The 72,089-nt window shown below is 42.7% G+C and overlaps 1 protein-coding gene and 1 long non-coding RNA gene across 2 annotated transcripts; one reads left to right on the top strand and one right to left on the bottom strand.

Moving 5' to 3' along the window:
* Positions 1–25,689: 25,689 nt before the first annotated feature.
* On the bottom strand, positions 25,690–40,363 carry LOC126457707 (uncharacterized). Its single transcript, XM_050094237.1, has 3 exons — positions 40,219–40,363; positions 36,052–36,276; positions 25,690–26,141 (listed from the first exon to the last, which is right to left on the bottom strand). The coding sequence occupies exons 1-3, from the start codon at positions 40,244–40,246 to the stop codon at positions 26,080–26,082; spliced, it is 315 nt and encodes a 104-aa protein (XP_049950194.1). The 5' UTR covers positions 40,247–40,363; the 3' UTR covers positions 25,690–26,079.
* A 2,562-nt stretch (positions 40,364–42,925) lies between these two features.
* LOC126457709 (uncharacterized) lies at positions 42,926–54,161 on the top strand. Its single transcript, XR_007585511.1, has 2 exons — positions 42,926–43,036; positions 53,911–54,161. It is a non-coding gene; the product is annotated as an uncharacterized LOC126457709 (long non-coding RNA).
* The last annotated feature ends 17,928 nt before the right edge of the window (positions 54,162–72,089 follow it).

The raw sequence follows: 72,089 nt of genomic DNA, 5'->3' as shown, positions 1-72,089 counted from the left end.
TTAAAAAAAAACGAAAAACAAAAACCAAATTGCTTTTACGATCAGTCAAATTAAGTGTTGTGATGTTGAATTATAAAAGAAAGAGTTGATTTGCTGGTACTCTGTAGCAATATACACAAAAACTATTAGAAGACATGTAACAGCAGTCGCAAGTGCTAAATGAAGCGATAATTTATATACTGACGATATTAATACAAATAAATGCCGTGTCAAACTCTGACGTATGGAAAAGTTTTGCGCTCTCTGTAGTGGAGATGATTATAGGCACGTGCATCGACTCAAGAGTCGTCACCGTACAGCGGCGGTGCCTTAGGAGGACGCCTGCGGCCGTGTATCGTGTCGTGACTGGGATTGTGTGGAGCAGAGGGAGGGGCGGGGGGGGGGGGGAGGAGGTGGAGGGGCGAAAGGCTGCCGTCAAGGGTTCTCAGGCCCTTACTTCCAGATGTCAGACACTCAGATCGTTACGAAACGTTGTACGTCGACAGAGTATCCACCAAAACACCGTTATGTGCTGTCACCCAGTAGAAGGTGCGTAAATGGTAATTAAAAGTAACACCTTTATTACAGAGCACTCGAAAGGCGTGTCTATGAAGGACTGATTTGTAGATGTGGCGTGAGTGAGTTGGTAGAACATGCGGTCGTCACCAAAGCTATCGCGTTCAAGTCCTACTAACGACAATATCTTTTTAACCGTTTCACATGATCTGTTATATGGGTAACATTTTCCTGATGTAATAGGACTTTTCGGAGTTTGTAGCCGTTTTCTTTTGGCAGTCTGCTTTCGCCTCATTGTTTGAACTTTATGTACTGATTATTGGTATTTTATTTTGTTTATTATTACTACTGTTTGTTTTATTATTGTTATTATTATTACAATTACTGTTACTTCCACATGTGCGATGCTATTGTTTCTTTATTCTTCCGTTCTGATTGTATATTTTAAGAACCTCAAATGTTTTCTATAGGTTTACTACTTTCAAAGAATTTAAGCGAAAGAAGACTGTCAAAAAGGTTGCTGTAAACTCCAAACAGCCCTTTTATATCTCATAAACATGTTATCCCGTATAGCACTTTCACGCACAATACATTAACTTGAGGGGTCAGGTCATGGGTTGACTGACGCAGGGTGGGCAAGGGTTGCAACACGAGGCTTGTGCAGAATGTCTCCTTCCTCCCGTTTCTACGGATGTGATCCAAGGAAGGAAATGGTTATTTCATTTTTTACTTTTTTTTAGTTTTTATTTGATTTTTTGTGGTTATTGGTTCTTTTGCATTTTGTAGGTGCAAAATACAGCATGCAGAGGCTAAAGTTGCCATTCAATACAGCCAGAAGTAAAACGTCTCCCGACGCCGTCTAGATTTAAGGAATTTACTAACAAAAGAAAAACGGTATACTACAACGGTCCAGTTAGCGTGTGTCCAGGTAGGCGTCTCGCTAATATAAAAACGATCTATAGTCCCTTGAGTACATCAGCCATGAACGTAAATTCCTGAACTTTGAGCTATCTTCTCATTTCACTCCTCACACACGGAACACACCAGCTAGCGGGAAGGTTCGTGAATAGCGAACCTAAGTAATTGGAAAAAAGTTGTTCTACATTTCACTTATTACCGCAAGATCACATGTTGTTCTTTCAGTATGTACCAGAAGCTTATGATCTTGTCATCGGTGCGATACAGAAAATACGTCGCCATTCCCTTTATCCAGTTTACGGCGTTTGCCCTAGCGGTGGCAACGTATATTTTGTCCGGGAACAGTAGGTGGTCAGATTTGATTGTAGTATGCGCCGTAGGCAATAAAAGGACCAGCATTTTCCTCGTTGGAAGGCAACAGTTGATTGCCTTGCCACAAAGCAAACGATGCTCATCGGAGTCGACGATTGCGCAGTGGGGGCATATCGGCGTACCGACCAGGTGAAGAGAGTGCAGTCGTTGACGCTTTGGGAATCTACCGTTCACCACTGCTACCACAACGCACGTACCTCTGTGGGGCAGAGGGAACATTAACCGCTCTCCATACTCTCTGCCACTGTATCGCCAGGTACGTCTGTTCGAGCACACTGCGAGATTATTTCTGAAGGAAGCTTCGATATACGTCTTTCGTTGTGGGCAGTCTGGCGAAATGTACTGGACGTAACTGTAATCGACAAAGAAGTCTCAAAGGTGTGCGAGCGGTGCTGAGGTGTGGCCGACGTTGGGTGGTGGATGCCGTAAATTGTGGGCCACCTCGCTGATCACAGCGCCCATTAAGGTGACGTGCTCGGTTCTCCAATAGCGTTTCCTCGTACTAAGAAATAACGCACGCGCCCAGTTTACGAGTCCGATGCCTCCTCCTCTCGGTGGCAGTGACAATCGTGGTGGATTTTAAAGAAGAGGTCACCACTCACGAAATTTCTGAGCGCCCACTGTAGTCTTGATGCGATCGTGGTGAGCAACGGCACTATGTATGCCAAGTGACTTATTTTTGGTGCCAAATAGACGTTGACATATAATGTACCCGCTGAAACATATCTGTGACGCACAGTGCATTTTGTCGTCCTAACGTGCGAATCTGTTGCAGTAGCCGTCGATAATGATCCGCTGCTGTACCTCGTATGTTTCTATGGAACCTTGGGTACCTTGGTGATGGACACTGTTGCACATGGTGGCAGCCCTCTGCCCACTTCCATACATCGGGTCCTTTGAAGGTTAATGACGCTACTCGCTAATGTTCCATACCGCTGAAGCCATCACAATGTCGCCTGGGTTCACCTCCTGACTTGACCAAAAGAACGATGCCGTCGGCCTATGCGCAGTCTTGGAAAGATGCTGTCCATAGCTGGGCGTCTTCAAGGCGCCGTCGGAGAGAGCGCTGGATCATGAAAGGTTCTGAGCTAGGGTCGTTCACCAAGACTCTCGAATGTGCGCCATGAATCAGCCTCAAGATCTTGTCCACAAACACAAGCAGATTCCCATCTATTCCACGACAGCGCGTAGGAACACGTGGTCCACTCGGTCGAAAGCGTGATCGAAATCCACTGCCACTAAGGCGTCTCGTAATCTAAACGTGGACAATGCTATGACAATCATGTATGCTCCTAGTGTTGAGTGTGCATTTGCTCTTCCAATCTAGACTCATTTGAGCTAAATTTATTTTGACCTTTATCACCACTTGAAGGCGGGCACTAAGGAGGCGTGGAAAAATTTAATAGTCTCCGTTCACCAACGTGAAAGGCCGGTAGTCTTGTGGTCTAGGACCACCACTGGGTTTTGGAATGTGTATCATGATACCCACTGTGAACTCGGTAGGGACTCGTAAGGTAGGTGTGAAGAGTTCGTTGTACATCTGTACCCACGTCGGTCCCATCAGAGGAGCAAAGGCGCTGTAGAACTCAAGAGGGAACCAATCCAGTCCAGGAAATTTGCTTAACGCACCACATTTTAGGGCAGCTTCTACCTCTGTGCTGATTTCAGCAATAAGGTAGTCTGTCCATTTCAGTGGGATGTTCCGCCGGTGGCATTTCGCGAAGCACGTCTGCAAATCCTGCTCTGTCCATCTGGCCCTCCGCATAGAAACTGCGATAGTGGTGATTAAGTTTGTACAGAGACGTACACGCACCTGGTCAATTTTTTTTGTTCCCACGTCTTAATACTATTACGAGCAAACGTACATTTGGTATGAAGTTCACTACATGCTGCAATACGCAAGTGACTTTCATTGCACGAGAACCGCATATAGCAGATGCACAAACGCCACCTACATCCAGTGTATAAGAAAAGATTACACAGCGAATATCTGATTCAGAAAACGGATTTCAATGTTCGTTGTTTGCGAGTAGGTCCTGCTACACCTCATGTACAAAGCAGACACATCTCCAACATGTTTCAGAAGTCGCTCGTGGGAGGGCGCTGGTCGGTTGTAGCTGCTCGCCGCGTGTCGGGGTGGCACGCCTGCTGTGTGAACGTACGAGGGCGTCCTGAAAAGTAATGCTCCAGAATTTATTATTCTGTTCCCAGTATCGGTCGAGGTATCTCACATGACACGCATATTACTTGGTCGACTTTCCCGCTTCGCTGACGCTAGCTGCAACAGTCTTCCACCAGAGGGTCCCGTATTATAGAGTGTAACAAGGCAATGTGTAACTTAACCGTGTCGGCGCCTGAGAAAGAGCGTGCTATAAACGAGATTGTAACAGCAGAAAGCGTGACTCCAATTTAAATCCGCAGGAGAATGAAAGCTGTGTGTGTGGTGAAGATGGTATTGACATCAGGTATGCTCGACGTGGGGCTGTTGGCGATCGTAATTATGGAAACGGTGGTGCTAACGTCAACGTGTGTGACACAGCACGGAGCGGACGAGCGCGTGCGGCAGCCGACGAGACTCGTCGACATCGGACTGATGAACTCATCAGGGAAAAGCGTTGGGTAACACAGACACAGCTTTCAGGAACTGGGGCTGTCACTGCAAAACAGCGATACGGAAAGCTGTGTGTACGATGTGTTCCAGACCTGATACAGAGAAATGCGTCAACAATTTCTTTTGCGTTATCAACGTGAGAGTGGTGGGTTTCTTGACAACGTCGTGACATGAGATGAAAGCAAGGACTTCACTCTCATAGTGATGAATCGGTTCAAGCAGGGTGGGGTTGTGGTTTTGTTAACAGAGACGGCACCAATAAACTCGTCTCTAGTTGGGAGAGATGTATTCGTCGTGAGGGTGACAGTGTTGAGAAATAACTCTGGCACCTCAAACAAAGAGAATATCAACAGAGTTTCTCTCCAAACGTAACCGACGTCAAAAATATTCAAGATAGTGCCATCAGCACGCAAAATCATGCTCACAGTATTCTGGGATGTTCGAGGTGTGGTTCACTAGGAATTCGTGCCTAAAGGCTCCAAAATGAACTCTTTAAGGTGCAGCGAGGATCTAAGAAAACCGAAATCACAGGTTCCTCTTCAGCATGACAGAGTCAGAAGACACATGAACGCTGTGACAACTGCCACTATCCGACGTCTTGGTTCCACTGTCATCGATCATCCTTCACACAGTCCCGACTTGGCGCCATCAGGTTTTCATCTGTTTCTAAAATATAAAGTGCACTTGTGGTGTCACCGCCAGACACCACACTTGCTAGGTGGTACCCTTTAAATCGGCCGCGGTCCGTTAGTATACGTCGGACCCGCGTGTCGCCACTATCAGTGATTGCAGACCGAGCGCCACCACGCGGCAGGTCTAGTCTAGAGAGACTCCCTAGCACTCGCCCCAGTTGTACAGCCGACGTTACTAGCGATGGTTCACTGTCTACATACGCTCTCATTGCAGAAACGACAGTTAAGCATAGCCTTCAGCTACGTCATTTGCTACGACCTAGCAAGGCGCCATATTCAGTTACTAACAGATAATATTGTGAATCATGTACCGCCAAGAGCGACGTTCATCACCGATGGATTAAAGTTAAGTATCAAACTAATTACGTCTGACATCTTCAACTTTTACTTAATGGGAAATACCAACCACCAGAATTGTTTATAGCCTATAGGCACAATGACAAAAATGTAAATAAAATAGCTAACATATGTACATATTACAGGCCACTGATAATGCCTTGCAGAAAATAAAGGCGAAACGCGTATGGCACTAAAATTGTGTTTTATTCAGTTGCTGTCAGACGGTCCATAAGTAAAAATTATCAATATTTTAAACATAGCTGCACAACAGCAACGGTTCCACGTAATAAAATTATAAACACCGGACCAGTTGCAATGGATAAAGAATTCTTTACCTAGGTTTCAACAAATTTAAATTTGTCTTCTTCAGAAGGTGGCAATTTTACATTAGTATGGACTGATGTATCATCGCCGTTTTTACAAATGTCGGCATTAATCCATTTGTCAAAATTAATATGTAGCCCTAGGAATAGGGTTTGTCACGTAAATATAAATTAGTACATGGATGTTGCAGAGCTCACAACCGTAATTACGTCTGCTTTCTGAATTCTCATTCCTTGTCATGTTCCAGACCTCACGTCATTATAGTTCTTCCCTCCTTACGCCAGCCTGCGTGAGCTAAAACGCGTGCATTTCGGCCTCCATTCGTAACACGGTGTTGGCTCTTCTGCTAACACAACAACACCTACAAGGACTTCAATTTCATAGTGATGAATCGGTACAGGCAGGGTGGGGTTGTGGTTTTGTTAACAGTGACGGCACCAATAAACTGGTCTCTAGTTGGGAGAGATGTATTCGTCGCGAGGGTGACAGTGTTGAGAAATAAATATATAAACATGGAAATGCTTCAAATGGTTCTGAGCACTATGGGACTTCACGTCTGAGGTCATCAGTCCCCTAGAACGTTGAACTACTTAAATCTAACTAACCTAAGAACATCGCACACATACATGCCCGAGGCAGGATTCGAACCTGCGACCGTAGCGGTCGCGCAGTTCCAGGCTGTAGCGCCTAGAACCGCTCGGCCACTTCGGTCGGTGTAAGCATGAAGATTAAAGGTGTAGAATGATAATAAAGTTTGTTCTATCTAAAAATCTGTTAGAATTTCTTCGTGTTGGCGGAACTGCTTTTAAGCGCGGTCCTGTATAATCGATGGGCTGAGGGAGGCAGCACTGCAGAAACTCAACGGGCCCAGGTATCTAGCGGCCAGGCCTTGCAACATCGTCCATCGGCGCCACGTACCTCGCGTCAGGAATGAGGCTCGTGTGCAGCGCGGCGAAGTCCAGAAGACCGCAGAACTGTCAGCACGGAGGCTTCCCTCGACGTGGCGGCAGAGCGAGGCGTGCAGACAGTCGCGCTACCAACGACGACATAGAAAGCAAGAGTGGAGCCACGTCGTTTCTTCCATAAGGGACTCAGGTCTTCATACAGAGCAACAATGGATGTATCCGTGTATGGAGGCTCCAATGAATGCAAACGCTGCAAAGTTTTTCATCGACGGCACATGCACTCAGCATCTAGCGTGACGTTGTGAGGTATCACTGGGTACGCAATACAGTCACCAGTGGTTCTCTTATCTGATGCTGTGGATGCATGCCGTGGTACATCTACATCTACGCGGCTGCTCTGAAAATCACACTTAAGTATCTGATAGAGGGTTAATCGTACTACATTCACAATACTTCTCTTTGTTCTACGCTCGAACATCGAGCGGAAAATATGAACACCTGTATTCGTGCGAGCTCTGATTTCCCTTATTTTATTATGATGCTCGTTCCTGTCTATGTAGGCAGGCATCAACAAAATATTTTTTCCATTCGAAGGAGGAAGTTTGAAAATTCGTGAGAAGATACAGCCGCAACGAGAAACGAGAAACGCCCGAATCTTCCATCGTGTCCGTGACGCTCTCTCCCCTATTTCTCAGTAATACAAAATGTACTGCTCTTCTTTGGACTTTCTCGTTGCACTCAGTTAACCTGATCCTACAGAGTGCACCAGTACTCCAAAATAGGTCGGACAAGCGTAGTGTAGAAAGTCTTATTAATAGATCCTTTGCGTCTTCCAAGTGTTGTGCCAATAAAGCACATCCTTTAGTTCGCCTTCAGCACATTTTCTATGTGTTGTTTCCATTTTAATTACAATGTATTTAGGTGAATTTAAAGCTTTCAGATTTGATTGATTTATCGGATAATCGAAGTTTAACGGTTTCCTTTTATCTCTCATGAGGATGACCTCACCCTTTCAATGGTTTAGGGTCCATTGCCAATTTTAGCTCCATACAGACTTCAAAATTGTTTTTAAATTTTTTTTTGAACTCATCATGACTGTGCTGACCGAGAAACGGCAACATCATCTGCAAACAACATAAAATGGCTGCTCAGAATGTCTCCAAAATCGGTTATGTTCAAATGTGTGTGAAATCTTATGAGACTTAACTGCTAAGGTCATCAGCCCCTAAGCTTACACACGACTTAACCTAAATTATCCTAAGGACAAACACACACACCCATGCCCGAGGGAGGATTCGAACCTACGCCGGGACCAGCCGCACAGTCAATGACTGCAGCGCCTTACATAGCTCGGTTAATCCCGCGCGACCAAATCGGTTATGCACACGAGGTACAACAGAGGGCCTGTTACACCTGAAATCACTTTTATTTCCGTGAGTTACTACGACCCGTGAGAGCTCTGACTGAAAATCCATTCGCATAACAAACGATATTCCACAACCACGCAATTAGATTACAAGCCGCTTGTATGGTACAGTGTCAAAAGCCTTCTGGAAATCTAGAAATGGGGAATCAATTTTAAAATCTTTGTCGGTAACTCTCAACACTTTGTGTTAGTAAAGAGCTAGTTGTGTTTCACACGAGCGGTACTTTCTAAATCCACGTCGACTGCGTCACAAAAGACCGTTCGCTTCTAGGTAATTATTAATGTTCGAATACAATGTAAGTTCCAAAATGCAGCTGCATGTTGACGTTGATGATATGCGCATGTACTTCAGTAGATTACTCCTATTCCCGTTCTTGAATACTTGTGTGACTTATGCAACTTGCCAGTCTCTGGGTACGGATCTTTCGTAGAGCGAGCTTTTGTGTATGTTTGTTAAGTATGGAGCTACTGCATCAGCAACTCTGAAAGAAATATAATTGGAATACTGTCTGGACCACAAGACTTGCTTTTGTTGTTCTTGTTGTGGTCTTCAGTCCAGAGACTGGTTTGACGCAGCTTTCCTTGATACTCTATCTTGTGCAAGCTTCTTCATCTCCCGGTACCTACTGCAACCTACAACCTTCTGAATCTGATTAGTGTATTCAACTGTTGGTCTCCCTCTTCGATTTTTACCCTCCACGCTGCCCTCCAATACTAAATTGGTCATCCCTTGATGCCTTAGAATATGCCCAACCAACCGATCCGTTCTTCAAGTAGTGCCTCAAATTTCTCTTCTCTCCACTTCTATTCAGTATCTCCTCATTAGTTATGTGATATACCTATCTAATCTTCAGCATTCTTCTGTAGCACCACATTCCGAAAGCTTCTATTCTCTTCTTGTCTAAAATATTTATCGTGCACGTTTCACATCCATACATGGCTACACTCCATACAATTACTTTCAGAAACGACCTACTGACACTTACATCTATACTCGATGTTAACAAATTTCTCTTATTCAGAAACGCTTTCCTTGTCATTACCAGTCTACATTTTATATCCTCTCTACTTCGACCATCATCAGTTGCATTGCTCCCCAAATAGCAAAACTCATTTACTACTTTAAGCCTCTCATTTCCTACTCTAATTCCCGCAGCATCACCCGATTTCATTCGACTACATTCCATTATCCTCGTCTTGCTTTTGTTGATGTTCATGTTATATCCTTCTTTCAAGACACTGTCCAATCTGTTCAACTGCTCTTCCAAGTCCTTTGCTGTCTCTGACAGAATCACAATGTCGCGGCGAACCTCAAAGTTTTTATTTCTTCTCCATGGATTTTAATACCTACTCCGAATTTTTCATTTGTTTCCTTTGCTGCTTGCTCAATATACAGACTGAATAACATCGTGGAGAGTCTACAAGCCTGTCTCACTCCCTTCCCAACCACTGCTTCCCTTTCATGTCACTCGACTCTCATAACTGCCATCTGGACTCTGTACAAATTTTAAATAGCCTTTCGCTCCCTGTATTTTACCCGTGTCACCTTCAGAATTTTAAATAGAGTATCCCAGTCAACATTGTCAAAAGCTTTCCCTATACAAATGCTAGAAACGTAGGTTTGCCTTTCCTGAATCTAGCTTCTAAGGTAAGTCGTGGGGCAGTATTGCCTCACGTGTACCAACATTTCTACGGAATCCAAACTGATCTTCCCCGACGTCGGCTTCTACCAGTTTTTCCATTCGTTTGTAAAGAATTCGTGTTAGTATTTTGCAGCCGCGGCTTATTAAACTGATAGTTCGGTGATCTTCACCTCTGTCTACACCCACGATATTCCCCCTTCCGCAAACCCGCGCACCCAATTCAGTACACTCACTGTGGACGGAAAAAAAAATTTGATGATAATGTTGTTACAATTTCGGAAAAAAATAGTTACTGAACGGATATGTACCTAAAGAGGATATATTATATTTGACAAACGAAATACAGATTTTTATGTGTGTGTGTGTGTGTGTGCGCGCGTGTGCGTTTTGACTTTAAGACTTCTCATTGTTTTCTAACTTACGTGACCTGCAACTGATAGACACAATTTCACATTTCAAGTATTCGGTGGAGTTTTTAGGCCCCATATTTGATTCAAAGAAATCGTGCGGGCCAAAAATGACCCTATGCTACTGCCACAAATTATATCCCATATCTTTCTGTGCTTCAAGTCTAAACTCGATTGCTTCCCTCGGTGGCTCAACCAGTAATGGTAGGGTACGGGTGTGACGTCTCGGGGTTACCTAGCTGGGTGCTCGCTAGCGCCGCGAGTCATCATTTGACATAACTTCTTCGCGTGGCTCAACGACTACAATTGTGCTGAAGGAGGCACGTCGTATGTCACACAAGACGGACATCTCTGTTTAACGGCGCAGCTTGCGAGATGAGTCCTAACCATAAATTTAAACAAAGTAAGAATAAGCAGTCTACAGGCGTGGTACGTTGTCAAGAGTCAGATGAAAGCTGAGGCGACCTCTGAAAGCTTGTCATACGTGAGATCTTCAGCAGAAAATCAGTTTTTTGTCCTGATGGACTTTATCGACCCATCGGTACTTGAGAAAGTAACTTTGTTTTCGTTTCTCAATCTAGCAATTCTCAAAGTGGGTTGTTTGAGCAGAAGAGATAAAAATACCCAAATAAGAAAGGTGAGGTAGATATTGCTCCCAATCAAGTATCTCTAAGAGAATATAACATAAAACATCACTTAATACAGAAAGTTTTTACAGCAATAGAAGATTCGTTTGCTAATTTGTCAGTTTTATATGTATGTAAAGGTTTTAACAGTTTGGATGGTACACGTAAATCTGTTAAACGACGAAGAATGATACTCTTCTCGTCGACACGAAAATAGGTCACCAAGTGCCAAACACGACAGAAAGTACAGAACTTCGAGAACATCCAATACAGGTGGATTTGTACTTAGAAAATTGTTCATTCAATTACAAATATGGTAGCCTAGTGAGACACAATGAACATAGGCACAGAGAAATTGCAGAAAGAATGACTATATTGCGAATGTACGCAATGTAATGACACAAGTTGACAGAGGAAACGGTCACATTTGCGTTGACTTCGGGTATGTCGTTGGGCCATAGTCCTGTGGAGCTGCAGAGAGGAAGAAGTTTACTTCTACAGGCGAATCTATAAGCCATTCCAAGGATATAGTTGCTATTTTTTGCTTACGGGTAATCGTTGATTTCGTGCTAATCAACTAATTGCAGACACAATTTCTGACTCGATGGAAATCTCAACTGGTACTACGACCACGTTATTTTGCACTCCTTCTACCTCGATATTCTGGTTTGACATAATTAACTTGCTTTTACCAAGTTCTGCTTTCACGCTTTGCTGGCTCCCAAATACTATGTGTGGGCTGCTGCTCTTTATAAATACCTCAAATTCGGGGTAATTGTTACAATGCATGTGCGGCTGATTACTAATATGGCGTATCATCGCCTGTCTTAGGCACACAGCACACTGGAGATATGTGTCGCTGCGCTTTCTATGAGTTATTCATGAATTTAATGACAAGATGAACTATCGTCCAAGGTGACGTCCGGAACATTAGCTTAGTATTGTCTGGTCCACCTAATTTCTCGTCTCTAGTTCTGTTGGTGACTAAATTTTGAACTTTTCCAATCTTTTGCCCTATTTCTATTTTTTTCACGAACGTACAACGAGTATTGCTGATGTACACTACTTCCTCTGTCGGCCTTCAACAAAGTACAATGAAAAGTATGCCTTGCCTATCATTTTACAATGTTTTACTGTGTCTAGATCTAGGTACAAAGCTAGCAACATATTTACTTCAAAATAAACCACACGGTACTCGTGCTAACATCCGTCCCCCATTAAAATATCTCTTTGCTAAATGTTGAGACTATAGCACATGGAATAATTCTTGTCGCGTTATACAACATAATCCAAACAAAAGAACTCAGTTTCTAAACTTTAGAAAGTTAAAAAATTCAAAAGATTTGAGGGTATAACATGTAATTGGAAAAAGAGAATTAAATATGTGCAGGAAATTGCTTGGAATAGTTTTGGAGAAGATTTCGATGAGTTTTCAATTTCGTATAGTGCTGAATCTTGCATTGTTCACGGGGAGGTAACAATTTGCAGTTTCCCTAGATGGTTTGATTTAACTCATATTCTAACATTCACTTTGGAACACTTTACGAAATATTATACTTAACAGTCCGTGGTTATCATGTCAATCATGAATAGAAACTCTTGTTATTTAAAGTAACGTACCCTTCGATGTAGCTTCACGGAGTCCGTTCGGCTCCCCCCCGTCGGACGTTCGAGTCCTACCTCAGGCATGGGTGTGTGTGTTGTCCATAGCGTAAGTTAGTTTAAGTAGTATGTGGGCTTAGGGACCGATGACTTCAGTAATTTGTCCCATAAGACCTTACCACAAATTTCCAAATTTTATTCCATCCCATTGTAAAAAGACGTGTGTCCTTCACTTCCTTCTCATTCGGCGTCATTGTAGTAGAGCCGCGAAAACAAAAAGTGGGATGTCCTCGTAAGTTAACTGCCATGGCTCACCAACACAGCTGAGTTGACATGTCACACACGTCTTAGGGGTAGTATTTGTTAAATTTGCCGAACAAAAGAGAAAGTGCGAGAAAAAATGTGAGTTCCTACAAATAGCTAATAACCTTCTTTAAAATTAGAACAACACTATTTAGACGCATGCTCGAAATAAAGATAATTTTTCTATCAAAATAGACTCTGATAAAGAAGTGCGGCTCAAATCCTGATGCAAGGAGATCTAGCCATGTCATTGATATTTTCTACTACTTATTTTGCAATCCAAACAGCTTTTCATTTTTAAGGGGAAAGTCTTGTACTTAGAGGAAGGTATCATTTTGCTTGTGACGGGAATGAAACAGCCGCCTTTTCGACGCTTTGCGACGCATGGAAGTCGCGACGACTACTTGCTTCGGCTGAGTCCAACTACACAATCAAACACGAACCTGCAACTACCTGCTGAAACGCCGCAGAAAATGCTAGTGACGACTCTTCGGAGAACAGTTTTATGCAGACTTTAAGTGTCGTATTCAATTGAGCGCTCTAAGAGTTAATGTAGTGCGACATTCGTTTTAACGATATGTGTTAACAGGGACAGTGAAACTCGAAGAATAGCAAGTGCCTGAGCAGCGACAGCATGGCCCTGTCATGCTTGGTGGCCGCGGTGGACACGGGAATGAACGATCGTAAGGAGACTAGGTTCCTGACCATCGTGTTTGGGGTATGGCTGTGGCATCGTACTATATCTGCGTCTGCAGCAACAATTTGGCAGTTTGTATCGCAGTGGTACAACGAACTATTACAAATCAATTACTTTAGAAATAGCACCGAGATAGACACCCTGTAACGTAGATGCCATTGAACCCAAAACACTGTCATTACCGAAATCAGTGGTGTGAAGCAAGTGGTAAATGAATGCTGGATGCAGGTCTGCTACGTTTTCCGATGAAAGCTGGTTGTGCCTAGCTGACGGTGAATGCCGTTGGCAACCTGTATGCGTGCTGAACACACTGGATCTATACTGGGAGTTATGGTCAGGGGTGCGAGTTCGTATGATAGCGGAAGGACTCTCACGATTACCCCATGCATCCTCAATGAAAACTTGTGCGTGATTTGTTGATTCGAGTCGATGTGCTGCCATTAATGAACTGAATTCCATTGTGTGATTTCCAACAGAATAACGCTCACCTACATACCGCTTTTGCACCCTAGCATACTATACATACTGCACCGTTGGCCTGGTCTATCACAAGATCTGTCTCCAATCGAGCACCATCGGACGAGAACTCCAGCTTCATCCACAACCAGCATTAAGTGTCCCTGTACTGAGGGACCAAGTGGAACAGGCATGGAACTCAATCACACATACTCACATACGGCAACTTTACAACACAATTCTTGGCAGTTTGCATGGTCGCATTCAACATTCTAGAGGCTACACCGGTTATTAATGTACCAGCATTTCTTATTTGCATTGCCTTACGTCGCGCTTGTGTTAATCTGTGATCTTACAAAGACAATTGCTTACATATGTTGCCTAGTCAAATGTGGTCCCGAAATTTTATTACTCTGATGTCAGTTATTTTTGGTCCTGCGATTTCTTTCACGCAGTGTATATAATAAACTAGTCAAATAGTAGATCAATGTCTTCTATATACGTTGGAAGAGTGCGGATTCTGTTATTCACTTAAATACAAGTCTTTACCATTCCATTCATGGATGGAGCATAGGCGTATAATTGCTCGCATGTACCTGTGCCAGAAGTCATGAGCATAATTTTATGTTCGTAGTGTCTACCACGATGCATAAAGGGATGAAAGGTTTTCTCAGATTCTGTAGGGAAGTCCTGGTTTCCACGGAATATCTGGCGTCCTTGTAACAACATTTGCTACTGGAGACTTGTCTATGACGTTTAGGAATACCCTGACTATTTACACCACCGTTTCGTTTATGTAGAGCATTCGTTAGACGTCGTTGGGTAGGACGACCTATTCTGAATTCCACAGGCTTCAGCAATATTATAGTACACACTGCACGAGATTTCTGTGAGCAATGAACAGCGTAGATAACATCGTTCCAGAAACTGTGGTTGCAGCAGATTGACATTCCTTGTACTTGGAAAGCAGTATTATCGTTCGCTCTGTCATATTATCCACGCTATTTCAACAAACGTTGTCAAAAAGACTGGTTATTAAGAGTGGTTATTACAAAACTCCGTTCACTTCTTTCTCCCTGTAGTAGAGCCGAGGAAACGAAAAGAGGGGATCCACATAAGTTAACTGACATGACTCACCAAAACAATTGAGTTGATATCTCACATACGTCTTAGGTCAGTACTAGTTAAATGTGCAGTGAGAAGAGAATGTTCTAGTAAGAAAGTGAGTACCTACACATAGTACATAAGGCTTTTTGTAAAAAATTAGTAGAAATAATTTAGGCAGAGGCTGAAATAAAGATTTTCTTTCTATTAACAAAGCCTCTGATAATGCAGTACGGCTCAAATCCTGATGAATGAAAATGTATAAATGCCATTTATTGTTTATACAATTCACTCTGCAGTCCAAATAGTACATCTAGGACCAAGGTGGGGTCAGATATTAAATACATCGACTGAATCGCCGAAGAAACTGGCAGAGGCATATTCAAATAGAGAGATTTGTAAACAGGCAGAATGCAGCACAACACCTATATATGAAAACAAGTGTCTGATGCAGTTGTTAGATCGGTTACTGCTCTTAAAATGGAAGGTTGTCAAGAATTAAGTGAGTTTGTACTTGGTGTTAAAGTCGGCGCACGAACGATGGGACACAGCTTCTCCAAGGTACGAAGATTCCAAGAGTGTACCGTTCATGTCAGGAATCGGCTAAAACATAAAATTTCCGACATCACGGCAGCCGTAAAAGGATCCTGCAATAACGGAACCAATGACGACTGAAGAGACTCTTTCAACGTGACATAATTGCTAAACTTCTACAAATTGCTGCAGATTTCTACGAAGAGCGAGCGAAGCATTCACGCAGCAACATCAATATGGTCTTTCGTAGCTGAAGGCCCATTCGTGTACCCCGATGGCTGCCCTACACAAAGCTTTACTCCTCATCTGGGCCGTCAACACCGAATTTGGGCTGCTGATTACTAGAAACATGTAGCCTGGATGGACAACTCTCGTTGAAGTTGTATCGGGCGTATGGACATGTACGGGTATGGAGACAACCTCCTGCATCCATATGCCCTGCATGTCTGCATGGGACTGTTCAGACTGTATCTAATATATTTTGGGTCTCATGAACAAATAAAGCTAGTTGGGTCTCACACGATCGCTGTTTTCGGGATCCATGTTGATTCCTACAGAGTAGATTCTGGGTTTCCAGAAATGACACGATATGCGAGAAAAATCATGTTCTAAAACTCCACAACAGATAGATGTCAGAGATATAGGCCTTTAGTTTTGCGCATCTGCTCGACGACAGTTCTTGAAAACTGGAACTACCCGAGCTCTTATCCAATCATTTGGGACCTTCTGTTCCTCTAGAGACTTGCGGTACACTGCTGTTAGAAGGGAGGCAAGCTGTTTCGCGTACTCTGTGTATAATCGAACTGGTATCCCGTCAGGTCCAGTGGACTTTCCACTGTTGAGTGATTTCAGTTGTTTTCCTATTCCTTGGACACTTATTTCGATGTCAGCCTTTTTCGTTTGCGCGAGGATTTAGAGAAGGAACTGCAGTGCGGTCTTCCTCTGTGATACAGCTTTGGAAAAAGGTGTTTAGTATTTCAGCTTTACGCGTGTCATCCTCTGTTTCAATGCCATTATCGTCCCAGAGTGTCTGGATATGCTGTTTCGATCCACTTACTGATTTAACGTTAGACCGGAACTTCCAAGGATTTTATGTCAAGTCGGTACATAGAATTTTACTTTCGACTTCACTGAACGCTGAAAATGCTGAATATAGCAAATCGATGGGCAGAAAAAGTAATTGCAGTTGGTGCGAACAGAGACTCGCATTTGCATAAAGTACAAGCACCAGCAGCCAAGAGGATAGCTGTCTCTGAAGCTGGGACAATTGGTTTCTGGCAGCCGCAGGAATCGATCACGTACTTTGCCGCACTTGCTACAGAGTAATTTCATTCGCAGTTTCACTTATCCGGCCACTCGGACAAACACCTAGTTTTGTTTCCGTGTTCGCGCTTCGATCGGTCTCCAACGCAACCCATCTCCATGCAGGGCACCCAACCACGAGCATCAGCCATCATCAGCACACTGTCTTGTGCTCACACTAGCGTAATAGACGCAGATTCTGTCTGTAGAGTTTCAATTGACTTTTCGGCAGCCCAAAATTCGGATTGAGGTGTCTTAGAGGTAGCAACCGTAGAACTACTTTGTCTCCGTAGATAAAATCACGATACTGGATCCCAATACCTAATTGTTTATCAATATTATTTATTTGACCTGTTCGCTCTGCTACCCCTTCATGCCGGCACGGTAGCTCAGCGTGTTCGGTCAGAGAGCTGGTTGGTCTCTGTAATAAAAAACTGAGTGGAAGGGTCAACAAAACGAACTTGAACGGATGTCATGTGATGTCCGCAACTACCAAACACAACGATCAACAACGAACAAAATGAAAAGAAAAAAGAAAACAAAAACAAACAGTCCCGTTGTACTACGTACTTGCGAAAACGTCGTTTACATTAGTATACACGATTGTTCCTTATACAAATTCATGACCATTTTCATGTTTCTTTTAAAGGAAATAAATGTAAATGAAACATGGGACTCAGGGAAGGCAGGATTCTGTGTGGACGGGGACTTACTCAGTTAGCGTTGGCTGCTCAGCTTTTTTTTTTTTTCTAAAAAACATCGCTGAACTCAAACGTCCTGGGTCTGATGGACAACAAAGCTGTGGCCCTCGCAACCACAGCCCCTCGATACGGCAATGCCTGCATGCCGCAAGCGGTCCTGGCATGTACTCACGCTGCTTGACCTACCTGCTGCTTCGTCCCAACCGAAGTGGTCACACCTGAGTCGGAAATCACTCACGCCCTTCCAAAGGTAGTACCACGGTACCAGATATTGATAAACGCTGCTGTTGCCACTCATGGAGTGGCAACGCTAGCAAACATAGTTGCACCAGTAAACGCAAGAAGAAAACGTGACGCCACAATCCCTATTACACGATGCCAATCTACCATAGGCACCAACGCGACCCACACATGGCTCATAATTGTAAATTGTTAGGATGGCATTTGTCAGTTAAACAGTCACACAAAACCGAATCATTTCCCTTCATCGTTTTTGGAGGGGAACTTTGAACATTAATTTGACGAATAACACATACCAAATATATGGCCAGTTTCCAAGTGTACTTATAGGTTTGTGAAGTCTGCATGGATCGATGGTAAGGTACTATTACATGTTTGTAATGATTGACTTAAATATTCAATATATATAGGATTGGCTACTACTTTCCCTCCTCCCATCCAGCCATGTTGTTGGTGGGGTGGCTTCCGATTCCAGCAGAACAGATAGCTGTAAATAGGTGCAAAAACACTGAGTCGTTATCTGTTGAAAGGTCAAACGAACCTGTAGTTCCTGAAGAGGGGAAGCAACTTCTTCTATTTTGCAGGGAAAGGGACATTTGGAAAACATTTTAAATCGAACACGTTTTCAGGGGCAAATGTGGACTCCGGCCACTAGTTATTAGTTTTGAACTGTAGATTAAAGTGAAGGAAATTGCAAAAAATGAGAAATTTGTGAAGATGGCACCTCAAAATTTCTGAAAGATCCATAGGTTGTTCATAGGTTCAGAGGAAGCGTCATATTCAGCATTAGGCAACGGTTGACTAGAACAGAGGAAAGGAATACAGGAGAAGCCGAATGGTTAGCCTTGAGAGATGAAACAATGAAGCTCAGGATACAATAAGTAAAAAGACAATGCAGAAATCCTTAGATAACGAAGAAGTTACTAAATGTATTTGATGAAAGGAGAAAATAAAAAAAAAATGCAGCAAGTGAAGCAGGCGAATTGGAACGCAAATGTCTAAAAAATGAGCATGACAGGAAGTGCAGAATAACTAAGCAGGAATTTCTAGAGGAAAAATGTAAGGACTTACTAGCACGTTTCACTTGGGAGTGACAGATATCGCCTACAAAAAAATTAAAGAGGCCTTTGGAGAACAGGGAAGCATCTGTATTAATATCACGATCTCATATGGAAAACCAGTCACAAACGAAGAAGGGAAACTACGGCGATGGAAGGAGTATAAAGCGGATTAATAGAAGGGGGAAAAACCAGCAGGAAAAATTATAGAATTGGAAGAGGATGTCGATGATGAATTGGGAGATACGATACTGCGACAGTAATTTGACTGAAACTTCAAAGACGTAAATTGAAACAAGGCCTCAGGAGTAGAGGCATTCTGTCAGAATAAGTGATAACCTAGGGAGAGCCAGCAATGACATGAGGCTTCCATGTGGTACGATGCATGCGACAAGTGAGTATACCCAGACTTCAAGAAAAAGACTAACACAAATTTTTTAGAGAAAAATGGAAAAGCCAGTAGAAGCGACTTCTGAGATCAGTTTGTATTCCAGAGCACCGACCCACCGATTTAGAACATAGCTTAATGCAAGGCAGCCTTACTTTTACAGCATATGTAGACTGTGAGAAAGATTTTGCCTATGTTGACTGGAATACAGCAAACAGCTGTTCGCAGCTTGTACAAAAACGAGAGAGCATGTTGAGAGCGCAGTGAGACAGGGTTGCAGCTTATCCTCGATGTTATTCAATCTGTACATTGATCAAGCAATAAAAGGAAACCAAACAAAAGAATTAGAGTAAGGAATTAAAGTTCAAGAAGAAGTAAAAAAAGCTTCGAGATTTGACGATGAGTATGTAACTCTGTCAGTCAACCAAGGACTAAGAAGAGCTGTCGAACAGAATGGACTGTCTCTTGAAAGGTGCATAGAAAAGGAACATCGACAGAAGCAAAACAAAGTAAATTGAATGAATTCGAATTAAATCAGACGATGATAAGGGAATTATATTAGAAAATGAGACAATGTGGTAGATGAGTTTTGCCATTTTAGCAGCAAAATATCTAATGATGTCCAAAATAGAGAGGATATAAAATGTGTACTGGCAACAGAAAGAAAATCTTTTCTGAAGAAGAGAAATTTGTTAACATCCGATGTAGACTTCAGCGTTAGGAAATCTTTCCTGAAAGAATTTGTATGGTGTGTGTCATGTCTCAGAATGTGTCCTATCAACTGAGCCCTTCTTCTAGCCAAATTTTGACACAAATTTCTTTTTTCCCCAATTCTGTTCATCAACTCCTCATAGTTACGTGTTCTACCTCTCAAATTTTCAGCATTCTTCTGTAGTGTCATGTTTCAAAAGCTTCAATTGTCTTATTGTCTAGAATATTTATGGTACATGTTTTACTTCAATACACAACCTGACTAGAAGAGGGAATAATTGATAGGACACATTTGGAGGCATGTAGGGATTACCAATTTAGTACTGGAGGGACTTGTGGAAGTAAAATTGTAGTTGGAGACGAATACAGTAAGCAGATTTTGATTGATGTAAGTTGCAGTAGTTATTGAGATATGAAGAGGCTGGCACAGTATTGGGTAGCATGGGTAGCTGCATCAAATCAGTCTCCGGACTGACGACTACAACAACAGCTTCCACTGAGCAACATTCTTTGTAAGCATTTGGAATACACAGTTACTGTTATTACATACTCGCGATGGTTAACCTCCTTACTGAATATACAGGTTGAAGAAAAAATGTCAGCATGTGAGTCCTCATCCAGATTCATATAAAAAGTGTGTGTATCAGAATCAGACTAGGTGCATTTACAAAACATATGTATGAAAATGGTGAGCTGGCAATACAGTCACATTGTTCAGCGCATCAGAATATTCATAGGAATGTGTATCACACCACAGAAACCGTACCAACCATCGTAGGTCACTGAATACTATGCTGGAACATCAAAACAACATCCATCACAGAGCTATGGTTAGAATCCACACCAGGCTGTTCTTCTTTTATTTTATACATCTGTTCCCTAGTTCTTGTTGTTAAAAAGCAGGACATGATTTGGCACTTGACAATAGCCTACCACTTCGTAGTGGGATCCATTGAAATGTAAGCCTATGTCCACTAACCACACAGTGGCCAACCTTACTGGTCCTGTCAAGTTCATGTAGAGCAGCTTGTCGACTACAGTACACAAACGAAGAATACGTTGTCATAATTTTTTCTTTTTGTTGGCCTCAGCAACACCTTTGGAAAACTGGTACCTTCGTCCATAACTAATGGACAGAGGTCGTCCAGGGACTAAACATATTCTACAAAAAGAGGATGCAATTCTTGAATCCATTCACCAACCACCTGGGAAAAGTACCCTTGATAATGCAAGGTATTTTCAGATGTGTCAAAGACTGGCCTCTGAAGTGTTACATGACAAACTGCTTTCATATCTCAACACATTAATTCAATACCCAGCAACCAAATGACCACTTCGACAAGTGCACTTTTCTGAATGGCATTTGCACCAAGTGGAAGATGATGGACATTTTATTAATCACGTGATATGGTCATTACTGATCGGAATACAGCCTACATGTCGCCTGTGAATGTGGCTTTCAGGCAGAAACCTATTGGCTATAGTCGTGGGAGTATTTCTTTTGGGCCCTTACGTATTGATGGACAAGTTAAATGTGCCCATCTATCGTACAACTTTTTAGAACACACTTCCTGACGAATTTGAAATTTTTCCACTTGGTGTTCGATGACAGGTACGATTTCAGCATAATGATGCACTGCTACACTTTGGAATGAATGTACATAACTACTTAAATGAAAGATTTCCAGGTGAATGTGCTGGTCAGGCAGATCCTATGTTCTAGGCTCCACATTCCCCGGATGTTAATCGAGTAGATTTTTACTAGTATGGACACTTACAGGAACACGTTTCTGGGTGTCGTAGGGTCGAACAAAGTAAGATCCAGGGAGTGGTGAAGAGTACGTTATTGCGAGATGGTCGCATTGAACGTTGCTCACGCGTGTACATACTGCCACTGTGAAGATAAGCCTGGATGTCAAATGTACTGAAGAGAGTTATTGTGTCTATCAAAATGTGCAGTCTAGTGTAGCCTGCCTATATTGTTTCCTCTTCCTGATTAATACAGACGACGTTACTGTATCCGCTAATCCTTTGTATTGGCTCTATTTGTTTCATGAACGAAACAAAGCGGTCGTTTGCATTTGTAAGAAGTTGAAGCAAGAAGAATTACAATCGCAATGGTCTTGCTTACCTGGAAAAGAACTTCCGAGGGAATTAGGGTCGTTATCATGCACTGTATCGTTTTAGCATGATTCACGAAGGTTTCCATCTCTGTCAGCGATCGTGTAGGATTCCTTTTGCCCTATCAAACGTAGTTTCTACTCTGTACTTGATGCTTGTCAGAAATTATAGCATATAATTATGGTCATTTTTAACTCCTCCCATTCGGAATTCTTTTTCTAGTGGCTTGTCCACCGGAGCTTTCCTTATACAGGTATGTTTGTATCACTGCGTGCTGTTGGCGTCATGAAGAACCCAGGAAATTTACATGGAGAATATAGACAGTGTTTTAATGAACAGATATACCAATAATTTCATAGTCAACATCTATAAGCAATTCACTTTTATCTCTAATACCTTATATATTTTGATGAAATATACTAATTCCCTCATTACTCGGATACCTAAGCTTTGTCAAAAGTGGTTACTTTGTTAGAGAGACTTCCCTTAAGTAGGAATACCTATCAGCTGACTTCAATCTAAAAAAGGTGCAGCTCTAACACCCACTACAACAGGAATTTTCCCATGAGTGATCCCACCAACCCCACCTATGTTGTCACCTATAAGCTTTGCTAACCTCCCCTTCCCATACCTGTTGAGGTGCAGGCCATGTCTAGTGAAACCCGTGCTGCTGATAGACTCCACCGACACCACTGAAATGTGACCCATGATTTCTGTCATCAGCGCACCCCCAAGTCTCATGTTATTACGCCTGAAGGTTGTATTAAGATGAGGCAGCTCGTGACGCAGAAACAGTTCCACAAAATGCACATTCTTGTTGCCAGTCTGAGTGGCATCTATGTCATACTCACCATCCCTATCAATACTATTACGTTAGGTTAGGTTAGGTTAGGTTAGGTTAGGTTAGCACCCACTATCACTACCTGATCCTCTTTAGTAAAATCCCTACATAACCCCCCTATGTTAACAGTCACCTGAGCCAATCCTGCATTAGGCTTCACAGTGCTGGTGGCCTGGTACTCACGCCCCAGCACTTCCTGCAACTGCTGGCCTACACCTCTGCCATGAGAACTACCTAACAGCAGAACCTTCTTCTTCCTCTTCGACTTTGCAACTGTTCTAGCCACCATAACTACTGAGGTCTGCTGCATACTTCCTACATCTACAGCTACTAGAGGTTCCTCTCCACTAGACTCTGGCAGTTGGTCATACCTATTGTAAACACCAATAGTAAAACTATCTGAAAATCTTCTTCTCCTAGCAGATCTCTTGCCAACAGCCAGCTCCCATTCCCCAACCCCCTTCTCCCTCCTCATCCTAACTAGCTCAACTGCACCTGAAGGGCACAGATCTTACGCTCCTGCTCCTCTATTAACTTACTCTTGCTACGTAACCTGCAGTTCCAGGAGAGGATCTCACCAGAATGCCCACTGGCTTCCCCACTGCATTCCCCCCAGTGAAAATACTGCGAACAAGTCTCACACCGCAATCCACTACTCACGAACCTACGGCAAAGCCCACACTTCTCACTCATGGTAAAATTTTTCTTTTCCTACGTTCCGCTACTACAATAAGAAGATGTTAAAAACCTGACTACAATAATTACAAACTTACTCTACAAGGGAAGTAACTACTATTATTAACAGTACTAATAAACAACAAATGTGAATATAACAAAAGACTAATACAGAAAGAGAATCAATGGTCTAATGACACACTAAGGGAGCTGAAAACAGTTCCCAAAAGGTTCTTCTGAAATTATTTCACCAGAAAACACTAAAAACACTTGTTGAAGACTACTAAAGTTCCTAAATAAACCACTATACACAAACAATTAATTAGTATGAAACTTCCTGGCACATTAAAACTGTGTGCTACCAACTGAGCTACCGAAGCACGACTCACGCCCTGTACTCACAGCTTTACTTCTGCCAGTATCTCGTCTAATACCTTCCAAACTTTACAGAAGCTCTTCTGCGAACCCTGCAGAACTAGCACTCCTGAAATAAAGAATACTGTGGAGACATGGCTTTGCCACAGCCTGGGGGATGTTTCCAGAATTGGTAAAGCACTTGTCCGCGAAAGGCAAAGGTCCCGAGTTCGAGTCTCGGTCGGGCGCACAGTTTAAATCTGCCAGGAAGTTACATATCAGCGCACACTCCGCTGCAGAGTGAAAATCTCATTCTGGAATTAATTAGTACTTAGCTATCGTTGCGCCGCTACAGCTGCAACTGGTCAGCGCGGAATGTAAACACAGGTAAGAGGTTACGTTGCTCGATGCGAAACACTCACAAATATCAGGTCACAACACAAGAAAAGCAGAGGTGAATGAAGAAACCACTAATAAGTCACTTACATAGTAAATATTATCACATAAACCGTTAAAACATGTATCTAAAACCTAAAAATATATAAAAAACTTAGAGAGCGATCTCACACGCAGTCACTCACTTATGACGTCACACCAAAGATATTCGGTGGAACAATGATCTACGTCAGAAACATTCATAAGTCAGTGTCTGTAAATCGAAAAATCACTTCAATCAATGAAATTAACAGTTACTGTGCAAAATGGTACCGCACTTGATAAGAAATAATATATTACTGATAAAGAGGCGTGCTAAAAGGTATGCTTCTGTACTTTGTATTGTGTTCAAAATACCAGTTGCTGTATTACATGCCATGCATATTACTTGGTCGACTTTTACGTTTCTCTGACGCAAGTTGCGGTCCTCTGCTGGTGTAGGTCCCCTAAACGCAGCGTGTAGAATGGTTGTGTGCAACATTGCTATGTCGGCGATTGAGAAGCAGAGTTCTATAATCCTTCATAAAGCTGAAAACACAAATTGATAGAGTTCTTCCAAACATGGAGCACGCTTTCTTTTAGCATGAGGATATCTGTAACAGTCTGACACCTTGGGCTCAATTAATCGTTCATCCTCCATACGATCCCGGGTTGGCACCATCCGATTTTAGTTTGGTTCCAGAGCTTGAAGAACCCTTTTAGTGATTTCACATTGACAGTGACGAAGCAGTGCAGGCAGAGGTAACATTGTGGCTCTTTTAACAAAGTCAGGCATTCGACAATGGCGGTATCAAGAAACTGGCCACTCTTTCGGAGAAATTTGTTCGTCGCTATGGTGATAATGATGAGATATAAGTATGTAGACTGGAGAATGAAGAAGAAAATTGATAATAAACTTTATTCTGTTTAAAAAGCTTTTAGATTTTTCACGTGTATAATTCGTAGGCATTGGTTTTTAGCACGCCTTGGTTTTTATGTTTCAGTCTAGAAGAGCCAGAGACTGAGACGGTACACGATCACTTTTTTTACAGCGATAATGCAAACTTGTATCATGGCGTTGTATTTCACAGATTTGTCTGCGTAACAGCTTGAAATAAAATTGTTTTGCTCACCCCCTTGGGCCTCCATATAGCACATCCAGAGAAGACACCATGTATTCTGTGCTGCAAGTATTTCACGCTTTATCGAGGAAAGACAAGGCCAAGCCACTGTGTCAGTCTCTGCTGTGTCCACCAGTGACATCGTTCCAGTCAACGTGTTAGGGCGGGTATTGGGTAATGGGATGGTACGAGGTTAGCATGAATGGATGAACTGCGTTTTGTATGATTAATGTAGAGTCGTAATTTGCCAATAATAATGTGAAGCTGCAGATAAGGAAATGTATTCAAAGACTGAATTGTAACAGGTGATGGCTTGAAAATACAGTTTTATTGCGTCATTATAAAACTATTACAAGGCCAACAGAAAGATAAAAAACAGGAAAGACCATGTTTTTAAACACAAGTTTTTGCTGTGAGTTTCTCGCCTAAATGTAATGCTGGTGTGATTTATTGCATGTCGTGAAGCAATATGGTGTGATTTATTGCATGTCGTGAAGCAATCAGAAACTGTGATGAAAGAGGATTAGTCGATTCCTCCAGTTCTTGTTGCTAGAAAAAGTGGTAAGTTCTGTCGCTCTTGGGATTTCTTGCTTTCTCTGAATATTGTAGATTCTTCAGTGAGCAGGCCAGCCATCTGGTCTTCAGTCACTCGCAGACGAGTCAGTCTCTTCAAGATGAGCCAGCAGGCTTGCAATACTCCTAGTTGTTGGGACAATCTGACAGGGTTGGTTTGCATAGACTCTTTGGTTTCACCACGTAAACTACAACAAACAGAAGGAAATATGTTTTATTAAAGTTAGAAACTATTAATAGAATTAAATACTATTTGATATTTACTACTGATAACAATGTGATAGGTTATCACTTTTTTTACATGGCACGAATTTCATTTTCAGCACTGTGGAAAGATTATGTTACGGTCGCATAACAGTGAGAATGTGAGAGATCTGTGGTAATAGATGCCCTAGAGAGAGTGTCGTTTCCACATGTACCAGTGATAGTTCGTGGGGATGTTGTATTGATTTAGCACCTCCTCGGAACAGTAACTACCTTCTTTTGTTCATGCGTTTTAAATAGATAGCCCTGTGTAAGCGGCTTCCTATTCATACTGGCATTATAGTAGACGGCTCTTTGGCACATGGACCACGCTAGTAAATATCAAGCTTGGTGCATTTAGAGAGAGTTAGGATGTCACTCGAACGAAACTCTGCAAGGAGGGTAAGGCTGCCCACGTGCGCGGGAGTCAATACGCCAGAAATCTATACTGTGATACGATAAATCTTCACCACCTCAGGGCCTCAGTTTCCCATACAGTGGCCGGCTGTGGTGGCCGAGAGGTTCTAGGCGCTACAGTCTAGAACCGCGTGACCGCTACGGTCGCAGGTTCGAATCCTGCCTCGGGCATGGATGTGTGTGATGTCCTTAGGTTAGTTAGGTTTAAGTAGTTCTAAGTTCTAGAGGACTGATGACCTCGGACGTTAAGTCCCATAGTGCTCAAAGCCATTTTCCCATACAGGAAACGGATTTGAAGAACCCATAATTTGGGAGTTGGGCAGTGGTGAGCGCCGCCCGTCCCCTATAGCAGTAACTCCTTGCCCCACGTGAACGATCTGATGTGGTCTTAAACCGCCCTGGAATGATCCAACGTGAAGCAGTGCGAAGCGGTTACTCTGTTCTACGCGCTCAGTGCAGCCACGATATTCTCCCGTCTGCACACTCGCCCACCCAGTCCAGTACATTCACTGTGGTCGAACGAAAAAAATTTGATGAGAAAGTTATTAATATTTCTGAAAAAAATTAGTTACTGAATGTATATGTACTTAAGGAGCATATATTATATTTGACATATGAAATACAGCGGTGTGTGTGTTTCTGTTTGTGTGTGTGTGTGTGTGTGTGTGTGTGTGTATGTGTGTGTGTGTGTGTGTGTGTGTGTGTGTGTGCACGTCTTGACTTTAAGACTCCTGATCGTTTTCGACCTTACGTAACCTGCAAATGATGGACACAGTTTTACATTTCAAATATTCGGTGGAGTTTTTGGGCCCTGTATTTGATTCAAAGTAATCGTGCGGGCCAAACGTGGGCCTCTGTGACTGCCATAGTTGATATCCCATGTATTTCTGTGCTGCAAGTCTAAACTCGATTGCTTCCCTCGGTGGCTCAGCCAGTAATGACAGGGTACCGGTGTGACGGTCTCGGCGATACCTAGCTGGGTGCTCGCTAGCGTCGCGAGTCATCAGTTGCCGTAACTTCTGAGCGTGCCTCAGCGACTACAGTTGTGATGAAATATGCACGTTGTATGTCACACAAGGCGGAGATCTCGCCTTAACTGCACGGCTTGCGAGATGGGTCCTAACCATAAATTTAAACAAAGTAAGAATAAGCAGTCTACAGGCGTGGTACGTTCCCATGAGTCAGACATGGCTGACATCGAAATAAGTGTCCAAGGAATAGAAAAGCAACTGGAATCACTCAACAGAGGAAAGTCCACTTCACCTGACGGGATACCAATTCGATTCTACACAGAGTACGCGAAAGAACTTGCCCCCCTTCTAACAGCCATGCACCGCAAGTCTCTAGAGGAACGGAAGGTTCCAAATGATTGGAAAAGAGCACAGGTAGTCCCAGTCTTCAAGAAGGGTCGTCGAGCAGATGCGCAAACTATAGACCTATATCTCTGACGTCGATCTGTTGTAGAATTTTAGATGTTTTTTGCTCGAGTATCATGTCGTTTTTGGAAACCCAGAATCTACTATGTAGGAATCAACATGGGTTCCGGAAACAGCGATCGTGTGAGACCCAACTCGCTTTATTTGCTCATGAGACCCAGAAAATATTAGATACAGGCTCCCAGGTAGATGCTATTTTTCTTGACTTCCGGAAGGCGTTCGATACAGTTCCGCACTGTCGCCTGATAAACAAAGTAAGAGCCTACGGAATATCAGACCAGCTGTGTGGCTGGATTGAAGAGTTTTTAGCAAACGGAACACAGCATGTTGTTATCAATGGAGAGACGTCTACAGACGTTAAAGTAACCTCTGGCGTGCCACAGGGGAGTGTTATGGGACCATTGCTTTTCACAACATATATGAATGACCTAGTAGATAGTGTCGGAAGTCCCATGCAGCTTTTCGCGGATGATGCTGTAGTATACAGAGAAGTTGCAGTATTAGAAAATTGTAGCGAAATGCAGGAAGATCTGCAGCGGATAGGCACTTCGTGTAGGGAGTGGCAACTGACCCTTAACATAGACAAATGTAATGTATTGCGAATACATAGAAAGAAGGATCCTTTATTGTATGATTATATGATAGCGGAACGAACACTGGTAGCAGTTACTTCTTTAAAATATCTGGGAGTATGCGTGGGGAACGATTTGAAGTGGAATGATCATATAAAATTAATTGTTGGTAAGGCGGGTACCAGGTTGAGATTCATTGGGAGAGTCCTTAGAAAATGTAGTCCATCAACAAAGGAGGTGGCTTTCAAAACACTCGTTCGACCTATACTTGAGTATTCCTCATCAGTGTGAGATCCGTACCAGATCGGGTTGACGGAGGAGATAGAGAAGATCCAAAGAAGTGCGGCGCGTTTCGTCACAGGGTTATTTGGTAACCGTGATAGCGTTACGGAGATGTTTAACAAACTCAAGTGGCAGACTCTGCAAGAGAGGCGCTCTGCATCGCGGTGTAGCTTCCTGTCCAGGTTTCGAGAGGGTGCGTTTCTGGATGAGGTATCGAATATATTGCTTCCCCCTACTTATACCTCCCGAGGAGATCACGAATGTAAAATTAGAGAGATTAGAGCGCGCACGGAGGCTTTCAGACGGTCGTTCTTCCCGCGAACCATACGCGACTGGAACAAGAAAGGGAGGTAATGACAGTGGCACGTAAAGTGCCCTCCGCCACACACCGTTGGGTGGCTTGCGGAGTATAATTGTAGATGTAGATGTAGATGAAAGCTGAGGCGAGGCAGTCGACCTCTAGAAAACTTGTCATAGGCGAGATCTTCAGCAGAAAGTCGGTATTTTGTCCTGATGGGCTGTATCGATCCATCGGTACTTGAGAAAATAACTTTGTTTTCCGTTTCTCAAGCTAGCAATTCTTAAAGTGGCTTGTTTGAGCAGAAGAGATAAAAATATCCAAATACGAAAGGTGATATAGATAGTGCTCCCAGTCGAGTATCTGGGAGAATATAACATAAAACATCAATAATACAGAAAATTTTTACAGTATTTGAAGACTGGTTTGCTAATTTGTGAGTGTTATGTGTACTTAAAGGTTTCAACAGTTTGGATGGTACACGTAAATCTGTTAATCGACAAAGAAAATTCTCGTCGACACTAAAATAGTTCACCAAGTGCCAAACACGACAAAGTACAGAACTTCGAGAACATCCACTACAGGTGGATCTGTACTTAAAAAATTGTTCATTCAATTACAAATGTGGTGGCATAGTGAGACACAATGACCACAGGCACAGAGAAATTGCAGAAAGAATGACTATTCTGCGAATGTACGCAATGTAAAGACGTAAGTTGACAGACTAAACAGTCACGTATGCGTTGACTTGGGGTACATAATCCGGGCATAGACTTGTGAAGCTGCAGAGAGGAAGAAGATGAGTTTTAAGTTGAATAAGGAAAGGAATACAGCCATCCATTCATATTCATGAATGAGAAATACGGAGAGTTTTCACTTTCTCGCATTGCCCTTCCTGAACAGAAGTTATTTTCTCTGTAGCTTCGGACACGTGCCTTTGGATCATATTCTTCAAATATAGGCTGTAACCAGAGGAAGTGTTTGATATCGCCATTAACAGCATAATGTCCACAATTATAATTTCAGGATTGCACCCATGGTCTACGTGTAGCGTCTTTCATTAATAGTCCAACATTTGTTGTTCCATGTTAGAATCGTCCTCACTGCTTAAATTTAAAATTACAGTAGCGGCCGAAGACTTCCGGCGTAAAGTCACCCTCACCCTGCCAACGGCTTTGTCAAAGAGAGCGGAAGTGCCAACAGAGCTTCAGATCTCTCTCTTTCCCCTGGAGTGGCAAACTGCCCCTACAAGGCGGAAGACTCATCAACGTTGAGTGGCATGATGATGGAGAAGACAATGGTAACCACTGCATTAAGAACAGATAATGCGTATCTGCAAGACATGTGGCCTGTAACTGAGAACGTGCCCTCATGACCTCTCCATTGGGAAAAGATTCCTAACAAGTACCGCGCTCAGATCTCTGGGAGGGGACTCCGAAACGAGCGGAGACCTTGACAAGTGATTGAAAAACGAAAGAAGGAATAACGTTCCACGAATCTGGACGTGGAATGGCAGAAGATTCAACGTGGTAGGGAAGCTAGAAACTCTGAAAACGGAAATGCTAAGGCGCGTTAATGGACAGTGGGCGTCACGGATGTGAAATTGGAAGAGGACATACGCTTTCTGATCAGATGAGTGTACAGTAATATGAAAAGATGCAGAAAATTGTATTACTGGATTAGAATTTATTATGAATGGGATGGTAGGACAATGAGTGAGTTACTGCGAACATTTCACTGATAGTGTTTCTCTCATCAGATTCGACAGCAAACCAACGCTGACAACAATAGTTTCGATATGCATGCTTCGTCGCAAGCAGATGAAGAGGTAGAGAAAGTATATCAGGTTTTAACTGGTAATTCAGTATGTAAAGGTATATGAAAATCTTGCAGTCATGGGGGATTGGAAAGTGGTTGTGCAGGAAGGCGTACAGGATAGGTTTACGGTTAAAAATGAGCTTCGTAGTAGGAACGAGACCGGAGAAAGATTAATATATTCTGCAATAGGTTTAATAACGTAAAGACTGTACAAGAATCACACAAGGAGAGGTTCAACTTTGAGAAGGCTGCGAGATACATGAAAACTTCAGTTAAATTAGGACATGATCAGGCAGATATTTGGAATTCAAATATTGGATTGTAAAGCGTAATAATGACGATGAGTTGGCTAAATTTGAAGAGACAGGTCAGGAAGAATCAGTGCACAAGTAAGTGACATACAGAAGTAGTAAGGAGTGAAGGGACACCTCTGAAGTTGTTTGAGGCTATAGATACAGCCATAATGAATAACTCACTAGGTAGTTCAGCTGAAGAGTAATGGACATCTCTGAAAGGGGCAGTCGCAAAATCTGAAGAGAGAAACTTAGGTAAAAGGAAGATAACTGCGAAGAAACAGTGGATAACAAAAGAAATACTTCCGCTGATCGACGAAAGAAAGAATTAAAAATCCGTTCAGTGAAATTGAGAAATACAAGTCACTTAGGAATGAGCCAAATAGAGTATGCAGGCAAGCTAAGGCAAAACGCCTCCACGAAAAAGGTGAAGAAATCAAAAAAAGTAAAGTTTGCCGGAACGATTGACTGAACTTTGACGGAAGGATTGACTCAACCTATAGAAAAGCAAAAACAACTTTCAGTGAAATAAAAGAAGCGCGGCAACAATACGAGTACAACAGGAATTCTACTGTTAAATGAAGAGGAGACAGAGGATAGATGGAAAGAGTACGCAGAGGGCATCTATGAGCAGGACGACTCACGTGATGACAGAACAGGAAAAGGAACAGAAGTCGATAGGGAAGGCTTAGGGGATAGAATATTAGAAATTATAATGGCCTTGGAAGACGTAAATCAGATGGGGCAGAAGGGATAGATAAAATTATATCAGAATCTAGTTGATGTGTACGAGTATTATAAGGAGACTGGTGATATACCATCAGACTTTCCGAAAAAAAAACTTCCGAACAGTTCCCAAGATTGTTAGAGTCGACAAGTGCTGCAATCGTCACTCAATCAGCATATAAGCTCATGCACTCAAGTAGCTGACAGGAATAATATACAGAAGAGTGTAAAAGTAGACTGAAGATATGTTAGATTACGTCAGTGTGCATTTAGGAAAGGTAAATATGACAGTTCTGAGATTGTGGTTGACAACAGAGGCAAGCTCGAAGAAAAATTAAGACATGTTCGTAGGGTTTGTCAACGTGGTAAAAGCGTTCGACATGTTAAACGCTGTAAGATGCATCAAATCCTGAGAAAGAAAGGGGTAAGCTACAAGGAAATATGGTAATATACAAGTACAAGAACAGTAAGAATGGAAGACGAGGAACAAAACTCTGTGATTGAAGAGGATGTAAGAGGAAGGATTAAACTTTCACCCCATCTGTTCAAGATGCAAAACGGAAATAAAAGGAAGGCTCATGTGTGGGAGTAAAATTTATGGTGACAGGATATAAATAATAAGATTACCTGACGACATTGCTATCCTCATTTAAAATGATGAAGAACAGGAACTGTTGACTGGAACCAACGATCTAATGAATGCAGAATATGGATTGACAGTAAGTCGCAGAGAGGCGAAAGTAAAAAGAAGTAGCAGAAAAGATAACAGTCGGAAACTTAACTGGCAATCACGATCGAGATGGCGTGAAGGAATTTTGCTAAACAGTCAGCAAAAAACACATGACGGACTAGAGAATGAGGACATAAGAAGGAGACTAGCGCTGATAAAAGGGTATTCTTGGCCAAAAATCTGCCAGTTTCAGGTGTTAGTTTAGGGAAGAAATTTCTGAGAAAGTACGTTTGGAGCACAGCATTCTGTAGCAGTGAGAGCTGGACTGTGAGAAAACCGGAACAGAAGGGAATATAAGCATTTATGATGTGGTGCTACTGAAGAATGTTGAAAATTAGGTGGTCTGATAAAGTAAGACATGAGGGGGTTCTCCCCAGAATATGCGAATAAAGGAATGTATGGGAAACACTGAAAAGAAAAACAACGGTATGATAGAACATCTGCTAAGACATCAGAGAATAACTCTTATGTTACTGGAGGGAGCTGTAGAAGGTTAAAAAGTGTAGGTGTAGACAAAGTTTGGGATACGTTCAGCAAATAACTGAGGACATAGGTTGAAAGTGCTACTCAGTGATGAAAAGTTGGACAAAGGAGAGAAAATGGTGGTGGACCACAACGAACCAGTCAGAAGACTGACGAGTCAAAAGAAATCCAGTTTAGTGCTCCATGTTCGTGGCTTATTTCTCAATTTTCTGTTCGTCATGAGGTCTCAGCTCGACACTATGTCTAAATGTTTGTAGAGAAACAATTTTATGGGCTATAATTCTTCATATTGTCTTTTTAACTGAACTGAAACATTTTTATTCTAGATTACTGTAGCAAATCAGTTACATTACTGAGTCAGCATTTGGTGATAAATGGAGACGTCTGGAACATGTCAGGGAAGTGAAAGCAAAGTGCCAGGAAGCACATAAAATCATAAAGTGCCTTAGTGCCTACAGTTCTCAAGTTCTGCAGCTTTACATTGCATTTCTTCGTTTCTGTCTTGGATACGACTGCCCTGTATATGGACTAGCAAGGCAGACATACATCAAGTTAGACGTTGTCCACAATGAGATATGAGATCGTCATTATGTATCTAAAGAACCAGCTTGATTTCTAACATACGCGACAAGGCTGAGGAACCATGCTCTCCACAAGTCCGCATTTTCTCATAGCGAGACATGCCGTGTAGATAACGGAAACATTACCATTGGATAAAGGAGTTAATTCACATTTTGATCGTCTGTGCAGAAACTGGCAGCACAAAAAAGTATTCGCGGTGCCTGAGTAAGAGGAGGCGTGTTCATTCGGCTCTTTTAAATACAAAGCTTTATTTGCCTTATTATAGTGTAGTCTACAGCGTTCACAATACACCTCTTCTGGGAGTGGCATACTGACTAACAACCTCCAATTTGAGCCCTTTAAATATGCCATCATCGTATTCCTCATCATGTCAGGTTGTGAACCGACCGGTACTCTGTCCGGACGTCATTGGATATCAGCAGTATTTTACAATCGGATGGCATATACTAATCGAAATCTTCGGTGTCTGTGTTAGCCTGCTGATCAGTTACAGACTCTGAGAAGTATACAAACAATGTTTCCGTAACTCCAATCCATTGCTCAGGTTACTATGTGTGAAAAGAACAAAATAACCAAAATGTTAATAGTTTGGAGAGAGAGTCATAGGTATTTAATGGTGAGCCCTCTCATCTTCATCTGCTCTTGAAGATTCCGATTTTACTAGAGTTTTAGGAATTATTCTCTGTATCTTGTGCCACTATTGCTCCGTACGATCCCTGTCGAAGTTAACTGACTGTGGTGATCTGAGGTGACCTGCTGTTTATTAGTCGACAGCAATATTATTGTTCATGACTCTATGAACCACTTGACAGTATACGCACAGCTGTGCTGAAATGCGTTTTCCTTAGCCATCCCTGTACTTGTTTACTGTAAGGTCACCGCCTCTTTCCGGTGGCGGCCACGGAAAGCCAAGTGCAATAATATCGTGGTTATGTTGTAACAAATTCACTACATATGTAAACTTCTTCGCTTGATTTGTATACATGTCCATCCTCATATTCATTACACTACGAGCACATCAGGAACGGTAAGACAGTGGTACAGCTCAATATGTGCTCATATCTGTTTGTCTACATCTGCCACTTGTTAGTTCAATAATATCTGTTCTACGAAGCTTTTACACAAATGATTACTAAGCAAGATTGTTGGTATTCTTATGACTGCTTAGGTCTCTAAATACTCGACACAACTTCGAAGGACACGTACACATGAATTAATTTTTCATTTTAAGTTACTTCTACAGGCGAGTCTATAAGCCATTAGAAGGATATACTTGCGCTTTTTGGCTTACGCATAACCTTTACTTTCGTGCTAATCAACGCATTACAGACACATTTTCTGACTCGATGGAAATCTCAACTAGTACTACGACTACGCTATTTTCCACTCCTTCTACCTCGATATTCTGGTCTGACATAATTAACTCGCTTTTCTGCTTTCACGCTTCACTGGCTCCCAAATACTATGTGTGGGTTGCTGCTCTTTATAAATGCCTCAAATACGGGGTAATTTTTTACAATGCTTGTGCGGTTGATTACTAATATGGCGTATCATCGCCTGTCTTAGGCACACAGGTTGGTGGCTAAATTTTGAACTTTTCCAATCTTGTATCCTATTTCTATTTTTTTCATGAACGTATAACGAGTATTGTTGATGTACACTAGTTCCTCTGTTGGCCTTCAACAAAGTACAATGAAAAGTATGCCTTGCCTATCATTTTACAATGCTTTACTGTATCTAGATCTAGGTAGAAAGCTAACACCGTATTTACTTCAAAATAAACCACGCGGTACTTGTGCTAACATGCGTCGCCCTTTAAAATATCTCTTTGCTAAATGTTGAGACTATAGCCTATGGAGAACTTCATGTCACGTTATACAACATAATCCAAACAAAAGAACTCAGTTTCTAAACTTTAGAAAGTTAAAAAATTCAGAAGATTTAAGAGTACAACATGTAAATGGAAAAAGAGAATTAAATATGTGCAGGAAATTGCTTGGAATAGTTTTGGTGAAGATTTCGATGAGTTTGCAATTTCGTTAAGTGCAGAATCTTGCATTATTCACGGGGAGGTAACAATATGCTGCTTCCCTAGATGGTTTGATGTAACTCATATTCTCACATTCACTTTGGAACAATTCACGAAATATTATACTAAACAGTCCGTGGTAATCTTGTCAATCATGAATAGAAAATCTTGTTATTTACAGTAACGTACCCTTCGGTAGCAGGTTGTAGCAAGAATACAGCTTCAGTGAATTAGCATACAAGTAGAACTTGTTGTCTGCCTGGACACAAATGGTATCCTCGTCTTCTTCCGCGTACGACGGCGCCGCCAGTCTTCTCACAGCCGGGAACGTGGCGGACGGCTCTTCCGCACCCTGGATGGTGGCATTGGTCGATTCTTCTGGTTGTCCGTGCACCACCGCAACTGCGACCAGTGCTGTAGAAAACGATGAACAGTATTACAGCTCGTAGCTTTGTCCACTGCCTGTTAGTGTAACTTCACCATCTAGCGCTCTGATACTACTGCCTGGTACTGCGACTCAGGCAGGTGCTAGCCTCACAATACCGAGATGCAATGGAACTCTGGTGACTCATGCCACAACTCAGCCACTTGCTAATGTATTTTCTCTGGATGTAAATGGTTCTCTATTGTCTCGTAGTCTCTAAGTTGTACATGAAATCCAATGTAGCTGATATTGGGGAAGCTATAGTAGGAGAATACCTCATATTTGTGACATTTATGTAGAATGTTTTAAGACGTACTGTACCAAAACAGGAGAATGTTTTCGGTACCTAAATGCAGATATAACTCAAGATATGGCTCTTAATCGAACAAAATAGATAATTGGAAAGATGATTTGAAAGGTACGACGTGGAAATGTCACATGGCCACTACAGGTCAGAATATACACTGTGTAAAAGAAAAAGTATTGCATATTTTGAGAGGCTGTAGTTCGGATAAAACTATGAGAGAAGTCCAGTTCAAATAGAATCTAAAATGCTTACCTTAAGAGCTTTGAGCAGTTGTTGAAACTGTAAACCGTATTCACAGTTCTGGGTAAGTGCACTTACATTACTTCTAACAGATCCAGTATGTATTGTGAACAGCTAATGAAAACCATTAACGTTGTAGTTTTTTTCTGCAATTTCCAGCATAATGGAAGCCTGTTATTACAGACGGTGAACAGCAAACACCATTTCGAGCACGTCCTTTAGCGGCGACTCACAAAATCAGGTCGTATGTAATACCCGATGTCTCATGTATTTTTCAGCTACCGCCTAAGTTTATAATCATTTCTTGTATCTGTATGTATTTATGAATTTTGTCATTAATTAGATTTTATCAAAAGGTAATATATGCTGAGTGAATAAATAAGGAATAAAAAATATTTATTGCATTAAATACGCTGGCAGTGTCAAGGGAATTATGTTGAACTATTACAAAGAATACACTTCATGGAAAGATAACGACGTTGGTGCGAGAGCATGCAGTCCTAGAACTAAGGGCAGAGATGAGTTGCGAAGCATCTCTTGTGTGGTACAGACGTGTGTGTTGGCTCGCAAATGCCAAACGGAAATTCTTGTGGAAATTGTGTTATAATACGTATGTGACAAGGCGAAATATAAGTAAGCCAGCACATATACGTACACAGAACACTATTACAAGAAAATGTTGGAATTAATGAAGACTGCTGTGTGCATATATTTTATTCAAGCTGCTCTCTCATCAAGAAGAGTCTACCGTCAGTAACGAATTTCGTAATAACCATTACATCGTGCCAGAAGCAACTCATCCCAAAGTAATATCTAGCAAGTAATTTGATTGCTCTGTGACAGGCATGCCAGTGTAATAGTAAATTTTTGGGACATTGTTCAATACAAACTTTACAGACTCAGGTCGTTAACCAGGAACAGCGTTCTGCCCTCAAACCATGGCTTCCCAGAAAGTAGTAAGTAAAAGAAGTAGTTAAAAGAAATTCGATTCAGTTAAAGTTACAACTGATTTTCAATAAAACAATCATTGTAATAAAAAATAGTTGTATCTGCATTTGTTCATACAGTGGTGCACAACCATGGTAAGGCAGAAAATCAGTTTAATCTACAAGTGATTCATATGCAACTTGTATTTTATTGACAAAAGTAAGCTGGTTATGTCACAGTCAAAGAAATTTTACAATTTTATGTTATGTTCAGTAAATGACATTACGTGCATACGTCAACGTAACATTAGGATTCGCATATAATAGTTGCCACAAATGACGGTTTCTGCGGCATCATTTGCAAAGCAACCGACAAAAAATATTTCCCTGTCCTAGGCAAGATTAAACATATTTTCAAACAGACAGCATTTTCATGAGTTACGTAATATAGCGTAATTTCTATGGAGTGTTGCTAGTCATTGCAAAATTGTAATTAACATTATTGCAGGCTAGATTGACGTCTTCAGTGTTCATGTCACACGTGTTCTCTACATTTAAGGTCACGAGAATGCATTTTATTTATTTGCCGCATTACTATTCTTGCCCAATTTTTGGGTGATTGGCTGTTTACCAAATTTATGTGACCATTCTATTCTGCAATCGAAATTCGTTCAGACAACACTGGCATACCACATTGCGGCTAACTACAGTAAAACTTTAATTATTCCAGGTCTTTTACATTTATATCGTTGCTGCACCCAGTAAACACTCGTGTGGTACACTCGTGTGGTAACGATCTGGTCGTAACTCTCTATACTGTATCGGTAAGCAGTGATATTCTGATTAGAAGCCTTGTTTCCATATACTATGGAAAAGTAGGTACATAAGTCACATAGAATATTTTTTTAGTCAAGGCACAATATGAGGATTATATGCTGCTATACAACAACAAAATAATGTGGTCTCATTTTTCTACTTATTAGTTTACTGCATTCTGTGGATGATTCGAGATAGCAACCAGCTTAAGTAGACTTGATGTGTTTCACAGTAGTGAAGAAGAACGAGTGATGATGCCTGTTAAGGTAGGCATCTCAAAGACCATGTGCAAAGGATTTTTTCTTGTTTTCGTGCTCAAATCATCTCTCAAAACAAGGACTACTTTCTTTTAACATGCTGTATATAAGTGATGTAGTGGTAATGATGGTAGCTCCATGAGATTTTGCGCAGTGACGCTGTAGCGATGCTGCAACGTCACAAGACTGTAGGGCATTTGAAATCTGCAGGGGATCGACAGTTGGTGGAGGTGTTGGAAGTTGACCTTGAAGTAACTGAGTATAATCCATTGCGCATAAAAACTTGAAGATATCCCCTACTGTTCAATTACACTGTTAGCGACTCATCACTGGAACCAGAACATACGTGGCAGTATCTTTCCGAAGCGGCCTGAAATGGAAATGACCCCAGGAAACCGGTTGCAGTGAAAGCGGTTGCTGTCTCAGATCTTAGGAAACCTCTCACGGCAATAAAATTCTTCCACGAAAGAATTTCCTTAGCGATACTCACTCAACAGTTTCGCGAGTTCTGCTCGTCCGTCTGGCGTCGAAAGCAAAGACAAAGAAAACAGAGAAGACATAAGGAAGAGCGGGGCGTTTAGCTAGTAAGTGCGAGAGCTTAAGAAGATACTGGAAAAACTTCACCTCCTTATCGTCAATCTGATAATTAGCAACTAAAACAAGATTACTACGATTATAACTAACTCAGTGATATAACAGGATGGGTTTCGTTTCCCTCACTGCCTTTACGTTACTCTTTTTAAGACTATATGGTATTTCGTCCATGAAGTGAATTTTTCTTTATGTGGAACGGACTTTCTCTAGAGTTATCGTTGGTGCAGACGAGTAACTACTCAGTATACAGTCGTTCGTTAATTCCTGTATTCAAAGCTCAGTCATTCCATTGGTTTGGTATCCTTCATCTCTCCTTAGCTTGTGTTGTCCTTTTCGCCTAGCAATCCTGTAAAATGCGGGATAGTTTGTTTCACGTTATTTTTATCTTCACGTGGCAATACTGGTCCACCCGTCTATTGCTCGTTACAATTCCTAGTTAGCTAGTCATGTGTATATAAGTACTAAGCTGTGACGCTTAACATTCGTAATCACTTGAGTCATACTCTCAGACGACTGAAATTGTTTATATAGACAACACGAACACTTTCGTCGAGTATCTATGCGCTAACACTGATCGAGACCACAAGCAAATGGAAAAATCTTCCTAGAACCATCTCAATACTCAAAACTGTTTCCCATTTTTATTACGTCGTTAATTGCGGCAGTGAAAAATTCTCCGCCGACAATAGAAATAGATTTTCATACGAATTACTACCTCAGGAATTATATAAAGGAAAGGTAAAAAAGAAAGTTAATCGTGAACGAAAATTTATAAATTCTACCAATACTTACCAACAACAAACAACAGAGCAGCCTTCATTGTACTCGTTAAGAAATACTACTGCTCTCGGTCTTAAATTTTCATTTATATATGTTTAAACACAAGATGACATCATTGAATGTTATCGAAACTTTCCTTTCTGTGATTGCAGCAACAAGTAGCAGATTGACTTTCCTTGTCCTTGTCAAGCTGCATTATCGTTCACTGTGTCATATTTATTGCCAACGCTATTGCAACAACCTTGTTAAGAGGACGGGTTATCATACTGCACCGTTCACTTCCTTCTCATTCGATGTAGCATCACGGGGTGGGCGCGCGGTCTGAGTCACCTTGTCAGGGTCCGTGCGGCTCCCCCCGTCGGAGGTTCGAGTCCTTCCTCGCGCAAGAGTGTGTATGTTGTCCATAGCGTAAGTTAGTTTTAGTAGTGTGTAGGCTTAGGGACCGGTGACCGCTGTAGGTCCTATAAGACCTTACCACAAATTTCATTCGATCTCATTGTAAAAAGACGAGTGCACTTCACTTCCTTCTCATTCGGCGTCGTTGTAGTAGAGCCGAGAAAACAAAAGGCGGATATCCTGGTAAGTTAACTGCCACGGCTCACCAACAGAGCTGAGTTGTCATGTCACACACATCTTAGGGATAGTATTTGTTAAATTTGTCGAACGAAAGAGAAAGTGCGAGTAAAAATGTGAGTTCCTTGAAATAGCTAATAACCTTCTTTAAAATTAGAACAACAATATTTAGACGCAGGCTCGAAATAAAGATTATTTTTATATCAAAAAAGCCTCTTATAAAGAAGTACGGCTCAAATCCTGATGCAAGGAGATCTGGTCATGCCATTGATAATTTCTACTACTCATTTTGCAATCCAAACAGCTTTTCATTTTAAAGGGAAAGTCTTGTACTTAGTGGAAGGTATCATTTTGTTTGTGACGGGAATGAAACAGACGCTTTATCGAAGCTATGCGAGGCATGGAAGTCGCGACGACTACTTGCTTGGGCTAAGTCCAACTACACAATCAAACACGAAACTGCAAATACCTGCTGAAAAGCCGGAGAAAATGCTCGTGACGATTCTTCGGAGATCAGTTTCATGCATGTTTTACGTGTTCTATTCCATAGAGCGCTCCCAGATTTAATTTAGTGCGACATTCGTTTTAACGATATGTGTCAACAGGGGCAGTGAAACTCGAAGAAGAGCGAGTGCCTGAGCAGCGACAGCATGGCCCTGTCATGATTGCTGGCCGCGGTGGTCACGGGAATGAACGCTCGTAGGGAGACTAGGTTCCTGACCATCGTGTTTGGCGTATGACTGGGTCATCGTACTATATGTGCGTCTGCAGCAGCAATTTGATAGTTTGTATCGCAGTGTTACAACGATCTATTACAAATCAATTACTTAAAGAATAGCTCCGAGATAGACGCCCCCAAAAGTCGATTCCATTGAATCCAAAACACTGTCATTACCGAAATCAGAGGTCTGAAGCGAGAGGAAATTGAACGCAGAATGCTGGTATGTTACGTTTTGTGATGAAAGCTGGTTGTGCCTAGCTGACGGTGAATGCCGTTGCCAACCTGTATGCGTGCTAAACACACTGTTGATTCGACCCGTTGTGCTGCCATTAATGAACAGAATTCCATTGTGTGATTTCCAACAGAATAACGCTTGCCTACATACCGCTTTTGCACCCCAGCATACTATACATACTGTCGCCTTGGACTGGTCTATCAACAGATCTGTCTCCAATCGAGCAACATCGGACGACAACTCCAGCTTCATCCACAGCCAGCATTAGCTGTCCCTGAGCTGACGGACCAAGTGGAACAGGCGTTGAACTCCATAGCACATACTCACATACGGCACCTGTACAACACAATTCTTGGCAGTTTGCATGGTCGCATTCAACATTCTAGAGGCTACAACGGTTATTAATGTACCAGCATTTCTTATTTGCAGTGCCTTACGTCGCGCTTGTGTTAATCTGTGATCTTACAAAGACAATTGCTTACATATGTTGCCTAGTCAAATGTAGTCCCGAAACTTTATGAGTCTAAGGTTAATTATTTTTGGTGATGCGATTCCTTTCCCTTAGTGTACATTAGAAGCTAGTCCAACAGTAGTTCACTGTCTTTTATATACGTTGGAAGAGCGCGGATTTTGTTATTCACTTAATTACAAGTATTAACCATTCCATTCATGGATGGAGCATAGGCGGATGATCGCTCGTATGTACCTGCGCCAGAAGTCACGAGCTTAATTTTATGTTCATAGTGTCTACCACGATGCATAAAGGGATCAAAGGTTTTCTCAGATTCTGTAGGAATGTCTAGGCTTCCACGGAATATCTGGCGTCCTTGTAACAACATTTGCTACTGGAGACTCGTCCATGACGTTTAGGAATTCCCTGACAAGTTACACCACCGTTTCGTTTATGTAGTGTATTCGTTAGACATCGTTGGGTAGGACGACCTGTTTTCAATTCCACAGGCTTCAGCAATATTATAGGATACACTGCGTGAGATTTCTGTGAGCAATGAACAGCGTAGATAACATCGTTCCAGGAACTGTGGTTGCAGCAGATTTACTTTTCTTGTTTTTGGTAAGCTGGATTATCGTTCACTCTGTCATATTTACTATCAACGCTATTTCAACAAACGTTGTCAAAAAGACTGGTTATTATATTACACCGTTCACTTCTTTCTCAATGTACTAGTGCCGAGGAAACGAAAAGAGGGGTGTCCGGATAAGTTAACTGACATGACTTACCAAAGCAGCTGAGGTCAGTACTTGTTAAATGTGCAGTGAGAAGAGAAAGCTCTAGTAAGAAAGTGAGTACCTACAAATAGTACATAGCGGTTTTTGTAAAAAATTAGTAGCACATAATTTAGGCAGAGGCTCGGAATAAAGATTCTCATTCTATTAACAAAGCCTCTGATAATGCAGTACTGCTCAAATCCTGATGAATGGAAATGTATAGATGCCACTGATCGTTCATACTATTCACTCTGCAGTCCAAACAACTTTCCAGTTCGAAGGGGAGAGAACTGTTCCTAGATGATAGTACATCTAGGACCTGGGTGAGGTGCGATATTAAATATATCGACTGAACCGCCGAAGAAACTGGCATTGTTGTTGTTGTCTTCAGTCTTGAGTCTGGTTTGATGCAGCTCTCCACGCTTCTCTATCCTGTGCAAGCCTCTTCATCTCCCAGTACCTACTGCAACCTACATCCTCCTGAATCTGCTTAGTGTATTTATCTCTTGGTCTCCCTCTACGATTTGTACCCTCTACGCTGCCCTCCATTACTAAATAGGTGATCCCTTGATGCCTCAGAACATGTCCTACCAACCGATCCCTTCTTCTAGTCAAGTTGTGCCACAAACTCCTCTTCTCCCCAATTCTATTCAATACCTCCTCATTAGTTATGTAATCTACCCATTTAATCTTCAGCATTCTTCTGCATCACCACATTTCGAAAGCTTCTATTCTCTTCTTGTCTAAACTATTTATCGTCCATATTTCACTTCCATACATGGCTACACTCCATACAAATACTTTCAGAAAGCTCTAGTAAGAAAGTGAGTACCTACAAATAGTACATAGCGGTTTTTGTAAAAAATTAGTAGCACATAATTTAGGCAGAGGCTTGGAATAAAGAATCTCTTTCTATTAACAAAGCCTCTGATAATGCAGTACTGCTCGAATCCTGATGAATGGAAATGTATAGATGCCACTGATCGTTTATACTATTCACTCTGCAGTCCAAACAACTTTCCGCTTCGAAGGGGAGAGACCTGTTCCTAGATGATAGTACATCTAGGACCTGGGTGAGGTGCGATATTAAATATATCGACTGAATCGCCGAAGAAACCGGCATTGTTGTTGTTGTCTTCAGTCCTGAGTCTGGTTTTATGCAGCTCTCCATGCTACTCTATCCTGTGCTACTTCCTGACACTTAAGTCAATACTCAATGTTAACAAATTACTCTTCTTCAGGCACGCTTTCCTTGCCATTGCCAGTCTACATTTTATATCCTCTCTACTTCGACCATCATCAGTTACTTTGCTCCCCAAATAGCAAAACTCCTTTACTACTTTAAGTGTCTCATTTCCTAATCTAATTCCCGCAGCATCACCCGACTTAATTCAACTACATTCCATTATCCTCGTTTTGCTTTTGTTGATATTCATCTTACACCCTCCTTTCAAGAAGCTGGCATAGACATATTCAAATAGAGAGATTTGTAAACAGGCAGAATGCAGCACAACGCCTTTATATGAAAACAAGTGTCTGATGCAGTTGTTAGATCGGTTACTGCTCTTAAAATGGAAGGTTGTCAAGAATTAAGTGAGTTTGTACTTGGTGTTATAGTCGGCGCACGAACTATGGGACACAGCTTCTCCAAGGTACGAACATTTCACGAGTGTACCGTGCATATTAGGAATCGGGTAAAACATCAAATCTCCCACTCGCGGCAGCCGTAAAAGGATCCTGCAATAACGGAACCAATGACGACTGACGAGACTCTTTCTACGTGACAGAATTGCAAAACTTCCGCAAAATGCTGCATATTTCGATGAAGAGCGAGAGAACCATTCACGCAGTAACATCAATATGTGCTTTCGTAGCCGAAGACCCATTCGTGTACGGTGATGGCTGCACGACACAAGGCTTTACGCTTCACCTGGGACAGTCAACACCGAATCTGGTCTGCTGATTACTGGAAACATGTAGCCTGGACGGACGACTCTCGTTTAGAATTGTATCGAGCGGATGGACGTATACGGGTATGGAGACAACCTCCTGCATCCATAGACCCTGCATGTCAGCATGGGTCTGTTCAGGCTAATGGAGGCTCTGTAATGTAGTGGAGCATGTGTAGTTGGAGTGATATGGGACCCCTGATACGTCTAGATACGACTCTGACAGTTAACACGTACGTAAGCATAATGTCTCATCACCTGCATCCATTCATGTCCATTGTGTATTCCGACGGACTTACGTAATTCCAGCAGGACGATGCGACTCGACACACGTCCAGAATGGCTACAGAGTGAATATAGGAACACTCTTCTGAATTTAAACCCTTCCGGTGGCCACCAACCTCCCTGGAACTGAACGTTATTGAGCATACCTAGGATGCCCTGCAACGTGCTGTTGAGAAGGGGTCTCCAGGCCCTCGTACTCTTACGGATTTATGGACAGTTCTGCAGGATTCATGGTGTTACTTCCCTCCAGCACTACCCAGACATTAGTCCAGCCAATGCCACGTCGTTTTGTTGCACTTTATATATCTGGAGTGCTCTGTTGGATGGAAAAGTGAAATTCGCTTTAAACACTCATTTTGTTTGTAACGGGAATGAAACAACCGCTTTCTGTCGACACTAGGAGTAGCATGAAAATCGTGACGAGTACTACTGTTTTGTAGTCCACCTACACAATCAAAAACGAAACTACAAATATCAGCTGAAACGCCGGAGAAAACGCTCCTGACGACTCTTTGGAGATGAGTTACGTATACATTTTACGTGCCCAATTCGATAGAGCACTCCCAGATTGAATCTAGTGCGGCATTCCGTTTAACGATATGTGTTAACAGGGACCGTGAAATTCTAAGTACAGAAAGTGCTTGAGCAGCGACAGGGTGGCCGAAGCATGACTGCTGGCCTCGGTGGTCACGGGAATGTACGGTCGCAAAGAGATGGTTTCCAGGGTACATGGAATTATCGAGAGGGGGGACTATCCTGTTCGACGTATGGCTGTGGCATCGCACTGTATCTGCGTCTGAAGCAGAAATTTGAGCGGCAGTTTTCACCACAGTGATACAACGAACCGTTACAAATAAGTTACTTCAACAATAGCTCCGATCTAGACGCCATCTAGCTTAATTCCACTCACCCCAAACCACTGTCGTTTCGTATTGTGGTATGAAGCGAGAGCTAATTGGAGATAAGGAAGCTTTTCTGTTACGTTTTATGACGAAAGCTGGTTGTGCATCGCTGACAGTGGTGGCGTTTGAGGGAATGCAATCAACCTGTATGAGTACTAAACACACTGGACCTATACCGGGAGTTATGGTCACAGGTGCGATTTCGTGTGACGGCGGGAGCATTATCGCGGTTATCCCACGCACACTAACTGAAAATTTGTACGTTGATCTGTTGTTTCACCCTGCTGTGCTGCCATTAATAAACAGCAACCCAGTGGGTGATTTCCAACAGAATAACACTCGCGTACTCACCGCTATAGCAATCCAATATGTCGACATGTTGCCTTGGCCTGTTCTATCACCAGATCTGTCTCCAATCGAGCACCATCGGACGACAACATCAGCTTCTTCCACAGCATTAACTGTCCCTGTACTGTCGGACCAAGTGCAGCAGGCATGGGACTCCATCCCACAAATTGACATCCGGCACCTGTACAACACAGAGCATGCATGTTTGCATGTTAGCATTAAACATTCTGGGTGTTACAGATTTCATTAATGTGCCAGTATTTCAAATTTGCAATGGTTTGTGTCGCTTTTACGTTAATATGTGATCTTACGAAGACTGTCACTTGCATACGTAGTATAGTCAAATGTATTCCTGAAATTTCATTCAACGTTTTTTTTTTTGTGTTGCGATTTTTTTCCTTAATGTGTATTAGGTGCTAGCGGATCAGTACTTTGTATATAGCCTGGAAGAGCGCGGATTTTGGTACTCACTTGTGTACAGGTCTTTTCCATTTCATTCGTGGATGGAGTGTAGGCGGATGATTGCTCGTATGTATCTGTGCCAGCAGGAATGAGCTTAATATTATATTCAAAGTGTCTACAAGGATACATACCGGGATGAAAGGTATTCACAGATTCTGTGCTGCTCATAGGACCGACTAGATTTCTACGGAATATCTGGCGTCATTGTCAAAACACTTGCCAGTAGAGACTCGTCTACAAACTTTAGGTATTATCTATTTACAATACCCTTTCGTTTACGTAGTCTATGCGTTAGACATCGTCTGGTAGCACCACCTATTTTGAATTCCAGAGGCTTGTGCAAAATACAGGGTGATTCAAAAAGAATACCACAACTTTAGGAATTTAAAACTCTGCAACGACAAAAGGCAGAGCTAAGCACTATCTGTCGGCGAATTAAGGGAGCTATAAAGTTTCATTTAGTTGTACATTTTATCGCTTGAGGCGCTGTTGACTAGGCGTCAGCGTCAGTTGATGCTAAGATGGCGACCGCTCAACAGAAAGTTTTTGTGTTATTGAGTACGGCAGAAGTGAATCGACGACAGTTGTTCAGCGTGCATTACGAACGAAGTATGGTGTTAAACCTCCTGATAGGTGGTGTATTAAACGTTGGCATAAACAGTTTATACAGAATGGGTGTTTGTGCAAAGGGAAAAGTTCTGGACGGCCGAGAACGAGTGATGAAAATGTAGCACGCATCCAGCAAGCATTTGTTCGCAGCCCAGGAAAATCGACTTGCAGAGCTAGCAGAGAGCTGCAAATTCCACAATCAACTGTATGGAGAGTCCTACGAAAAAGGTTAGTTATGAAACCTTATCGTCTGAAATTGGTTCAAGCACTGTCTGCAGCTGATAAGATTAAAAGAATCGATTTCTGTGATTTTATCCTTGCTCAAATGGAAACAGATGAATCTTTCGTTTCAAAGATTGTGTTTAGTGATGAAGCAACTTTCCACACTAACGGGAAAGTCAACCGTCACAATGTCTGTATATGGGGCACTGAGAATCCGCGGGAAACAACTCAGTATGAACGTGACTCGCCTAAGGTGAACGTTTTCTGTGCCATTTCAGCCAATAACGTTTTTGGTCCCTTTTTCTTCGAAGGTGCTACTGTAACTGGTCTACAGTATCTGGAGATGTTAGAGAATTGGCTGTTCCCTCAGCCCGAACAAGAAGCACAACAATTCATATTTCAGCAGGATGGAGCGCCACCACATTGGCACTTATCTGTCCGTAACTACCTCAACGTCAACTACCCGAGGCGATGGATCGGCCGCCAGGCAGCCCGTGACAGAGCACTTCATCACTGGCCTCCGAGAAGTCCTGATCTTACCCCCTGCGATTTTTTCTTATGGGGGAATGTTAAGGATATGGTGTTTCGGCCACCTCTCCCAGCCACCATTGATGATTTGAAACGAGAAATAACAGCAGCTATCCAAACTGTTACGCCTGATATGCTACAGAGAATGTGGAACGAGTTGGAGTATCGGGTTGATATTGCTCGAGTGTCTGGAGGGGGCCATATTGAACATCTCTGAACTTGTTTTTGAGTGAGAAAAACCTTTTTAAATACTCTTTGTAATGATGTATAACTGAAGGTTATATTATGTTTCTTTCATTAAATACACATTTTTAAAGTAGTGGTATTCTTTTTGAATCACCCTGTATTAATGTACACCGTACAAGATTTCTTTGAGCAATCAATAGCGTACATCGGACCAATAATTCAAAGTACATAACTTTCCGCACCGATAAATGAGCCAATGTGATAGACCATACAGGTTTTACTGCTATTATATCATGTCACGTTATAACCCATTAAGTGTTTAATCTAAAATTACGTTTTGTGAATTGCGTCCCCAGATGGTTCACAAACCCTTTTGTGAATAAGTGACTGGCAAACATGGAGGCCCGAGCCCTTGCAGTATTACCGGTACTTCTAGGCGTGCTTCAGCATCTGACGTTGTGGTTGAAGGCGATGTTGTATGCTAGACACTGAGCAGACAGCTGTTTGATCGCCTGGATTGCGAAATAAATTCAAACCTCCATAAAACTCTACATTAATATGTGCTACATGCCGATGAGACAGGAGAATGTTAAAGCGAAACATTTGTTACTGACTAACAGCCGTGGAACTTGTCGCATTTTAGTTACATAAGACTTCGGGCTCTATTCAGGTGTACTCTGTATTTTCATATCCGTTCGTGAGAACTACGTGATCCTCGACTTCTCAATCAACAACACTCCCAGCAAGGAGAGCAAACACTCATATAGACTGTAAACCTACGCTACATAGTTCTCCTTATCGAGCTTCTCTTTGAGATCCTGACAGAAGACGTCCTGTAATGCACCCAAGTTTACAGTAATAAAACGTGAAAACGTGAAAAATTATCTTTAGTTACACCGTTCTATACAAGCAAAGATTTTGAGGGTGTTCCTAGAATGCTTAAATATGTTAATTGACTAAAACTGTTCTCTACAGTACAGATAACAAACCAGCTAGTAATGAGCTTTGAAAGTACTGTTAATCTGTACTTGCAATATACACATTTTTCAAAAACTATTTTGTGTCATGTTGACATATAAAGTTGTAGCCAAGCGCAAAATTTCTTACATAGCTGCAAGCAGAATTTCAACGAAAACGTTTGATGGTATGCTAGAGAAAACTGAAGCGTTTCAGTTATCGTTCAGTATCGTAGGGCAAGCTTCACTTGACAAAAAGAAATGAGTTTGTATCCTAAATCCTCATCAATGTTTCACTTAGCTTGCGCTTTAACGACACAAAGCCATTACAAATGCGGAACATCCGGTCTCTCTGTCCATGAACCAGAAAAGACATTATCGTCCTCACCACGGTGCATTTATTGCACAGGTAAACATCTGATCTGGAGCTGGGAATGCCTAAGAGAAGAAAATCCTAAAATTTAACGTAACTTGTTCTATATCGTAGAATACGCTTAACAGAATATAACCTGCCAACTTCAGCACTTTATGTACATCGACATTCTTTAGATCAACAGTGGGGACGAATGCTTCAAATCAAGAAAAGAAGTGCTATCCTGCCACCAAAACCTGTCTGTAAAAATGCAAAGGTCAGGTTGCATTTGTTAAAAATCAAATGGTTCAAATGTCTGTGAGCACTATGGGACTTAACTTCTCAGGTCATCAGTCCCCTAGAACTTCTCCTTAAACCTAACTAACCTAAGGACATCACACACATCCATGCCCGATGCAGGATTCGAACCTGCGACCGTAGCGGTCGCGCGGTTCCAGACTGTAGCGCCTAGAACCGCTCGACCACCCTGGCCGGCTGTTAAAAATCCATATGCAATTCCACACTAAGTCAGGGAACTAGCAAGACTCGTCAGTCCTTGGCTATGGCTCTATCAAACCCTTCTCTCTCCCGCCAAGTGCAGCTCCCCCCTTCCCTACACCCCGATGTCATCGCCACCATAGCGATCGGCAGCAGTCAGATTTAAATCTGGGTCTGAATAAAGTGAAAGTCAGCTGATCTGATCCATCAACGATCTCCGAACCCTTTCTGCAGGCTCACTACAGTGACTAAGTGGAAGAAGGATGAGATCTGGATGACTACAGGTGTGAGATAGAAAAATTAAAAGTCTTATTACATACAAAGTCAGCATATGTCTACCAGGTAGACACTTCAAGCCCTTGGCAACCTAATGCTAACAAGGGAACCTCCCGATCGCACCCCCCTCAGATTTAGTTATAAGTTGGCACAGGGATAGGCCTTGAAAAACTGAACACAGATCAATCGAGAAAACAGGAAGAAGTTGTGTGGAGCTATGAAAAAAATAAGCAAAATATACAAACTGAGTAGTCCATGTGCAAGGTAGGCAACATCGAGGAGATTGTCAGCTCACGAGCGCCGTGGTCCCGTGGTTAGCGTGAGCAGCTGTGAAACGACAAGGCCTTGGTTCAAATCTTCCCTCGGGTGAAAATTTTAATTTTTTATTTTCAGATAATTATCAAAGTTCAGCCATTCACACATATCAACTTCGCTATCCAAAATTCCAGGACATGTTCAGATTTGCTTGGACATATACAGAATTTGATGGTCTACGCACGGAAACATTTGAAAACGTAAAAAACATATGTTTTGACAGAGCACAGGGAAAACTGTGCGACTCTGAAACTGTTGCATTCATTTGATGCAGTTTATGTGACAAACTCCTATGTTTTCCTCACTTTTTTTGGATGATTATCACATCCACAAGAAAACCTAAATCGGGCAAGGTAGAAGAATCTTTTTACCCATTCGCCAAGTGTACAAGTTAGGTGGGTCGACAACATATTCCTGTCATGTGACGCACATGCCGACAGCAGTGTCGTATAGAATATATCAGACGTGTTTTCCTGTGGAGGATTCGGTTGACCTATGACCTTGCGATCAAACGTTTTCGCTTCCTATTGGAGAGGCACGTCCTTTCGTCTACTAATCGCACGGTTTTGCGGTGCGGTCGCAAAACACAGACACTAAACTGATTACAGTGAACAGAGACGTCAATGAATGAACGGACAGATCGTAACTTTGCGAAAATAAAGAAAGTAAAATTTTCAATCGAGGGAGGACACGAACCAAGGACCTTTCGTTCCGTAGTGGCTCACTCTAACCACGAGACCACAGAGCTCCTGAACTCTGACTCTCCTTTATGTTGCCTATGTTACACGTGGACTACTCAGTTTGTATATTTTGATTATTTTTTCATAGTTCCACACAACTTCTTCCTGTTTTCTCGATTGATCTGTGTTCAGTTTTTCAAGGCCTATCCACTGTGTCAATTTATAACTAAATCTGAGGGGGGTGCGATGTGGAGGTTCCCTTGTAAGCATGACGCTATGGTGTAACGTCAAAGAGTGGAGTTGCTGTGCTGTGTAGTGAATTATCCGTTTCCACATATCACCCTTGACATTTGACTACAAAGTGTAGCTGTAGGGGCCCATGTATTCCAAATGAAAAAATAAGTATTCTGTATCTACTTTCGCCAACGGCCTTCCCGCAGTGGTAACACCGCTTCGCGATAAATGACCGAAGTTAGGCGCTGTCGTGCTGCGTTAGCACTTGGATGGGTGACCATCCTGTCGGCCGAGCGCTGTTGGCAAGTGGGGTGCACTCAGCTCTTGTGAGGCAAACTGAGGAGCTACTTGATTGAGAAGTAGCGGCTCCGGTTTCGGAAACTGACATATGGCTGGGAGAGCGGTGTGCTGGCCACATGGCCCTCCGTATCCTCATCCAGTGACGCATGTGGGATGACACGGCGGCCGGTCGGTATCCCCTTGGGCTTTCATGGCCTGTTCGGACGGGGTTTAGTTTCAGTTTTAGTATCTACTTTCGCCATCATAAACAACTCACAAATGAAGTGGTCTCACACCTTATTCAAGACCTTCCGCTGTTATTTCTCTTTCTTGGAAACATCAGTGCACACACATCGTGTTCACCTCCGGCACCTGTCTCCAACGTCAATGAAAACTGTTTACGAGAAAGGAATTAATTCGTCTGAGTAAGAGTACACGTTCATAGCCAGCAAGGCAGCTGATAATCACGCAGCAGTCGATACGTTGCAGATGTGGTAGCGCAATCCAGATGACTTTCTTAGTCACACGATCACCATTGGTCCAGGGACAAGGCAGCAATGCAAGGTGCGGATTCACCCACAGCTGAAAAAAGTGATATCCAGCCATCATCTGGCAAGGTGTTGCCGAGCCTGTTTTGGAACTAACACGCTGTGAACTATGTAATCTATCACCTTTCTTCCCCCTAAATGGGTTTTGTTGTTTTAGATTTGTCCATGAGACTACAATGCTGTCGATGGAAGGACACAGCTCATTGTAAATAAGAAAAGAGAAAGTGTAATCATAAAAACTACAAGGAAGACGTCCTACTTATTTCTTCACTTCACTTTACCGTCTTTCTCATTTGATTGTGAGGAAACTATTCAGTAAAAAACATGAAAAGATACAAATCTTATAGCAACTGCTGTATAATGAACTGTTTCCTTTTCTTCATTCTGGTGGTACTCCCGAGTAAAGTAAAACTTTGCGCATGTCTCGAGAAGTCAATAGAGAATAATTAAGTTGTAGCCTACAGTTTACATTTGGTTCGTTTCGTGGAATTCATTACTGCATACGAACTATAGCTAACATCTCGAAATTGTTTTTAATGGTGGAAAGGACAGCCATACCTTTTTCCATAATCGAGACAACAAATTGGAGGTTTGTACGACAAGGTTGGTAGCTACGCTCCACACGCAACGCTATTGCCGCTTGCTGTGGCCTACTGTGTGGAGAACAGAGTTGCCTAGTGTTTCTCTTTCATGTGTTGCCAGTACAAGTTTACTTAAATGAAAATTAAGCGGGAGTCATGAGCCGATAACATTAATTTGATTTTTTTCATTCTACACTTTTTGATTTCAGGAGTAAAAGAATCTGAAAGCTAAATTTTGAGCAACTGGACGAAGCCGAGGCAGACACGCCCGGATTTTTCTTATGTTCATGGGCTTCTTCCACTTCTACAAACTCCTTTTCTGCACAGAGCTCACCACCCACTTTTGCTGTATCAACGATGACTGATCTCACTTAAGATTCAGCAATGTTTCTTCCGACTACTTCTCAAGCGCATTGTATCCTTTACTTACGTATATAACACAACGAATGAAATGTCATAATAGGTGGTCTTACAAAATTAAGTTGTTCATAGCCGCATATTTAATGTGATTGACACATTTTGCCAACTAACTTGACTGTAATGAATAACTTTTCGGTTAGAGGAAGAGGAAGTAGAAAATTTTGTTTTACCAAATCAGTGTAAATAAATAGGTCTTTAGACACTGTCTTTTTTTTGGTTTCGTTTCCTCACACAGGTAGCATGGTGTAATTAAAATATAACATGTAGCATATGCACAATAACAAAACGATTACAGTTCATATTTTATGACAAACTTAGGAGATGTTATCGAGTGGTTCAGCTGATGAAGACGACGCCATGATGATCCAAGGACCGGATGTAGGCAACCGTTGTCGGCTGCTCCAGGACCTATCGTGAAAGACAGCATCTGGACAGTGAGGCTGATGTCCGAAACAGCGAGTAGGATGAGTTTGGTTGCATCTCAAACTGGCGTCACTTAGTCGTCCATCGCAATATGGTTTCTTGCAACTGTTGTGCAAATAAATCAGAAAACTATATTTAACACCTTACACAGATTGTGCTGGAAAAGTGCCATTGGTAACACACAAGTATGTTTTCAAATAAATATAGCAATAACAAACAACGACTTAAGTAAAAGAATTGGATCCATGAGCATCTTGGGCAGACACCTTCATAGCACTGTATAGCGTACAACACTCTACAATTTAAACAGTCATTTATCGCTTTGATCAAAAAGTATTTTCAGGCAGCTGTCAATTGGATCGATATACTTGCTGTAATGCATGATGCACACTTTGCTATCTTACAATACATTTATTCACTACCATCTCCCAAGGTGGAACACCTTCACATTGGGAAAATATCTACTGTAACATCACTGGTTAAACAGCAAGCATGTCATCTGAAGTTGTTACAATAGATATTTTACCACTGTAGGGATGATACATGATCAGAGCTGGCAAATGTGTAACATGCTTTTCTCTATGTTCATCGCTATGAATCAGCAGTGAAGGTCAACAGTAATATCGTGAAATTAATGTTAACAACATACATCGAGACAGTGTCTCTCTTTTTTCAAAATGGTTCAAATGGCTCTGAGCACTATGCGACTTAACTTCTGAGGTCATCAGTCGCCTAGAACTTAGAACTAATTAAACCTAACCAACCTAAGGACAGCACACATATCCATGCCCGAGGAAGGATTCGAACCTGCGACTGTAGCGGTCGCTCGGTTCCAGCTGTAGCGCCTAGAACCGAATGGCCACTCTGGCTGGCTCTCTTTTTTCATCTAAATTTCCAGTATGGTTCAGACAATAACGACCACGCACACAGTACTTCACATCGACAACTAAGTAGCAGATGCCATTGGCAGTAGTAGTGGAATGAAGCTAAACCTGGGCCATTTTGTCTGAGCAGGTACAAAAATTCAGAATCAAGTATACAATCCAGGGTGAATTATCCTCCACCCCTTCCTCTTAACCTATAATTATGCTAATTGATTTATGAACCCCTAGAGTTGATTTATGGCCCCTCAGGGAGAATTTACCCTTCTGAGGAACCCCCACCAAAGCCCCTCTCTCTTCTCCTCTCACAGCCTCTGAGAATAGAGACAATTTTTTTTATCAACCTTACCCTTACCCAGTTCAGTTCAATGTCACTTTCCCACTGTTCTCCCACCATCCCCCTGGCAAACCACCAGACATACCAGACAACTCCACATTCCCCTCTTCTCCCCTATCAGGATGTTGGTGGGAAAAAGATTCACTCTATTCTGAGAGAGGGACATAAAGTGACTTTATTTATATACTTTATTTTTGAGGGTGTAGGATTCCCATCCACAATCCACTCCACCTTCGCCACACCCACGTTTCCCAATAACATGTGTATGTGTTGCCTTAGATTTGAAGAGTGACTACTCTGGTCCACAAACAGCCCACCCCACCTCTGCCACCATTGTGAATGGGCAGGAAGAAGTTGGAGTGGAAGGTACTGTCTTTACTTTTGGTGGGAAATGTGTTCAGTTAACGAGGTGTTGGAGTAGGACAGAGAGGATTCCCTGTGGCATATGCTTCAGGACTGCATCCTTAGCCTCCTACAAAAGGGATGGAAAGAACTGAAAATAGATGAGCATAGGTGGAACACTTTTTAGCAGGATGGAGGTGCTGCTCATGTTATTTGAAATGGCCAGTCTGTCCACAGTGCATGAGACAGCGTTGTCCTATTCCACAATCACAGATTGAAGGAAGCAGAGGTGCTCACCTCGGTGTATGGGCTCTACTGAGGATGCTTGCAACGGCTTTTGCTTCCCTTCTACAAACACATTCACTTTTTCTGTGAGGTCTAGTCCTCATTACCACCCGAAATTGATGGAGAAATGTCCTAAAGGCACTGTCAGAATAATTGCCTCCTACCGATCTGGAATTGTATACCTGCAGGGGATGTTGTATACAGACACATGCATAAGTGGTAAGAACGGACAGGACAGTCAACAGTCACAGAAGTGTAGGAACAGTTGCCTGCTACCGATCTGCAACTGTATAACTACTAAGAAACTTGCGTACGTCTACATGGTAAGCCGCGCGGGATTAGCCGAGCGGTCTGAGGGCGCTGCAGTCATGGACTGTGTGGCTGGTCCCGGCGGAGTTTCGAGTCCTCCCTCGGGTATGAGTGTGTGTGTTTGTCCTTAGGATAATTTTGGTTAAGTAGTGTGTATACTTGGGGACTAATGACCTTAGCAGTTAAGTGCCATAAGATTTCACACACATTTGAACATTGTTTTCTACATGCTAAGAAAGGACACGTCAGCAAACAATCACTGATGTGTAGGAAGGCCAATATACGCTACCACAACTCTTGAAAAATGCGTCACTGCTCTAAATACACATCGAAATTGTCATATAAACCATCCCTTATTAACGACCGGTGTTAATGCAATAACCACACTAAGAGTTGAAAAAATCATTGAATTAACATAACTGCTACAACAACTGATCCTAAAATATCTCACGAGGAGAGACTGGCGGCAGCTACATATGTGTTCACCTGGATGTGTGCATACAGGCTGAGCCTTTTCAAAACAATCTTATCACCTCTCTTACTCCCCCCCCCCCCCCCGCCCCCCCCCCCTACAACTCCTCGTCCCATAGGCAGGCGTACCGGTTACCCAGGCCTGTTGCTGACAGTACACAAAGAGATTCAAGTGAGACTCTTTATAAATATGTAATGTGTGATTACACAAGCACCCTCCACCACTCGCTGCTCGTCCTCCTCACGTCCGCAATGCACCGAGTGTGAGATCACAGCAATTGCGATATCAAAATAGGCTGAAATACTCCATTTGCACCTCCTTATAAAATTAATTGTTTACCAATTTACAGGACACTTCTGGCATGGCTGGTACGGCCATGACTCCTGACACTCCTGCATTAGTGACACTGCATGCTATATTACCACCACCTTAGAAACATTCTTCTTTGTAATAATACATATCTGAGGTAATCAAATTTATGATTGAAACATACACACCTTAAAAATCAAGTAATCAAATTTCCACCAGAAATAAATTCTATTGCTAAGTATATTCAAGGTCTTGTAAGCACGGACGTTAGAGAACACAGTCAACTCCTCCCCCTCCCCCCCCCCCCCCCCCCGAAGTTTACAGAAAACAACCTTCTGATGGCACACACACGTTGTAATATAGCATGCAGTGTCACCTGATGCAGGAGTGTTAGGAGTCACGGCCGCACCAGCCATGCCAGAAGTTACAGGCCCGTCTCCAAGTGTTCACATCTAGGCGGTAGAAGGTGGCCTGAGGCTAGAGAGGTCGTCCATTCGACTTCCCAGCCGTCAATCGATCAGTTTACATGGGGGAGGAAACCTCAACGCACTCACCATACTGAATCTTCTCAAATTTTCTTGTAAAAATCGGAGAATACATGCATCACACACACACACATCTGTTGCTACTCAACCAGCATACTTTCTAGATCTCTATTCAGCCATCCAGAGGCCGGTATGAGCGCCGCCGTCTGGACTTGATCACACATCTGAGCCCAAGAGCCAACTAGCTGGATCCTTTCCTAGTACCCGCAAGTTGCGAGAAGCTAAGCTACGGCTTCCAGTCGGATGATGCATCATGACCATTCCTGCCACTGGCCATGTCACAATGAAAGACACAGGTTCGACTTGCAATTTCACCCTGGAATAGACTGTCCGGGCGGTGCTCTTTCCTAGAATAATTTTGCAGAAGTGACATTTGCTGCTAACTGCAAAAGTATTCTGTTGCCACCAACACATATTTTGCGCAAGGACCATCAAGACAAGCTGTGAGAAATTAACACTCCTGTGGAGGCAAGTAGACATTCTTTTTCTCCCTCGCTGTATTTGAGAGTGGAAAAGGAAAGAAAATGCCTAGCAGACGTACAGCGTTTCATCTGCTATGCACCGTAATGTGGCTAACAAAGTATGCATTTACATGAAAATTTACATTGTGTGTTGTTCTTAGATGTGGGGTTGTGTTCTACACATTTCTGTCCTATATATATATATATATATATATATATATATATATATATATATATATATATATATATATATACACTCCTGGAAATGGAAAAAAGAACACATTGACACCGGTGTGTCAGACCCACCATACTTGCTCCGGACACTGCGAGAGGGCTGTACAAGCAATGATCACACGCACGGCACAGCGGACACACCAGGCACCGCGGTGTTGGCCGTCGAATGGCGCTAGCTGCGCAGCATTTGTGCACCGCCGCCGTCAGTGTCAGCCAGTTTGCCGTGCCATACGGAGCTCCATCGCAGTCTTTAACACTGGTAGCATGCCGCGACAGCGTGGACGTGACTTTGAGCGAGGGCGTATAGTGGGCATGCGGGAGGCCGGGTGGACGTACCGCCGAATTGCTCAACACGTGGGGCGTGAGGTCTCCACAGTACATCGATGTTGTCGCCAGTGGTTGGCGGAAGGTGCACGTGCCCGTCGACCTGGGACCGGACCGCAGCGACGCACGGATGCACGCCAAGACCGTAGGATCCTACGCAGTGCCGTAGGGGACCGCACCGCCACTTCCCAGCAAATTAGTGACACTGTTGCTCCTGGGGTATCGGCGAGGACTATTCGCAACCGTCTCCATGAAGCTGGGCTACGGTCCCGCACACCGTTAGGCCGTCTTCCGCTCACGCCCCAACATCGTGCAGCCCGCCTCCAGTGGTGTCGCGACAGGCGTGAATGGAGGGACGAATGGAGACGTGTCGTCTTCAGCGATGAGAGTCGCTTCTGCCTTGGTGCCAATGATGGTCGTATGCGTGTTTGGCGCCTTGCAGGTGAGCGCCACAATCAGGACTGCATACGACCGAGGCACACAGGGCCAACACCCGGCATCATGGTGTGGGGAGCGATCTCCTACACTGGCCGTACACCACTGGTGATCGTCGAGGGGACAGTGAATAGTGCACGGTACATCCAAACCGTCATCGAACCCATCGTTCTACCATTCCTAGACTGGCAAGGGAACTTGCTGTTCCAACAGGACAATGCACGTCCGCATGTATCCCGTGCCACCCAACGTGCTCTAGAAGGTGTAAGGCAACTACCCTGGCCAGCAAGATCTCCGGATCTGTCCCCCATTGAGCATGTTTGGGACTGGATGAAGCGTCGTCTCACGTGGTCTGCACGTCCAGCACGAACGCTGGTCCAGCTGAGGCGCCAGGTGGAAATGGCATGGCAAGCCGTTCCACAGGACTACATCCAGCATCTCTACGATCGTCTCATGGGAGAATAGCAGCCTGCATTGCTGCGAAAGGTGGATATACACTGTACTAGTGCCGACATTGTGCATGCTCTGTTGCCTGTGTCTATGTGCCTGTGGTTCTGTCAGTGTGATCATGTGATGTATCTGACCCCAGGAATGTGTCAATAAAGTTTCCCCTTCTGGGACAATGAATTCACGGTGTTCTTATTTCAATTTCCATGAGTGTATATATATAGTATGAGTCACCTAACGTTACCGCTGGATATATTTCGTAAACCACATCAAATACTGGCGAACCGATTCCACAGACCGAACGTGAGGAGAGGGGCTAGTGTAATTGTTTAATACAAACCATACAAAAATGCACGGAATTATGTTTTTTAACACAAAGCTACGTTTTTTAAATGGAACCACGTTAGTTTTGTTAGCACATCTGAACATATAAACAAATACGCAATCAGTGCCGTTTGTTGCATTGTAAAACTTTAATTACATCCGGAGATATTGTAACCTAAAGTTGACGCTTGAAACCTCCGGCGTTCAGTTGCGTGTTGTAACAAACACGGGCCACGGGCGTTTCATTGGATGTGGAGGACGCATAATTTGGCCAGCCCGTTTTCCTGATCTTACAGCTCTGGACTTCTTTCTGTGCGGTACGTTAAAGGAGAATGCGTACCGTGATGTGCCTACAACCCCAGAGGATATGAAACAACGTATTGTGGCAGCCTGCGGTGACATTACACCAGATGTACTGCGGCGTGTACGAGATTCATTACGCCTGAGATTGCAATGGTGTGCAGCAAATGATGGCCACCAAATTGACATCTATTGGCCTGACATGTCGGGACACACTCTATTCCACTCCGTAATTGAAAACGGAAACCACGTTTGTACGTGTACCTCACCCCTCATGGTAATGTACATGTGCGTCAGTGAAAAAGACCAATAAAAAGGTGTTAGCATGTGGACGTAATATGCTGTTCCAGTCTCTTCTGTACCTAAGGTCCATCACCGTTCCCTTTGGATCCCTACGTAATTCGGTGCTCTCCGATACACACGATCGAACAGCGGAGGAGTGGTACTCAAGCGTCAACTTTAGGTTACAATATCTCCGGATGTAATTAACATTTTACAATGCAACAAACGGCACTGATTACATATTTGTTTATATGTTCAGATGTGCTAACAAAACTAACGGGGTTCCATTTAAAAAAACGTAGGTTTGTGTTAAAAAACATAGTTCCGTGCATTTTTTTATGGTTTGTATTAACCAATTAAACTAGCCCCTCTCCTCACGTTCGGTCTGTGGAATCGATTTGTCAGTATTTGATGTGGTTTACGAAATATATCCAGCGGTAATGTTAGGTGACTTACCCTGTATATAGGGTGTTACAAAAACGTACGGCCAAACTTTCAGGAAACATTCCTCACACACAAAGAAAGAAAATATGTTATGTGGACATGTGTCCGGAAACGCTTACTTTCCATGTGAGAGCTCGTTTTATTACTTCCCTTCATATCACATTAATCAGGGAATGGAAACACGCAGCAACAGAACGAACCAGCGTGACTCCAAACACTTTGTTACTGGAAATGTTCAAAATGTCGTCCGTTAGCGAGGATACATGCATCCACCCTCCGTCGCATGGAATCCCTGATGCGCTGATGCAGCCCTGGAGAATGGCGTATTGTATCACAGTCGTCCACAATACGAGCAGGAAGAGTCTCTTCATTTGGTACCGGGGTTGCGTAGACAAGAGCTTTCAAATGCCCCCATAAATGAAAGTGAAGACGGTTGAGGTCAGGAGAGCGTGGAGGCCTTGGAATTGGTCCGCCTCTACCAATCCATCGGTCACCGAATCTGTTGTTGAGAAGCGTACGAACACTTCGACTGAAATGTGCAGGAGCTCCATCGTGCATGAACCACATGTTGTGTCGTACTTGTAAAGGCACATGTTCTAGGAGCTCCATTGAGCGTAGGTGGAAGAACATGGGACCCAATCAAGACATCACCAACAATCCTTGCCCAAACGATCACAGAAAATCTGTGTTGATGACGTGATTGCACAGTTGCTTGCGGATTCTCGTCAGCCCACACATGTTGATTGTGAAAATTTACAATTTGATCACGTTGGAATGAAGCGTCACCCGTAAAGAGAACATTTGCACTGAAATGAGGATTGACACATTGTTGGATTAACCATTCGCAGAAGTGTACCCGTGGAGGCTAATCAGCTGCTGATACTGCCTGCACACGCTGTGCAAGGTACGGAAACAACTGGTTCTCCCGTAGCACTCTCCATATAGTGACGTGGTCAACGTTACCTTGTACAGCAGCAACTTCTCTGACGCTGACATTAGGGTTATCGTCAACTGCACGAAGAATTGCCTCGTCCATTGCAGGTGTCCTCGCCGTTCTAGGTCTTCGCCAGTCGCGAGTCATAGGCTGGAATGTTCCGTGCTCCCTAAGACGCCGATCAATTGCTTCGAACGCCTTCATGTCGGGACACCTTCGATCTGGAAATCTGTCTCGATACAAACGTACCGCGCCACGGCTATTGCCCCGTGGTAATCCATACATCAAATGGGCATCTGCCAACTCCGCATTTGTAAACATTGCACTGACTGCAAAACCACGTTCGTGATGAACACTAACCTGTTGATGTTTCGTACTGATGTGCTTGATGCTAGTACTGTAGAGCAATGAGTTGCATGTCAACACAAGCACCGAAGTCAACATTACCTTCCTTCAATTGGGCCAACTGGCGGTGAATCGAGGAAGTACAGTACATACTGACGAAACTAAAATGAGCTCTAACATGGAAATTAAGCGTTTCCGGACACATGTCCACACAACATCTTTTCTTTATTTCTGTGTGAGGAATGTTTCCTGAAAGTTTGGCCGTACCTTTTTGTAACACCCTGTATATATATGTGTGTGTGTGTGTGTGTGTGTGGGTATGGATATAAATTGATCCTGCCTTTTAAGATGTAAGTTCATATATTTATAAGCAGACAAACCTCATGGAAAGATGTTCTTTTATTAATTTTTAGGAAAGCCTAAGAAACAATCTGCTTCTGATTGTCTCTCTGTAAAAGCTTTCGTATTTGACCCTAATTTTCACGTTGCAGTCATTTCATGAGACGTATGTCAGAGGTTGTAATGTCTTTGTCCACAACACTTTGGAGAAGCGGTACAGAGCTAACCTCTCAACTCTCCTTTAGTCAGAGTATCGCTTACTTACTGTATTCTAACGTATCTTCCAGTTCTAAAGTTATAGCATTTGAATCAAACCTGACTGTCACGAGTAAAGGAATGCCCCCAGCAAGTCACTGACTAATGATAAGTCTCTCGAAATTGCATCACGGTTCTACTGCACTGTTACCTCTTTTCAATGTTAATGGCGGATAGCTGCTGTGTCAGGTCATTGACCTGGCCTTGCAGAGTGATGTTGTCTGCAAGCTTGTTTCCTTTAGTTCCAACCTCAGCCGACTTCTTTGAGACTTCCGTTGTAACTGCCTGGCAACTTTCGACTCGTAATGTGAAGTCTTTGTACATCTTACATTTGTTCTATATCACGTTGTTTCTGTAATTTATAAGCTTCCATTTCCAGTTTCTCCTGTTGTTTCTTGAAGAGAAATTCTCATCATTTCAGCCATCGAAAATTCTCCCGCTCGCTGTGACGATGATTGCTGTGCCGAAACGTCACTATCCTCGTCTGCCGTTCTCTCCATTCGCGAATCGGGTCTGCCTGTTCCCATTATCGAACGCAGTGGTATGACTTGACAATCGTGTCATCACCTTCATCCACACTGTTTGTCGGCTTCCCTCTGTCATCTGCCGTGTTTATTTTCAAGTTTGTGAGGTAACTGCTCAAATAAATCATTCGCGGCACTCCAATAGTCAACTCCCAGATGCACACACTCCGACGCTTCCTGATAGTCAAACGTCACACTGCGGCAGCAGACAATTGCAGAGCTATACCGGCTAGAAGACAAGATGGCACCTAGTTTGGAAAATAAGTGACAATCACCTACTAGACACTGGATCCTGCTATTATGGCATCCATCTTGTGTTTTTAAGCGTAGCAACAATGAAGATGCTAATAATGCTAACAAACAAACCTTGCATTAAGAGATGATCAGAAGTGAATTATAACTACGTAGATAAGCAATTCTGCAATGAATTTAACAGCGATGGGATAAAATGAAGCAGTAAAGAAAGAAATTCCGTAAATCAGTTTTTCTAATACAAGACGCGAGATTTTATGCGTAATATAAACAGTACTTACATCTGTCGTTTTACCCACTGCTGTTATTTTTCGAAATTTTTAATAGTTCCACGGTTCTGTTCAGTACTTCCTATATGGCTTCCCGATGTCCACCGGATGATGTCATGAAACAATAACAGAACAGATTTTTTTTTTATCGAGTCCCTGGTCAGGCACCACATCTAGTATGATAAAAATAAATTAATGAATTAAATTAAATGTATTTAAATTTTTTCAATTTTAATCTAATACTTATATAGGTTTTGTATTTCATACTAGAATGTTGTGTTCCCAGTTTGGCACAGCTTTGCCACAGGAAACACGAAACAGGTAGAAGACGTCCGTCTTCTGGTCGGCTCCTGATCTTTGTCAGAAGGAGGCTAGTTTTAGATTACGCAAAGGCTTCTATTATTTGGAAAAGAACAACCGGGATTCCTATACGTAATCAGTATGAATGTTAGAATTACCTAAGGGACCTTTAACAATGAACAATAAAAAAATTGCATTTGCAGTTGAAAACATTAATAAATGGTTGGGCTATGAGTTGTATAGAAAACAAGGAGCGGCCTTCTGTCTACGACCAGGATGCCGCAGTATTCTCTGCTATGGTAAAGACTGTTTGACGTTTATAAAAATAATATGACATGGAGGTAAAAAGGAAAGGAATAGAATAAGAAATCTGGTAAACACTAAATTTATTCAAATAATTGCCACAAGCAACTAGGGCTTATTTATAAACTGTATAACTAACATAAGCAGTTTTCTGACTGTTCTGGTCCGATAAGATTTCAGCCTGTCCTGTGATCGCTTCTTGGCTGGCGTCTTTATCACAAATTACACTCTTTACTTTTCTCCTTCCTTCGAGACAATTCTTGCACCATTCAACACCTTCATAACAATAACTTGCCGATTTACAGTATCGAACATAAATTACTTGAATTTTATTAATTAATAACGTCTGCAGGCTGGAAAGACCGCTCACTTTTATCGTTTAAAGACGACCTTCTTTATGCTTTCACATTACAAGAAGAAGTACTGCAAAATCTGAAGATCGACAAAGGTTTTCAGCGTCATATTTTTTATTTATATCGCAGCGGAACGCTCAGTTCAGCTTCTGTTAAAATGTTTCTTTGACTGCGCTAGCGTTCACGCTAGATGCGCATCTCAGTTACGTAAATTATATGAAGCAAATGTCTTTCAAACAGTAGGTCTCATCCCATAAGTGGATCATTTAATACACAGCTAGATGAATGCCTTCCCAAAGGTACTCACAGCTTTCAAACGACGGAAAGCCCAATAATATTACAATGTAGATGCGGTGTTACGCATTTTCTTTCCCAGTGGGAGGAATGTCATAGTGGCCCCTTATTAGTTAGAGGGCCTGCACAACCGACATGCGAGATGGGTTGACGACCCCCCCTTTCAGTGGTGCGGAGAGAAACATCGCCAGCGGACAGAAACAAGAACCGACTTTCCAAATGAAAATGGAACTACTTCGCCAGACAACATGTGACTCTGTCCCACCAATAGGAACTCATGGCTCGTGTAGCACTCTGCCGACCTGGCTTTATAAGCATGCCTAGACCGTCATGCAGGTGGCCAGATATGGGATCTGCATCTTTCCACCATCCTTCACATCTACAAATCCTCGATCCGACCCATCCTTTGTTATGCCAGCGTTATCTGGATTTCCGCCCCTCCCAGGTTGTGTAAAGCCCTCCAAATCCTTGAACGCCATGCACTCCGCCTCGCCTTCCGCTTCCGTCTTCCGTCCCCCACATGCATCCTCTATGATCTCATTCCCTTTCCCCACCAACTCCTTTTCCTTGAACACAATTGCACCCTGTATGTTATCTGCCGCCTCCATACCCCTCACCTCCTGGTGTCTCCCTTCTTCTCCAGCCCCATCCCATTACTGTGCCTTTACCATTGTGTCCCACCCTCCACCTTCTTCCCCAACGCAACTTCCAGCACTACCCTACCTGGATGATGAGCTTCGTCCTGACGTTTACCCTTCCTACCAACTCTAACCCCACCCACCTCCTGCCTCCTCCTCAGGGCCCCCTCTCCTCCCCCTTCCTTCTCCTAAGTGGCTTTCCTCCTTCTACACCCCCTTCCTCACCTGTGCTACCCTTCAGTGTCTCCCTCCTACTTTGTCTCCCTTCTTCATCTCGCACCCTGCCCGTCTCCTGCCTCTTGGTGTGCCCCCTGTCCCCCTTTTTCCTCTTCCTCCCGCCCTCCCACCCCTCTCCCCTATTTGTTTCCTCTTCTCCGACCTCCAGTCCTTCTGCAGGTCCCTACCAGCGGTTTTTGTTCTTTGTGTGTGTTCCGTCGATTCCAGTGGTTTTGTGTGTTAAGTGTCTCGCTCTGTGTGATTATTATGCTGTGGCCGACTCTTAACTTGTGTTTGACTCTATTGATTATAAGTGCGCCACGAATCTGTGTTATTTTAACTTTATGTCGATTTTTTAACTATCCCTCCTGTGCATGCTACCGCATTAGTGTTTATTTTAACTTCCATCATCTCAATTTGCTATATTTCTTCTGTATCCATTTTATCATACCCTTTTTGGTAAGTTTCCCCTCTCACATATGCTGTACAGTCGTTTGGCTTAAGAGTGGTGGACTGTGCAGCTGCTAGCTATCCTCTGCCCATGGGGAAGGGGAATAAAATTACCATAAAAAAGTCAGGCAGGCAGTGTATACCAATCACTAGGAACAGCTCTGGCCAGTACTTACGTCGGCCCTAGGATTGTATTCGCTTGCTGTAGCTTTGTAGTAGCACATGGTATTTTGTTTTTGGTAGAGTAGATGTTGGTCAGGAGTTTCTTCCATTGTCTTGTTTCCTTATCTGGTTTTCCACCAAAAGAGCTGTGGGTTTTTTTGATTCTTCTTGCCTTTAAAACTTGGTGTATGCCAACAGGCGTTTTTCTTTAATTATAGTAAAGTGTGTTCAAACTGACTGTTTGTTCTTTCCTGACGACCACAGGACACAACACCAATCATCGCCCTTACAAACGAAAACTTAGAAAAATAATCGACCATCAATTGCCAGATAAAGTAATCCATTCAACTGTATCGACTTATGCTTCCGAAAATTTTTAGCACCCAAGGCAAGTGGTCAGCAGAATCAGAAAGTGACACTATAATCAGTTCCGCTTACTGATTTGTATAACTGTAGCAGCCGGTCCTCGGTAGTACAGTATTTTTCAGTGTTTGATCTGAGCCAAGTGTATCATCAAGTACCGATTGCAGAAAAGTCCAACTCCTTGACTGTTTCCTGTAGGAACTGTAAATTGAGAACAACAGAGTCCCTTCTGCGTTCTCCACGGAGCCCATAAGCTTGTCCCAACTTTTAGATTCTATTTTGAGTGATTTAAAATTCAGGAGTGTGCAGTATTATTTAGATATTATTTACAGCAAAACGTTCGAAAACCACCTGGTCCATCTGGGGCAGATATTATGTTGCTTGTCTGCAGCAAGGTTAGACATTAAACCATTAAAAGTTAACCCGACGAGGAAAAAAAAATGGTTCAAATGGTTCTGAGCACTATGGGACTCAACTGCTGAGGTCATTAGTCCCCTAGAACTTAGAACTAGTTAAACCTACCTAACCTAAGGACATCACAAACATCCATGCCCGAGGCAGGATTCGAACCTGCGACCGTAGGGGTCTTGCGGTTCCAGACTGCAGCGCCTTTAACCGCACGGCCACTTCGGCCGGCGACGAGGAAAAATACCCCTTTCCTAGATCATTCAGTTTCGGCAGGTGGTGTCAATATAGACCAAGATCGTACAAAAGCCATCCATCGATTTCCATTGAAGAAGAATAGGAAAGAAATTGAGAGGTTTATCGGCATGGCCAAATTTTTCCGAAATTCGTAGAGAACTTTGCCGAGTGGGCAGCTCCCCTCAGCTGAGGAGAAAGGGAGAGATTGTTAAAGGGGATGAATCTCAGCAGGCATTGCTGAGTTTATTAGTTTGCAAATGAGAGGATGTAATAACGATAACTGTATATTCCAAACGACTACAAACAAGACTAATGCTCAAGATGGGAGTAGCCAGCTGTTCACAATGTGTAATGTAGTCAGACTTCACGAACATGTACAGAGTATCTCCTCCCTTGATCCATCAAAACTTCACAATTGTATGTTACCCAAAAGCCAGGGCGTAAGGTTGCGCTATATACCACATGCAGATTGAATATAAACTCACTTGAGGGTGATAAGCATATCATAGTGATTCTGCCCCCTAACTTAGATATTAGTTAAGTGTTCCAGGATAGGAAACATGCGGTTAATTTCCTTACTGGCGACCTTTGTCTCAGGTATCGTAAAAAAAACTGATCATGCTGATATGATTAAGTTTCTTTTCCTCTCCCTCATCATTTACCAGAAATTTTTTTAGATCCGCTATAAATTTAAGTTGATAGTATTTATGTGTTAATCTTTAAGTTTTTCTTATCTTTTATTTAGCTAAATTAGAAGCGGCAGGATCGAAGAAGATATCTGTCACTGCAGCCGGGACAATTCGTTCCTGGCCACCACAGGAGTTGGTCGCGTACTTTGCCGCCTTTGCTGCAGACTAATTTCTTTCACAGTTTCACTTATCCGGGCACCAGGACAAGCACTTAGTTTTCTTCCGTGTTCGCGCTTCGATCGGTCTCCAAGGCGAGCTCATCTCCATGCAGTGCAGCCGACTACGAATATCAGCCATCGTCAGCACACTGCCTTGCGCCGCACTAAGGTAATTGAAGGAGCTTCTGCCTTTGGAATTCAGTTGATTTTTCAGCAGCCCAGATTTCGAAGTGAGGTTTCTAAGAACCACTTTGTTTCTAGAACCACTTTGTATCTTTAGGTAAAATCATAGTACTGCACCCGAGTACCTACTTGTTTATCGATATTACATACATCAAAAAAGTTTTGCATCTCCCCGGTTCCCTGAACTCCTAAAAATAGACATTGACTGTGGATATTGTATCACAGATACAGCCCCTTTGACTGTTCAGAGATATCACTAAACCCACCCAGAGATGTAAACAACCATGCATTAGCAGCGCCTATTAGACAGAAGGGGCCCGACAACTCATCGGCTTCAGTCATTCCACCTGGGAAGAGATACACGGCTCGTGTTGTCTGTAATTCAACCATGCGTAGACGGTCAATACTGTGGTTCTATCACGTCCGCATTGTTACTTTGTGCCAGGAAGGGCTCTCAACTAGAGAAGTGTCTAGGCGTCTCGGAGTGAACCAAAGCGACGTTGTTCGGACATCGAGGAGATACAGAGAGAAAGGAACTGACGATGACTTGCCTCGCTGAGGCCGTTCAAGGGCTACTATTGCAGTGGATGACCGCTACCTACGGATTATGGCTCGGAGCAACCCTGACAGCAACGCCACCACGTTGAATAATGCTTTTCGTGCAGCCACAGGACGTCGTGTTACGACTCAAACTGTGCGCAAGAGCTGCATGATGCGCAACTTCACTCCCGATGTCCATGACGAGGTCTATCTTTGCAACCACAACACCGTGCAGCGCGGTACAGATGGGCCCAACAAGCTGCCGAATGGACCGCTCAGCTTTGGCATCACATTCTCTTCACCGATGAGTGTCCCATATGCCTTCAACCAGACAATCGTCAGAGACGTGTTTGGGGGCAATCAGGTCAGGCTGAACGGCTTAGACTCACTGTCTAGCGAGTGCAGCAAGGTGGAGGTTCTCTGCTGTTTTGGGGTGGCATTATGTGGAGCCGACGTGCACCGCTGGTGGTCATGAAAGGTGCCATAAGGGCTGTACGATACGTGAATGCCTTCTTCTGACCGATAGCACAACCATATCGGCAACATATTGGTGAGGCATTGGTCTTCATGGACGACATTTCGCGCTCCCATCGCGCACATCTTGTGAATGACTTTCCTCAGAATAACGACATCGCTCGACTAGAGCGGCCAGATGTTCTCCCGACATGAACCCTATCAACATGTCTGCGATAGATTGGAAAGGGCGGTTTATGGACGACGTGACCCATCAACCGTTCTGAAGGATCTATGCGAAATCGCCGTTGAGGAATGGGACAATCTGGACCAACAGTGCCTTGATATACTTGTGGATAATATGCCATGACGAAGACAGGCATGCAACAATGCATGAGAGCGTTCTGCTGGGTATTAGAGGTACTGGTATGTACAGCAATCTGGACCACCACCTCTGGAGGTCTCGCTGTATGCTGGTACAACATGCAATGTGTGGTTTTCATGAGCAATAAAAAGAGCGAAAATGATTTTATGTTGTTTTATATTCCAATTTTCTGTACAGGTTCCGGAAATCTTAGAACCGAGGTGAAGCAAAACTTTTTTGATGTATGTATTTGACCTGTTCGCTCTGCTCCCCATTATTATTACTGAGAAGCGCAATAGATTCCACGCAGTGTCATTTGTATTGGGTTATTGCTAAAAACTCTGTCAAGTGAGGTCTATTTACATGTTTCATTTACGTTAGTATACATCATTGTTCCTTGTGGAATTAAACAGTCACACAAAACAGAATTGTTTCCCTTCATCATTTTTGGAGAACAACTTTGAACATTAATTTGATGAATCACTTATATAAGAAGCTAGCCAGCTCACATAGCAAATATACTGCTAGTTTCCAGGTATACTTATATGATTGTGAAGTCTGCATGGAACGATAGTTAGATATTATTCATGCTTGTAATGGTTGACTTAAATATTAAATGTATATAAGATTGGCTACAACCATTTCTCCCCCCTCCCCCCACCATGGAACTTGGGTTGGTGGAGTGGCTTCCGTGCCTTAGCAATAGAGATGGCTGAACGATAGGTGCAAAAACATTGGACCAGTATTTGTTGAAAGATCAGACAAACCTGTGGTTCCTGAAGAGGTTCAAAATGGCTCTGAGCACTATGTGACTTAACTTCCGAGGTCATCAGTCGCCTAGAACTTAGAACTAACTAAACCTAACTAACCTAAGGACACCACACACATCCATGCCCGAGGCAGGATTCGATTCTGCGACCGTAGCGGTCGCTCGGCTCCAGACTGTAGCGTCTAGAACCGCACGACCACTCCGGCCGGCTCCTGAAGAGGGGAAGATGAGTTTTTGCAGAGGAAAATGACTCCAGGCACATATTATAAAATATAAGACGTTTCCAGGGACAAGTAAGGACTATGACCACTGTTTATTGTTTATGAACTGTAGATTAAAACTTAATAAATTGCAAGAAAGGTAGGAAAGGATATGACACCCGGAAATTTGTGAAAGAACCATAGGGAGCATTAGAGGGAGCATTGTAGGGTTCATTAGGCAACAATTGGTTAGAGCAGAGAACAATCATAGAGGAGAAGACAAATGGGTAGCTTTGAGAGGTCAAATAGTGAAGGCAGCACAAGATACAATAAGTAAAAATACAAAGTCTAGTAGAAATCCTTGGATAACGCAGAAGTTACTGAATTTCTTTGATGAGAGGAAAAAATAAAAACTTCAGCAAATGAAGCTGGTCAAGGAGAATACAAACACCTAAAAAATGCGCAAGACAGGAAGTGCAGATTATCTAAGCAGGAATGGCCACAGGACAAATCTAAGGATTCAGAAGCACATGTCACTATTGACAGATAGATACCACCTACAGGAACATTAAAGAGGCCTTTGGAGAACAGGAAAGCATCTCTATGAATATCAAGAGCTCAGACTGAAAACTAGTGTTAAGTAAAGAAGGGAACATAAAGAGGATATATAGAAAGGAGGAAAACTAGCAGGAAATATTATAGAAATGGAAGAGGATGTGAATGAAGATGATAAGATACTCGAGAATAATTTGACCGAGCTTTGAAATACTTAAACTGAAACAAGGCCCCTGGAGTAAATATATTCTGTAAGGACTACTGATAACATTGGAAAAAACCAACCATGAGACAAGTCTTCCACCTGGTATGATGCTTGGGACAGGTGAATATCCTCAGACTCCAAGAGAACGACTAATGCAAATTCTTTACAGAAAATTGCAAAAAGGCATCCCTACTTTTATAGCATATGTAGACAATGAGAAAGCTTTTGACCATGTTCACTGTAAAACAGCAAAAAGCTGTTCAAACTGGTGCAAAAACCAGAGAGCATGTGAGACGGGAGTGGAACAGTGTTGCAGCTTATCCGAGGTATTGTTCTATCTGTACACTGAAGAAGCAGTAACGGAAAGCAAACAAAAGGATTAGAGGAGGAAATTAAAGTTCAGGAAGAAGGCGATGAGTTTGACGATCAGGTTTGACGATGAGTCTGTAATTCTGTCAGAGTCAGCTAAGGAATAAGAAGAGCAGTTGAACAGAACGGACAGGGTCTTGGAAGGTGTATATAAGATGAACATCAACAATGGTAAAACAAGGGTAGTTAAATTGGGTGATGATAAGGGAATATTATTAG

This window comes from Schistocerca serialis, chromosome 2 (assembly GCF_023864345.2).
Source record: "Schistocerca serialis cubense isolate TAMUIC-IGC-003099 chromosome 2, iqSchSeri2.2, whole genome shotgun sequence".
In the NCBI taxonomy this organism is placed as follows: Eukaryota; Metazoa; Arthropoda; class Insecta; order Orthoptera; family Acrididae; genus Schistocerca; species Schistocerca serialis.
This window is presented reverse-complemented; position numbering and strand designations above follow the sequence as displayed.

Bases quoted from the DNA above. Each gene is read 5' to 3' on its own strand.
- LOC126457707 (XM_050094237.1), bottom strand. From the start codon at position 40,246: ATGAAGGCTGCTCTGTTGTTTGTTGTTG. The intron at 36,277-40,218 runs GTAAGTATTGGT...CGTTTTCTACAG, and splicing joins TGCTCTGTTGTTTGTTGTTG to CACTGGTCGCAGTTGCGGTG. The intron at 26,142-36,051 runs GTACGTTACTGT...TGTTTGTTGTAG, and splicing joins CTACAACCTGCTACCGAAGG to TTTACGTGGTGAAACCAAAG.